The 70,192-nt window shown below is 52.2% G+C and overlaps 1 protein-coding gene across 3 annotated transcripts; it reads left to right on the top strand.

The window, feature by feature from the left end:
* The first annotated feature begins 4,212 nt into the window (after positions 1-4,212).
* Positions 4,213-29,826, top strand: PCDH1 (protocadherin 1). Of its 3 annotated transcripts, XM_033180838.1 has the most exons (6): positions 4,549-4,774; positions 13,573-14,435; positions 17,530-19,725; positions 25,467-25,686; positions 26,674-26,712; positions 28,480-28,607. In XM_033180838.1, exons 1-5 carry the CDS (start codon positions 4,735-4,737, stop codon positions 26,697-26,699), a joined length of 3,345 nt encoding a protein of 1,114 aa, XP_033036729.1. In that variant the 5' UTR covers positions 4,549-4,734; the 3' UTR covers positions 26,700-26,712; positions 28,480-28,607. The 3 variants fall into 3 exon arrangements, with proteins under 3 accessions (XP_033036728.1, XP_033036729.1, XP_033036727.1); XM_033180837.1 differs by lacking the exons at positions 4,549-4,774; positions 26,674-26,712 and adding an exon at positions 4,213-4,267 and having other exon boundaries at positions 28,480-29,826; XM_033180836.1 differs by lacking the exon at positions 26,674-26,712 and having other exon boundaries at positions 28,480-29,826.
* Positions 29,827-70,192: the final 40,366 nt, after the last annotated feature.

The following is a 70,192-nucleotide window of genomic DNA, read 5'->3' on the forward strand; positions in this document are numbered from 1 at the left end:
CCCTTCCTCAGAAGGCAGCAAAGCCAGCTACCAAGTTTTTGCTACCTCTTCTCCCCAATCCACCCTCCATCCCACCCGGTTCCCCAAATTGGGGTCCCACCCTCAGTTTGCATGGGGCACCTCCCTGCTTCTCTTGGTGCCCTTGTCCCTTCATCTGGGGCTGTCCCTAAGGCTTGGTCCCTCCTTCCTGCTCCTGTCTCCCCTCCCCTTCTTGCACTGCACAGCCTACCCAGTTTCTATGGAAACAGGCTGGGAAGGCACTGCCAGGAGGCCAAGGCCACTACTGCTCTTGGGGGGAGGGGAAGATAGAAATGGAAAGAAAGACACTGGAGGCAAGTTCTGGCCATTCCTGGAAGCGGGTGGAGATCTGTGGGGAGTGAGACTTCATTGCCGGAGGGGTGGAACAGAAGGAGAGGTGTGATGAAGTGCTGTGACTGAGACAGGGGGCTCTTCCTCATTCCGCCAATTCCCAGTGCTCCAGACATCTAGACAAGCCTCCTCAGAGGGGAATGTGATGGATGAAGAAGGAAAAGAGACAGGTAGTACCAAGAGCTCTCCCCATTCCTACCTTATGTGAGGCTCTATCCTTTTACCCTTCCTGGGGACATGCCCACTTGAGAGGAGGTCTCCAGGGAACTAGAAGGCTCCCAAGAAATGAGAGGGAAAATTGGAGTGAGTGGTCGGGGATGTTCAGGAATCTCCCCTAGGAAGGTGAGCTAGAGGTGGGCAGAGGCCTCGGAATGTCAGCTACTTTTATGGTACCCCTCTCCAGCACCCCCACTGAGGAGTTGGTAGGGGCTGGAGACTGTCAGCTGCCTCCTGACTCTGTCCTTCCCATCAGTATGTTGGGCTATGAGAAAACAAAAGTGGCCTAGTGGGGGTTGGGTGCAGAGAAAGGGAGATAAGCCTAAGGCAAGAAGGGCCAGAAGAGGGGTGGGTGAGAGTGAGTGCAGATGCTTGTGGCTAGGGCAGGGAGGGAGCTTCTTAGAAGCTTCATCTGCCAGCTCCTGGGAAGTGATCCCCAGCCCTCACCCTCTCCTGATGCTCCCACCTCAGGCAAAGCTGCCCCTTGGACAGGGACTACTGGAAATCTCAGAGTCCTGGGATATTGTGCTGTGGGGGATTCCTTGGAAAGGGGCCCTCTAAGTTATCAGAACCTTCAGCAAAGCTTCCCTGGGGGAGAAGGGTAGTGAAACAGGTACCCTGAAGCCTAGGGTTTCCTGAATCTGAGCCATCGACTCTCCCTCAACCATAGTTCCCAGAACAGTCGTCTTGGTGTTTGCTTATTTTGGTTATTTTTTGATCAGATATTTTGGCACTGAGCACACTGCCTCCTGTTGCCATGGCAGCCGTGACAGGGGCTGAGGCACCGTGAGAAAAATACCAAAATTAATGAGTGAGCGAAAGTGCAGTCGAGAGAAAAACAAGGTTAAAAAAAGAGTTAAAACAGTAATGAAAACAGGCTTTCCAGCTTCACAGCAGAGCAGCTGCTGAGGCCTCCCCAGAGCAGCAGCCCCCCCACCCAGCCTAGGGCTCCTGGCATCTCCCAGACCTCAAGGCAGGACTCACTTGGCTTCCCCCACCCACCTCTCACTGACCCAGCAACATCCACTTGGGAACCACCCTAGGCACAACAGTAGATCAGCTCCAACAGTACATCAGCTTCCATCTCAGGTATTATCTTGCCTCCCAGAACAGTTTGTCATCTCCTAGACAATAGAGTCTCAGCCACAGCCCCCACACAACAATGGTCCAGCAAAATTACCAGGAAATGGCCTCCTAGCTACACCCAAGCTTTAAAGTTATAGCTGCAGGCATCCCAGCTAGAGTCCTGCATACAGCAACAGCCCATCCACAATCCTGAGCAACAGCATCTTAGCTATAGCCAATCCCCAGTATGCTGTCATCACAGCTACAGCTCCAGGGCCAATAGCAGCTCAGCTACAGTCTTATACACAACAGTAGCTCTGCTCCTATCCCAGGTAACAGCCTGTCTCCCAGGTACAGGCTCCTAGCAACAGCCTCTCATCTCCTAGGACCTAGGCAATGGATCCAGCTACAGTCCCATCTACATCATATTAACAGGGAACAGCTTCTCAGCTATAGCTAGTCTCAGGTGTGCCAGCCTCACATCTACAGCTTCAGGCCCAACAGCATATCAGTTACAGCCCTCCCTCAACATGCACACACACGCCCATATACACACAGCTTGGTGATAGCTTCTCAGGTAATCTTATTGGCTATAGCCTAGGCACACCAGCATCAGAGCATTGCAAGTGTCCCAACTACAATCAGAGGCAGCAGGCTTGGTGTTACAGTTCCAGGCCCTACAGCATCCTAGTTCACTGAGCCACAGCCCATCCCAGGTACACAGATAGCACAGCAAGCACCCCAACCATTCCCATACCCGGCATCACCTGGTTCCAATCCCTGACCACAGTCTCAGCTGGAACTCAGGCACCATCAGTTTCAGGAGCTTCCCCCAATGCTTCACTTGCCAAGCAGGTCCTCCTCCCACTTTGGTACAGGGCCAAAAGTCTGACTTCTCTCCTCTTCAAATGCCACCTCCCTTGCTCCCCAACCATCCTCCCAGTCCCTGCTTGCTCACCTGCCCTCCTTCCTGGGGAAAAAAGGCCCCAGTTCTCATATCTACATTGCCCCTGACTCAGGGGCACAGAGCCCGGCCTGGCAGCTGGCGTAGGAGGGGCTGGGGAGCAGGGAGAAGAGTAGGCACACCCTGGTGCTGCTGCTCTGGCCCAGTTCTGCTCCTACCACTTGGTGCAGAATTTGAGTTTGATGGTGGTGGAGCAGGGAGGATGGAGGAGAACATCTGGGAGATTAGCATTTCCTGCCCAGCTCTGCGGCTGCTGAGCCTGCTCAGCCCTGAGCAAGGGAGGAGAACAGAGGAGCCTTTGAATGGCTCCCAGCAAGCAGACCGGGGAGGGTTTGCTGCATTGGGCAGCGGGCACACGCTGGGGGCAGGGAGACTGGGGCAGCTCTTCTGTGGAAGATTTCTTCTCTCTGGGCCACTGATTCCCTCCTCGGAGCTGTGCTCAATGATGTGGAGAGTATGAGCTTTCGTGAGACAGAAAGAAGCTACTTACAGGACAGACCCTCCCCCCTCTTTCAGCAGATTATCCCATCTCCCATCTAGAGCCCCGCCCCTGGGCTCCTGGGGCTTAGGGATAGAGCAGGGCCCAGGCCAGAAAAGGAGTCCAGTTAAGGGGGGCTGCTCTGGCAGAGATCTTGCACAGACTTTGCTTGCCCCCTTAGCTAGCCAGAGGTTCCACTCTTACCCTGAAGAGCATCCCACCGAGAGAGGCCAGAGCTGAGAAGAGAAGGAAGTAGAAGAAAGAGGAAAGGCACAGAAGAGTGATAGGAACAGGGAAATGGGGAAGGACAGAGATGGGGAGTCAGAGGCTATGGCAAAAAGGGGCCCAGCAACTGATCATCCCATAACGAGAGCCTTTCCTCACCCAGCACTAGGCCTGGCTAGGGATAGCTTTCCTCATTCTTTTGATCTCGAACACTCTGCCTGGGCATGCAGGCGAAGAAGGCAGGAGGTCCTGTTGAACTGGGACACTTCACAGCCTGGGTTACCAAACCACGAGCGCAGGAGAGGGAGTTCCCAAGCTGCTCGAAGACCTCTAGATGGCGCCAGAGAGCCAGAGCTGAATGGGAGAAACCTAGTATTGGAGTGTGTGAGACACTGCGTGTGACACCGTGTGTGATTTGGTGAGTGTGAGTGTGATAGGGAGCGTGTGGCACTGCGAGGGCGTGTGACACAGGCCGTGACACTGCGCGGCCTCGGGGGGCAGGGACCCGGTGACTGTATAATGTAAGTCACTGGCAAATACGTGTGGCCGCAGCACTACGCCGCCCAGAGGGCAGGTGATCAGGGGACCCTCGAATAGCCTGAGCTCAGGCGCAGCACTTCGTCCTCAGCTTGTGTATCTTCCCCATCCTCACTCTAGAGCCCCCGGGTCCCATTAGCCTCCTCCTCCCACGGTCCCCTCCATAGCCCCACCCCCACAGCTTGCTGCGGCCACCTAGGCTGACCGCTCTGCGGCTTCGGCCGGAGGGGGAGGGGTGGACTTTCCCCGAGCGCAGTGGGAAGGGAGGGCCATACGGGGTGATCGGGGATCTGGGCGGGAAGAGGGTGGATATGGAGGAGCAAGTGCCCAGGGAAGAAGGCGCTGTGGGAGACACTTCCCTTTCCTCGACTTCCCAGGGGGCAGACAGAGCTGGGGACAGGTGTTTGAGTAGGGTAAGGAGGGGAATTCAGGAGCGGTCCTAGATGGAGGCTTGGGTGGGATAAGTGTAAGGTGAAGCGCAGAGGAGGGGACGGCCTGTGTACTGGGCCTCGGGTAGTGAAGAGATAGCAAAGGGAGGGGTCCAGGCTTTAGGGAGCGGTGCTCGGGGTCCCCTCCCAGCCGGACCGGAGCGGTCCCGAGCTCCACCTCCCGGCCGAAAGGGGGGCGGGGAGGCGGGCGGGCCGGGAGGGAGGAGGGAGGGAGGGGGCGGGCCGGGCTGTGCGCTCCGCTCTCTGCTGGCTCCGCCGCCGCCGCCGCCGCCGCCGCCGCCGCCGCCTCACACACTCGGGGAGCGGGAGCGCGGCGCGGACGCAAAGCCGCCGGGCTGCTGCGCCCAGAGCCAGCCGGAGCCGGAGCCCGAACCGCAGCGCCAGCCCCAGCCGTGCGGAGCCGCAGCCCGGGCCGGGGCCGGCGGCGGCTCATGGACAGCGGGGCGGGCGACCGGCGCTGCCCGGAGGCGGGTAAGGATCCGGTGGCGGTGGAGGCTGCAGCGGCTTGGGGCCCGAAGCGGTCATGGCCGGCAGGAGCTGAGGGAGGGGCGCTCGGCGGAGCGAGGCCGCGGGGGCCTAGCCCAAGCTCCGCGCGAGGGGGCTGAGGTGGGGGCGGCTGGGAGCCCAGAGTGGGGGATGCGGCCGCGGGATTCCGGTCTCCCAGGTCCGCGGCGAGAAGCCGAGGGAGGGGAGGGGGTGCTGAGCAGAACCCCAGTCCCCGCGTCCCGAACCTGGGCGCTCTCAGAAAGACGGGGATAAGGAGATTTCAGGAGCGCGCGGCGTGGAGGATGGGTTTGGGGAAGCGCGCGGCCCCCAGTTTGATGGGGGGCTCCCGGAGGACGGAGCAGGCAGGGACCCTTGTCCACAACACATACATACACACTTGTTGGGCAACTAGCTCGGCTCACTCAGCCGCTTCCAGCTTCCCGCGGGCACCCAGAGGGCCAGACCGTGGACATATATACACACATACATACATCCGTACATATGTGCACACAGACATACCTCCCGCACACCAGCGCCCACTGGGGCACCGTCACCAGCTCAGAATCCGCTTCAGTGTCTGCACGATCAGCAGCACGGACACGCAACCCGTGGCTTTACAGAGCAACAACACAACCGGGTGTGACACCCCGCGACTTGGACACACAAACACAGCCTCGTGCCCTCATGTACGAGTGTCACAGCCACAGTTGACTACACGAACCCTCAAAACCTAGCCACCCCCCACATTCCTTTAAGGAACACACCCTAACATATATCATCTCACTCACTTCTTGGCCAGAATATAGGTACACAGCACAGGTCTCCTTGCACCCCTCTACTGCACCCACACAAACACACAACCCAGTATCTCAGCACAAGCTTGACGGCACACACCCTAACACAGGAAGTGGCACCAACAGCAGCGCCTCACAGCCACACAGAATCCACTGCTTCACCCATCTTAACACTGGGTGTCACACACACCTTAAACCAACAGTGTCACGTTACATTACACCCTGCAGCTCATACACACAAACACACACACTCCGTTCCTCTCCCTCGGAGTCCATATTAAGGCAGAAGCCACCGGGGTCGCTCGGCGAGCCCCAAGCGCCCTGCCACCTTAATCGCGACATTGTTATTGTAAATATCAGCACAGCGGGAAGCCTGGTTCCCAGTCGGTGCCTCCCCAACCCCCACTCCTGGGCCGAACCGGCCGGTGTTCGGGTAACAAACTGGACCTGGCTGGCCCAGCCATCCCGCCTCTCCGGGGCTCCGGGGCCCCAGGTTCATTTGCAGAGGGTGCTAGCCTGGGACGGTGATTGCGACCCTCTTCCGGACATTTAGCTGAGTTTTCTGAGCCATCTGGGTCTCCAGCACACCTGGGTGCCACACACCTTGGTGGGTCCCGCACACCTCGGTTCGTCTCACACCTGGGTGCCCCCTCCGCCTAGTCCCGCTGTAGGCCAGTGTGTGCGCGGGCAGGCCCTGGAGCCAGAAAGACGATCGCGGCAGGCACAGGAGCAGAATTTGTAGGCGAGGTGGTCTCGCACCCCTTACCCCCCAGCTACCCTCTGTAAGTCAGACTTATGGCCTCAGTTTCCCCAACAGTGATCGGCTACTATTTCTTCTGCCAGGAAAGACTGAGGGCGGCACTGAGGCCTTGGAGGATTGAGCGTAGGGTAAAATCCCCCCTCCGCTCGCCACGAGAGGGTCGGTTTTATGAGAATGTCCTCGCCTAGCCGGGTTCGCGGCTTTGTGATTCCAGCGCCGGCTCCCTCCCTGCCCCCTCCCGGCGCCCGCTGCGCTGCTCGCGCCGGCGCCGGCTTGCGGGGGACCCCAGGCCGAGGCCGGAGATGCAGGGGAGGAGGGATTCCCCGCGGTGGCCTGGGTGCGGGGGGCTCAAGGGCTCCCCCAACTAGCCAAGGCGCGTTCTCAACACGCCGCGCCCTAGTCTTGCCTTGGTTTCCTGAAGGCCAGTTGCTGCCAGGGTGGGGGTGGGGCCACCAGAGCCCAAGAAACTGCCGCCGTCCTCTGCCACCCCCCAATCCCCGCAACACACACACACACACACACACACACACACACACACACACACAGTCGGCGTCCTCTGGGAGGAGTCGCTCCGCGCGCTGGGTGTGTGCTGGGAGCGCCCGCTCACCAAGGCGGTGCGGACTGGGGCTGCTCGGGTCGGCAGAGTCCAGGACTTCGTGCAGGAGGACGCCGCGAGCCTTTTAGCACCTGTTCTGGGTCAACCCTCGGGAGCTGCCAGGAAAGGGGGCCACCCAGAAAGTTTTTATGACAACCCGGGGGTCTAGCTCTGTTTGGGGGGGGGACGTGGGGGTAGTCATGTTACTTTATTGACTTGAAGGTCTGGGAGGTATTGGAACCTGTAATTACAACTAGACTAGGGCATGGGGTGGAGTCGAGAGGAGAGGGAGACGGGCCCCCAGAGGTGACCAGAGGCAGTGTGATAGGGAGGCAAGTCTGGATTCAGTTCTGGCCGCATTTAGTTTTTACCCCTTCTCCTACCCACCTCCAATTCCCAATTCCAAAAGGGACTTCAGCTGGAAGGGGGTGTCTTGCTGGTCTGGCATCTTCTTAGCAGAGAGGCTGCTGCTGTGGCTACTTCTGCAGAGGAGCTGGGCAAGCGATAGTAACCTTACTGCTGGGAAAAAGGGGGTTGAAGGGCCAGGAGGGCGCCTACGAGGGTGGGGGAGGAGCTAAGTGGGAATCAAGGTTCAGGGAGCAGTGTGGAAAAACAAGGAGAAGGTGAGGGCTGCCCCTTAGGTGAGCAAGGATAGTTGGTGCAGAGATTCTGTTCAACAATGTATTGAGCACCTTTTATCTGCCAGGGACCATGGTGGGTGGTGAGGATGCAGTAGTAAGATGCGTACCATCATTGCCTTCATAGGACTTACCAAGCAGCGAGGGATTGGCTTGTTTATTCATCCAACAAAGGGGCACCCACTGTGTGCCTGACGCTGGAAATAAAATGGCAATTGGAAGACTTAGAAAAAAATGATTTGTCCTTTACATGTGATGTAAATAGACCTTAATGTAACAGACCTTATAGGCATGAGATCTCATTTAATTCTCCCAAATAATTTCAAGAGGGTAGGATTCATTATTTCCATTTCACAGTATGGAAACAGGTTCAGAAAAGTAAATTCACTTGGTTAACGTCACACAGCTAGGAAGTGGTGGAGCGAGGGTTCTAACCCCAACAATCTGACTCAAGCATGCAGGTGCCCAGAAGCCCTGCAGAGGCTAATAGAGGGTTGTGGGAGAGAGGGGAGAGGAGCTGAGGTCTGCACACTTGCTTTCAGTGGGAGGCTTCTGTTCAGCTCCACCCCACACAGCCCCATTTGCTTCCCCTCTTCCCCCAGACAGTCCCTTTGTCCCTTGGTGTTTTGTGCCCGCGGCAGTGACCGTTGTGTAACAGTGCTGGAGTGAGGGTGGGGAGTCAGAGCTGACCTGGCTACTGGGACAGTGGTGGCTGCCTCTGTGTGTTTTTTTCTCTCTAGCCACAGCACTCAGCAAAATGGACCTTAGTCCCCAGGGTGGGCTGGAAATGAAGTTTCCGGGTGAACCCTCACCTCTGTTCTCATCCCTTCCCAGATGTTGACATAGATGGTATTTCCTTCGGCTTTTCTGGGACTCTATCCCCTCCTTATCCCTTACGCCTACACCCCGATGACACTTCTGCTCCTCTATCTGAGGGACATGGGTCCCTGTGCCTATTCCCCCTGAGGCGCTGGCTTCTCAGAGTCCTGGGTGCCCATGTCACTGGGGGGAGGTGGGGCACCGTTGCCCAGGAAGGCAGTCAGGGCCTGGGGAAGGGCAGATAAGACGCTGCATGTATCAAAGGCTGCCGTGTGGGACTAATGACTCCCAATGCCCAACTGCTGGGGACAAAGTTCAGAGATGATGGGGGCAGGGGTGAGGGAAGGCCTCCTTATTGCTGTTCCTGCCCTTCCAGGCCATCCTGGCTCTCTCCCTGCATCTCTACAGGCCCCTATGTGAACAGCAGCAGCCTAGGAAGCCTGGGCTCATCCATTCCTTGACCCTTAGACCCACTGTTTCTTATTCCCTACTTACTGGGCAAGGTTGGCAGTCCAGGAATGGTGGGGAGGTGGGTGTGACATAACAAGCATCAGATTCTAGCCTCAGATATTTCTGTTCCTTTCCCCCAGACTCTGGGATGTGAAGAGGCATTCTTATTTCTCAAATCCTGGCTCTTCCACATACTACTTCTGTGACTTGAGACAGTTTATTCTTTCTCGGCCCCCATTTGATCATCTGTAGTATGGGAAGGAGTGTAATAATAAATAGTACCCATTTCAGAGGGTTGGGAGGAAAGAGATCATGTGTGTAAAATGCTTAGTACTGAGTAGAATCTTAGTGTTTGCTGAGATGATAATGAGTGATGATGATGGCAAAGGTGATGATAAGAGTTTGCAGAGACCAAGTGCTGCGGTGGCTCACGCCTGTAATCCCAGCACTTTGGGAGGCCCAGGCAGGCGGATCACAAGGTCAGGAGATTGAGACCATCCTGGCTAACATGGTGAAACCCCATCTCTACTAAAAATACAAAAAATTAGCCGGGTGTGATGGCGGGCGCCTGTGGTCCCAGCTACTCAAACTTGGAGGCTGAGGCAGGAGAATGGCATGAACCCGGGAGGCGGAGCTTGCAGTGAGCCGAGATTGAGCCACTGCGGTCCAGTGCAAGACTCCATCCCCCCCGCCAAATAAAAAAAAGAGTTTGCAGTACCCGGCCTGGCGTGGTGGCTCACGCCTATAATCCTAGCACTTTGGGAGGCCGAGGGGGGTGCAGATCATAAGGTCAAGAGATCGAGACCGTCCTGGCCAACATGGTGAAACACCGTCTCTACTAAAAAAAAAAAAAAAAAAATTAGCCAGGCGTGGTGGCACGCGCCTGTAGTACCAGCTACTTGGGAGGCTGAGGCAGGGGAATTGATTGAACCCGGGAGACAGAGGTTGCAATGAGGCCAGATCGCACCACTGCATTCCAGCCTGGCAACGGAAAGTTTGCAGGACCTCAGGCCCTTTCTTAACTCCCTGGAATTACCTTAAAGTTGTACCCAGATGATCCGACCATTGCATCACAATTGCTTGGGGGTTTCTCTAGGTCCCACCTCCCGAATAAAGATTCCTAAGGGTGGGGCCAGATAATCCTTATTTTGAAGGAACTCTCCAGATGCTTGAAGGGCCTGAGCCTCTTCAGCTCCTTTCCCCACTGTGAGCAGCTCTCCCCCAACCCTGTTTTCCCCACATTCCTCCTCCTTTCTGGGACCCTTCCCCAGCCCCGCCATCCTGTACCTTCCTTGAGTTGGCTATTATCCTGTGGTTCTCCTTCTCTTTCCAATTCAGAGGTTAGACACCACAGTCCTTAACTGGTTCTTTTGCTGGCTGGAGGTAAGGCAACTCCTAAGGGTGAGAAAGAGCATATGGGGAGCAGAGGTAGTCTCACAAGCATGTGTGCCTGTTCTGCCTAGGAGGTTTGAAAGGTTATAGGCTTCAGGTTGTGACTGTGAGATGGAGGAAGCCTGAGGTGGGGGCTTCATTCGCAGCTCTTGGAGTGGCCACACATCATTCGCTCTGACTGCCGGATCATGGCCCCCTGAATTAATTAGCAGCTAAAGTTTGTGAACAGTCATTTTTCCTGGAAAAATCTGCACCATGGTTTTAGAAAATTCTTGAAGGAGGATGTGACCACAAAAGATTACCTATCTTAAATATCCTTGATCTGGAGAGAACAGAGGCAAACAGTGACTGCCTTATTTATTCTCTTGGTCAGGTTTAGGGTAATTCCTGTGGGCTTCCCACATAACACCTCACCTGCCAAGACTTATGTAGAGAATTGGGGTGCACAATGATACCACCTTGTATATGCAGAGGAGGGTGGCAGCAGGACTCAGTCCCATAAGAAAATGAGGTTCTCTGGTGATGGGCCTTTGGGGATGTGTTTGGATTGGGGTTGAAGTAGTCAGATGAGCCTTGTGTCAGGTCCATGCAGGTGGAGGGGAGGTGACTGGAGGCAGGGTGGATCCAAATGGAGTATCAGATAAATTCCTGCTTCCTTTAAGGAGATTAAGATTGCAATGGGAACATTCACACCAATCTGATAATACGGCCACACACACTTTAGGGAGGGGCCTGTGCTTGGGGAAGGCCACACAGAGGAGGGAAAGTGTTTGATTTATCTAAGGACTCTGTGCATTCAGTGAACATTTGCTGAGAGTCTGCTATGTGCCCTAAACAGAGAAGACTTACATTTTACCCCAGGAAGTTCTTAGTGGAGTAGGGGAATCGGGTAAGTGAGCAAGTAAAAGAGCAGTGGTCACACACCAGGAAAGGCTAAGCCCAGAAAGCCAAAATAACAACAGTCATTCAAGAGCTGCCGAGTGCCCACTGTATGCCAGGTCCAGGGCTAAGCCCTGAGGAGGTAGGAGCAAACAAAATAGAAACCCTTTTGCTTTCTGCTCACCATCTTGTAGCAAAGACAGACAATTAACACATTTTCCAAACAGGTACACAACTATAGTTGTGCTAAATGCTTTGAAGGAGTCCTTTGTTGAGTACCACATTTAGCCCACAGTATCTCAAACACCCTAGGAAATAGGTAGTATCATCCCCATTTTACAGATAAGGAAACTGAGGCACTAAATCTTTGCTTCAGATCATGCAGCCAGGAAGTGAGCAGCTGGGTTTGCCTTAGACCGTCTGATGCCACAGCCCTCGCTTTTCCCCACCCTGCTGCCTTACATTCGCCAAATGGTATACAGAAGCAACCAAACAAAATGGACAAATAGTCATTGAGTTAGAACCACTGTCATGGCAGATTGGACCAGTCTTGTTCACTTCTGCATCCCAGTGCCCAGGACAGAGCCTGGCGTATTGTAAATGCCCGATAAACATTTGTTGAATGCATGACTGAGTCCCTACAGTGTACCCAGATGTGCAAAGGTGCATTGTTGGGGGGCAGGGGATGAGTGAGTGTACAGAGTACTTGTCCCTTCATGGTGCTTTGTGCCTGCCTGGAGAGGCAGATAACTCAGGAATAGGTGCACAGTACTGAAGCTGAACAACACAGGCGGGCGGTGTCCCAGTCAGCCCCATGATTCATTGCCTTGGGATTGGAGCAGACAATAAGCAGCTGTGAGTTGGAGGAAGGAGAAGTCACCGTGGGCAGGAGAGGACTGTGAAGGCTTCCTGGAGGGCCAGAGCCTGCCCTCAGTGGGATTGATGTGGGGTGGGTATTCCAGGTGTGGGGAGAGTATTCCAGGTGTGGAGAAGGTATTCCAGGTAAAAGTGAGGAAGTGAGGAAAGGAGACTGAACCAGAAGCCTCTAAAGAAACTGCAGATCCAAAGATTTTGGATTTGAATAGAGGAGGGACTGGCCATGGTTTTGTTGGAGAGGAGGGGGCATTCAAGACAGAGACAGTAGCTGGGTCTGACTGGGATCTGCAAATGCACGACCTCAAAGCCAGGGGAGATGGGCAGAAGAAGGAGGTTATTGTGGTGATGGGGGTGCAGCTTGTGGTTGGCTAGGGCAGAGATTGGGAAAGGCGTGTGTGGTAGGGGCTAGATATATGGGGATAGATGTCAAATAGGAGCCAGATGTTCATCCAGAGACCAGAGCGTGTGGGGTGGGGGAGTGGTCAGGGAAAGGCTGGTGGTGTCATAATCATTGGCAGCTCTGTCCCAGTTAGACCTGCTGGGCTCCCTGTTGCTAAGGACAGGCCAGGGCAGTTCCCAATGCCAATTCCAGAGCTAGTCAGCCCTGACCACAGTTCTGACCCCAATCTTGACCTGTGTTCCCTTGTACGCACCTGCCCATGGCAGCAGAAGGGGGAGGAGAGGAGCCCTAGCAACTGTTCATGTGCTTGTGTGCACGCTCTGGGGCATGTGTGCGCACTCTGTGGCCTGTGTGCGCACTCTGGGGCCTGTGTGCACACTCAGGGCATATGTGTTGGGGGAAAGTCAGGAAGGCTAACACCTACTCCTCAACCCTAACCGTTTTTACAAGCCTTGCCCAATTTAAGCTGGCCTTTTATGAGGATGGCGAACACTGGGCACTGTGGGAGATTGTCAGAAAAAGAGGATTTGAGATGTCATATCTCATACATATGCACTGACTTGGCATCTCATAATAAGGAGAAATGAGACATCATCTCCTCTCCCTCCAGCCAATCTTAATGGGGCCCAGTGTGAGAAGTCATGGTCCCAGGGTCTGGGGTGTGTAAGGAGGTACTTGTGTCTCTTTCCTACCATGCATGTGGGGAGGGGTGCTCCGATTGGGGATGCTCGAGGCCTCACCCTTCCACTGGCTCTCTCTCCCTATCTCAGTATCAGGGTAATTACCATCGGTGACTAAGGCAGGATGCTCGTGAGAAGGAGGTGTTGGGTGAAGCACAGAGCAGAGAGCAGGGAGGGAAAGAAGGAAAGAGGGAGGGCAGCCGGGCTCGGGCCCAGGGAGCGTCAGGTGGGCGAGGGTATTCCATGGGCGGGAGCTGCTCTAAGCGTGCCAGGCCTCTTACTGGCTCCTCCAGCTGGGGCAGACACTGCTGCTACACCCAGCTGTGGATGAGATTCAGGGATCTGAGTTTCTGGAATTGGGGTTCTGTGCTGGGACTAACTGCTCTTGTGGAGAATCGTGTGTCAATGGGAGAGGGTGAGTATGGGGCCAGCTCTGGGCAGCTCAGGGCCAGGCTTCTCTTCCCAGCTCATGGCCTCTGTTTTGCCTCTTCCCCTTGCAGCCCTCCTGATTCTGGGGCCTGCCAGGATGGGGCCGCTGAGGCACAGCCCAGGCCCTGGGGGGCAACGGCTACTGCTGCCCTCCATGCTGCTAGCACTGCTGCTCCTGCTGGCTCCATCCCCAGGCCACGCCACTCGGGTAGTGTACAAGGTGCCAGAGGAACAACCACCCAACACCCTCATTGGGAGCCTCGCAGCCGACTATGGTTTTCCAGATGTGGGGCACCTGTACAAGCTAGAGGTGGGTGCCCCGTACCTTCGCGTGGATGGCAAGACAGGTGACATTTTCACCACCGAGACCTCCATCGACCGTGAGGGGCTCCGTGAATGCCAGAACCAGCTCCCTGGTGATCCCTGCATCCTGGAGTTTGAGGTGTCTATCACAGACCTCGTGCAGAATGGCAGCCCCCGGCTGCTGGAGGGCCAGATAGAAGTACAAGACATCAATGACAACACACCCAACTTCGCCTCACCAGTCATCACTCTGGCCATCCCTGAGAACACCAACATCGGCTCACTCTTCCCCATCCCGCTGGCTTCAGACCGTGATGCTGGTCCCAACGGTGTGGCATCCTATGAGCTGCAGGCTGGGCCTGAGGCCCAGGAGCTATTTGGGCTGCAGGTGGCAGAGGACCAGGAGGAGAAGCAACCACAGCTCATTGTGATGGGCAACCTGGACCGTGAGCGCTGGGACTCCTACGACCTCACCATTAAGGTGCAGGATGGCGGCAGCCCCCCACGCGCCAGCAGTGCCCTGCTGCGTGTCACCGTGCTCGACACCAATGACAACGCCCCCAAATTTGAGCGGCCCTCCTATGAGGCCGAACTATCTGAGAATAGCCCCATAGGCCACTCGGTCATCCAGGTGAGAGGCCCCCTCCGTATAACTGTCAGGGTGATCCACCATTAGAAATGGGAGCCCACCCAACCAGGTGAGAGTTCCCTTCACTTAGGGGAAAAACTGCCAGAATACTGTAGTGAGACCCCTTCTCCCCAAACTCAGCCAGGGGAGTCTTTCCCACCCCACCCCAGCAGTGATATTACTTTCCTCTATTAGGCTACTTAAGTGACAGTGACGTAGCATATGAACAGTTTCCCCCCACCCCTAAGCAGACTCAAACTGGGGAAACCTCTGAGAAGTGAAACTCCCGCCCTAGTCAAGTAGACCTTCTCTGCCAGCCAGGTGAGCGGAGTTGGAACAAAAGAATCACCATTTATCCAGGTGGAATCTCTCCTGAGATGAGAGTATCTTCCCAACCAGGGACAGTTTCCCTTTAACCAAATGAGGTTTTCCTGAAGCTGAAGGAAATAGCCTCATTTTGCCTCTTCCTGACAAAGTCAAATGAGATCATTTTAGCCAGGTGTTCTAAAAACACATACTGGGGTGTCTATATACCTGCCTCCTCCCTTAGGCATGGGGTGCCCATAGGTGTGAGGTGCTTGGCACAGTGGGGTTAGTGGGGGTCAGTTTCCTCTGCTGAAGTTCTCAGCACCCCTCCATGGGAACTGCCCCAGGCGCTGGGCAGCTTGATGGAGCTGGGGCCTGGGAGGGAGCAAAGAAAGCGTCCCTGCAGACAGGTGGGTGTATCTCCCGCTGTCATCTCAGCTCTGGCCTCCTGCCAGCCCCAGCTCCTTTCTCCTTCCCCATGGGCTGAAGATGCCTCTCTCTCTGATGTGAGGGAGCTGAGGAGGCGCGGCCTGCCCTGGACACCGTTACCCATCCTGGAAAACCCTTAGTCCTAGGTCCTCAAGTCGAAGTGGGAGATGGGTGGGAGTTTCAGCCTTTTTTTTTTTTTAAGAGCCTGGTAGACTGGGACCTGGAAAAGAGACTGAAAAAGAAAAGGGAGACAGACAGTCGGGGATGGCAAATAATAATAGCCTAGGTGCCAGGCACCGTTCTAAACACATGATGTATATTGTATCATTTAATCCTTACAGTACAAGGTAAGCATTATCCCCATTTTGCAGATGAGAAACTGAGCCCATAGAGATTAGAATACTTGCCTGATATCCTACAGCTAATGAGTTCAGAGTCCATCTTTGCCGCAGCCAAGAGTCTGGCTTCAGAGCCTAGGTGTGTAACAGCTTTACCACTTCCCAGTGAGGTGAAGCGGGAGAGTAGGGCAGAGAGTAAGCAGGGAGGTCAGCAGGGCTGAAAAAAGAGGATGGAAGAAAACAGGCTGTGGGAATGGGGCAGAATCAGAACTGAGCAAGGATAGAAAGGAGACAGAAGCCAAGAGTCACAGACAGAGACAAAGGGAGGTGAGACAAGAGGCAGATAAGAAGCTGGAAGACCAATCTAGAGGCAAGGGAAACGGGATCCTCATCATAAAGTTAGTGACAGGTAAACTGGGGTGAGGGGAGGTGAAACTGTTAAGGTTTGGCACCCAGAGATGTGAGCAGAGACCAGGGTACCTGGGGAACCATTGCCCAGGAGTCTTCACTGTAGCAAAAGCCCAGACAGGGATAGCTGGAGTTCCCATTCCCAAGGAGGAGAGGACTGGCAGTGGCTGGAGGGCTCACTCGGTGCAGTGCCCACTACTGCATTAGCACTGATTTTTCAGAGGCAGGCGGGTAGGAGGGTAGAGGTTGGACAGACAAAAAGAAGTAAATGTTATTTAGGGAGCACTTTCCCTGTGTCAGGCATTTTTACCTGTATTATCCCATTTGATACTCGCCACAGTTCTGTGAAATAGGTTACATTATTATCCCCATTTCACATGTTCCTAGACTGAGGCTTAGGGAAGTTAAATAATTGGCCCAAGGTCATACAGTTACTTGGGAAGTGGTATAACTGGGATTTGAACGCAGGACTCTTCTGTTTTGTTACCCCAGAGACTCTACCAAGTTATGCTTATTCTCCCCTCACTCCCCACAGCCATCACATTCTGTCTGGCTGTGACCTAACTCCAGCCCTCATGTTTCTCCCTGCCCAGTAGTACCCCATGGCCATTCCCACCTGAGTCCTCTTGCCCCATTACCAACCATGTTTGTATAGAGTTGGGTTGAGTGCGCGTCGGAGTTGGCGTGGGAGGGCGTGCCCGCTGACTGCAAAGGGACAGACAGTTCATTGTTTGATGCTGGGAGCCCAGCCCACTGCCAGCAGGCTCTGTGGCCTGCATCAGCCCCTCCCTCCTGGCTGCAGGCTCAGGCCGGATTCCTCGCATTGGTGCCTCGCCAGCCAGTGCCAGCCAGGAGGAGAAGTTGCTGCTGAAACAGGTTTCCCCGGTTTGACAGAGCAGTGGCTGGGGCCCGGCCTGGAGGGCTTCTCTGACCCACAACCCTACCTGACTTCTTTCAAAAGAAATACCCCAACCTGGGGCCTTCAGGTGGGCCTGTGAGTCTTTACTCACGTGTGCAAACACATATACCTTCTCACACAAAAATCACACATAATCACACCTTCTGACACAGTCATACACATACAGACACATATCTTCTCATACAAAAATATCACACATAATCACACATTCTGACACAATCATACACATACATATGTGCAGGCGTGCATGTAGTGCACATTCACACGGGCACACACACCACCTCTACTACTCACACCTCTCCATCTCTTCAGGAGGGTTCAGGCAGGGTTCATTGGTGAAATGGCTTCCCTAGTTCCATTGGATCCTCATTCTCTCCTGGTATTTTTGTGGACCCACACAGCAGTGACAAGTGAAGTTTAATTCTGCCCTGTCCCATCTCCAATAGTTTCCTGTAGCACTGTTGAGGATTTGCAGGCTGCATCTGAGCTCTTCAGGAAAATAGGTTAGTAATGCCTGCCAGAGTGTCCGAACTGGGAAAAGGCAGTACATACATGGCTTCTGGAAAGGGAGCGATGTTGGATTGGCTGTGTCTGCCATGCTTGTTGGAAAGGACATTGGCAGCACATGTGCCCCTTTATTTGCTATCCCTGATCGAAACCGTCTCTGTTCTCCTTGTTTTTCTCTCCTGTCCCATAGGTGAAGGCCAATGACTCAGACCAAGGTGCCAATGCAGAGATTGAATATACATTCCACCAGGCACCCGAAGTTGTGAGGCGTCTTCTTCGACTGGACAGGAACACTGGACTTATCACTGTTCAGGGCCCGGTGGATCGTGAGGACTTAAGCACCTTGCGCTTCTCAGTGCTTGCTAAGGACCGAGGCACCAACCCCAAGAGTGCCCGTGCCCAGGTGGTTGTGACCGTGAAGGACATGAATGACAACGCCCCCACCATTGAGATCCGGGGCATAGGGCTAGTGACTCATCAAGATGGGATGGCTAACATCTCAGAGGATGTGGCAGAGGAGACAGCTGTGGCCCTGGTGCAGGTATCTGACCGAGATGAGGGAGAGAATGCAGCTGTCACCTGTGTGGTGGCAGGTGATGTGCCCTTCCAGCTGCGCCAGGCCAGTGAGACAGGCAGTGACAGCAAGAAGAAGTATTTCTTGCAGACTACCACCCCGCTGGACTACGAGAAGGTCAAAGACTACACCATTGAGATTGTGGCTGTGGACTCCGGCAACCCCCCACTCTCCAGCACCAACTCCCTCAAGGTGCAGGTGGTGGATGTCAATGACAACGCACCTGTCTTCACTCAGAGTGTCACTGAGGTCGCCTTCCCGGAAAACAACAAACCTGGTGAAGTGATTGCTGAGGTCACCGCCAGTGATGCTGACTCTGGCTCTAATGCTGAGCTAGTTTACTCTCTGGAGCCTGAGCCGGCTGCTAAGGGCCTCTTCACCATCTCTCCCGAGACTGGAGAGATCCAGGTGAAGACATCCCTGGATCGGGAACAGCGGGACAGCTATGAGTTGAAGGTGGTGGCAGCTGACCGGGGCAGCCCTAGCCTCCAGGGCACAGCCACTGTCCTTGTCAATGTGCTGGACTGCAATGACAATGACCCCAAATTTATGCTGAGTGGCTATAACTTCTCAGTGATGGAGAACATGCCAGCGCTGAGTCCAGTGGGCATGGTGACTGTCATTGATGGAGACAAGGGGGAGAATGCCCGGGTGCAGCTGTCAGTGGAGCAGGACAATGGTGACTTTGTTATCCAGAATGGCACAGGCACTATCCTCTCCAGCCTGAGCTTCGATCGAGAGCAACAAAGCACCTACACCTTCCAGCTGAAGGCGGTGGATGGTGGCGTCCCACCTCGCTCAGCTTATGTTGGTGTCACCATCAATGTGCTGGATGAGAACGACAACGCACCCTATATCACTGCCCCTTCTAACACCTCTCACCGGCTGCTGACCCCCCAGACACGTCTTGGTGAGACGGTCAGCCAGGTGGCAGCCGAGGACTTTGACTCTGGTGTCAATGCTGAGCTGATCTACAGCATCGCAGGTGGCAACCCTTATGGACTCTTCCAGATTGGTTCACATTCAGGTGCGATCACCCTGGAGAAGGAGATTGAGCGGCGCCACCATGGGCTACACCGCCTGGTGGTGAAGGTCAGTGACCGCGGCAAGCCCCCACGCTATGGCACAGCCTTGGTCCACCTTTATGTCAATGAGACTCTGGCCAACCGCACGCTGCTGGAGACCCTCCTGGGCCACAGCCTGGATACACCGCTGGATATTGACATTGCTGGGGATCCAGAATACGAGCGCTCCAAGCAGCGTGGCAACATTCTCTTTGGTGTGGTGGCCGGTGTGGTGGCCGTGGCCTTGCTCATCGCCCTGGCGGTTCTTGTGCGCTACTGCCGGCAGCGGGAGGCCAAAAGTGGTTACCAGGCTGGTAAGAAGGAGACCAAGGACCTGTACGCCCCCAAGCCCAGTGGCAAGGCCTCCAAGGGAAACAAAAGCAAGGGCAAGAAGAGCAAGTCCCCAAAGCCCGTGAAGCCAGTGGAGGACGAGGATGAGGCCGGGCTGCAGAAGTCCCTCAAATTCAACCTGATGAGCGATGCCCCTGGGGACAGTCCCCGCATCCACCTGCCCCTCAACTACCCACCAGGCAGCCCTGACCTGGGCCGCCACTACCGCTCTAACTCCCCACTGCCTTCCATCCAGCTGCAGCCCCAGTCACCCTCGGCCTCCAAGAAGCACCAGGTGGTACAGGACTTGCCACCTGCAAACACATTCGTGGGCACCGGGGACACCACGTCCACGGGCTCTGAGCAGTACTCCGACTACAGCTACCGCACCAACCCCCCCAAATACCCCAGCAAGCAGGTAGGCCAGCCCTTTCAGCTCAGCACACCCCAGCCCCTACCCCACCCCTACCACGGAGCCATTTGGACTGAGGTGTGGGAGTGATGGAGCAGGTTTACTGTGCCTGCCCGTATGGGGGCCAGCCTGAGCCAGCAGTGGGAGGTGGGGCCTTGGTAATAACACTGCTGCCTCACCCAGGCACAGGGATTAGGCTGAGTGAAGATTAAGGGAGGGTGTGCTCTGTGGTCTCCTCCCTGCCCTCTCCCCACTGGGGAGAGGCCTGTGATTTGCCCTGAACCAGCTGCTGGGCCTTGTGGGTTGGGGGTGGTGGGCAGGTGAGCAGAAGTGGGGAGGGAAATGGGGAAGAAGTCTACTCCAAACCTAGGTCTCTATGTGAGACCAGCCCTAGGTGCTTCTGTAGGAGGGAAACAGGGAGACCTGGGGTCCCGTGGATAACTGAGTGGGGAGTCTGCCAGAGGAGGGGACCTCCCCATTGTGCCTTCTGTGTGTATCGTGCATTAACCTCTTCCTCACCATTAGGCTTCTGGGGCTGGGTCCCACATGCCCTTGACCCTGACAATAAAGTTCTCTATTTTTGGAGTTTTGGCTTCTTATTTTCTGGAACTGAGAGAAGAAGCGAGAGAGACTGGAAGCAGCCCTTTGTCCTCAGGTCCTACCTCATTTTCCCCTTCCCTTCTCTTTGCCTCTTGCCACATCCTAGACCTGCCCACTGTACCCCACACTATCTTAGCCTACCATCTTGCCATCCACCCCCATGTCCCTATCCACCTCTGGGAAAGTGGCCTTCCGATCAGCCTTCAAATGGAGGTGTCTGGCAGTGTATCCCCTTGCCCCATGTCTGTAGGGCTTTCTTCCTAAGAATGACCCAGAAAGGGTGGGTGGAGCTGTACCCAAGTCCTGCCCCATCTGAGGCTTGATTCTTCCAACCTGCTCAAACAGTTGCCTCTGACAGACCTCAGACTGGAGCACCTGGTAGGGAATAACATTCAGCCTTCCTGCCTTGGGTGAAGGCAGAGAACCTCTTGATTACACCAGCCACCTTCCCCCAGGGCAAGTCCTTCCCTCAAGTCCCTTCCCCAGCCTCTTCATCCCAACAACACTCAACACCCAGCAATTAGCTGGCTCTCCCCTGTGTCTCCCCACCATGATCACCAGCCTGGGCTGCAGGGAGCGGGGCCCAGGGGGAGGCAAGGGAATTCCTAAATTCTTTTCATTGACCTGCCCTGCACCCCTGCTCTTAGGGGGTTCCCTGCTCATGAGCAGAGGCTTCCTAGTTCTGCCTTCTGCCTGTGTTGCTACCTCCAACCCCTCTTTCCTCTCCTTGCTTTGGCCACCCTGGGTTGCTTGCTCTCACTCTCTCTCTCTCCGTCTCTCACTTCTTGCTCTCCTGGGTCTGCCCTGTCTCTGGTTGTGCCTGAGTTGGAGGAAGGCTAAATCATGGCTGAGGGGCCTCAGGCCCTAGGGGAGTCTCTGAGGCCAGAGGCAACCTATCTCCATGGTGACTAAAGAGGCTTGAGACACTCCCAAGAGGACCAAGGCGCCAGCTCTCTCCTCTGATTCCATCCACAAACTCCCCCAATGTCCTGGGAGGGGCCCCAAAGTAAAAACTCCTGGGGTCCTTGGAGGAGTGGGGCCTGGGGAAGTGAGATCTAACCGTGTCGTGACCTCCAACAACTCCTGACCTCCCATTCTTTCTCTTCCTTTTCTGTCCTTGCTGGCATTCCTTCCGTCTTTCTCCTATTCCTTTAGCATCTTCATCTCTTTTTCTTTCCCATGGTCTGAGGGATTGTCTCTTACTCAGCTCTAATCCAACCTAACCCATCCATGGAGCCACATTGAATGTCTTCTCCCAACATTCAGATACAACCAAACCACACCACCTGTTGTCAGCATCAACACACATAGGCCAAGTTTCCACTGAGTACTCAGCATGGTACTAGACCCTGATGAAAAAAATGGCCATACTTGTACAAGACAGACAAGTGAACGATGAGGCAATTGAGAGCCTTAAGAGTCGAATGAGAAGTGCCCTACTAAAGCTTTTCCTAACTTATTCCATGAAACTACTTATACTACTACTCACTTCCTTTTTTTTTTTTTTTTTTTTGAGATGGAGTTTCACTCTTGTTGCCCAGGCTGGAGTGCAATGGCACAATCTCGGCTCACTGCAACCTCCGCCTCCTGGGTTCAAGTAATTCTCCTGCCTCAGCCTCCCAAGTAGCTGGGATTACAGGCCATGTGCCACCACACCCAGCTAATTTTGTATTTTTAATAGAGACAGGGCTTCTCCATGTTGGTCAGGCTGGTCTTGAACTCCTGACCTCAGGCGATCCACCCACCCTGGCCTCCCAAAATGCAGGGATTACAGGTGTGAGCCACTGCGCCCAGCCCTCACTTCCATTTTTTTGGGTCCTTACTAGGTGTGAGGTACCATGCTAAGCACTTTGTGCGAATTAGTTCAATCAGTGCTCATAACTCTTTATGATATGGGTCATTTTAATATTCATTTTCAGAAGTGAAAACTAGTGATGCAGCTAGATTCAAACACAAAGCAGGCGGGTCTCCTATTATCTATTACGCTATAAAAAAGGGGTTCTGTGGGGAAGTTAGTTTTGGTAGTAAGAAATTCACGATCACATTAGCCTATTAAAGGCTCTGCAGAGTCCTCCAAAAAGGGGGGAAACTGCTAGACTTTTTTTTTCTTTTTTTTTTTGAGGCAGGGTCTTGCTCTGTCACCCAGGCTGGAGTGCAGTGGTGCAATCTTGGCTCACTGCAACCTCTGCCTCCTGGACTCAAGCGATCCTCCTGTGTAGCTGGAACTACAGGCATGCACTACTGCATCTGGCTAAGTTTTGTATTTTCTGCAGAGACAGGGTTTTGCCATGTTGCCCAGGCTGGTTTCAACTCCTGGGCTCAAGCGATCTGCCCACCTCAGCCTCCCAAAGTGCTGGGATGACAGGTGTGAGCTGCTGTGCCCAGCCCCAATTTTGTTTACCTCTTGAGTTTTCTGAATTTATTTTACCATATTGCCCCTCCCTTCCTTTGACGAGCACAGTGTGGGAAAACTTACACAAGACATGGAGATGGGCTTCTGGAAGGAGAAAGTCAGCTTGTCAGTGATGAGCAGGATTAGGGCAGGGTCCTAATCACAGGGTCTCCTCACAGGGTCACCGTGTGAGCAAACTCCTGTGGCAAGAGTGAACCAAGTTGGAGGGAGGGAAAGGGCAGAAAAAGGAATATTCTGGCAAGAATGGAAGGCATAAGAGAAAGCTGAAAGAAGAGACTAGAAGAACTGTAGGTTGTAGAGGACATAGATGCCTTACCAAAAGTTCTTCAGAAGGAAATAGTCCCTGAAAGCTCATGAGTGTTTTAGATGAACTGAGTTTTAGAAAGTTCACTGGACTATATGGTGGGCTTAAAGGGCATAGAGATGAAGGTACAGGACTGAACCTCTAAGATTTGGACTATGATGGTGGCAATGGGGGTGATGGATGGATGGATTTGGCCAAGGTTAGGGATAAAGGACCCACAGGATTCAAGGGATAATTGGATATGGGGTAGGGATGGGGAATGAGGGGAGAGCTACCAGGATTCCCAGGTAGACGTCAGCCTTCTGAGTCTGGGTGATAGGATAGTGATGAGATCATTGACCATACAGAAGCTAATTGAAGAAGAATTTGGTTTCAGACATGTTGAATCTTAAGGGCCAGTAGCCAGAGCCAATTGGAAATAATCAGTAAGTGTCTAGAGCTTCAGGACTCAAAGAGTTTGAGAGAGATTTTTTGATCTGGGCTTTTATAATTTGATAGTCATGAAATTAGAGGGAACATTAAGTGTTGGGTATAACTCAACCCTCCATTTTACAGAAAAGAATCATGGGAAAAGAGACCAAGCAACTTGCTTAGTAGGCAGGACTGAAGCCTTCAATTATCAGATATGGGTTCTGCAGGGAGGTGGGACTGCTGGCCAGTATCTTGAAAGAAAACTGGAAAGAGAAGCACCAACAACCATATTACCCTGTGCCTCCCAGACCTCTCCTGGACCCTGTTCACCTCTACACCAGGTGGACTACACTCCTTTATGGCCTCCCGGCCCCAAATGTCCATATCAGTTTTGGGGACCTTATCAGTCATCACCCAGACCCTTCAGTGTTTTAGATCAATACAAGGATTCCAATGAGGTGGGAGCCATCTTCAGGAATGGGGATAGTGGGGAGGCAGTTCTGGGCTACCTTCCCCACAGCTCCAAAACTCCTGTCCTGACAGCCTCTTCCACCCTAGCTGCCTTGAATGGGGCTGTTAGGAGGGTAAGTCTACAAAGCCAGGGCCACCTCCCCTGGCCATCTTCATAACCTCCTATCCAGAGTTATAGAGTAAGACAAAGCACTGCCAAAGTCTTGGAGGATGGGAAGGAGCGTGGAGACTCATCAGCAGGGCCCTGGGCTTGGCTGTTTTCACCCCTGGCCTCCAGGGGCCCTGGGTCTGCGCCCTCCACAACTCCTAATTTCTGGTTGGCAGGAAAATCTGTGGCAGTCCCAAGTGGGTATTTGGGTGGCTGGCTGCTTATGCCAAGTGCCAAGTTGAGGTTGCCAGGTTCCAGGGCTAATCGTTAACCTGTGGCAGGCATACAGGGCTGCTGGCTGGGAGCAGCTTGTAACGGTTCCACTCCCCTGACCCCCAGTCCCCAGTCCCCAGACCCCAGTCCAAGCCTCCAAGTCTGGCTCCTCATGCCAGCAGCCCTCCCAGAAGCTACTTCCTATTTCTTGGAAGGAGTCACCCTTTGAGACCAGCTTTCCTAATCCCTAATGGGTGCCATGCCCTCCCTCTATGTCCAGGCTCCTGGCAGAGCCCTACCCTCTCCAGTGAATATTCTATTTCCTGATTGGGAGGATTGGGTAGTTTCCATTGTTCTGCTTTGTCTCCTTCCCCCAGGTGCCCTGGTTTGTTATCAGGCTCCTCCCTCTTTTTTCCACTCCCAGGCCTCTCTGGAGGGGAGTGAAGTGGGGATCGGGGGCTGAGTGGGAGGGGCCACAGCAGGGAGTCTTCAGACTGCTGCAACATCACAAACCAGGGATGAGGAACAGAGGATAAGAAATGAAAGGTTGTCCCCTCATTTGGAAGGAGGCAGTGGCAAGAGCAGTGAGACAGGTGAGGAGCTGGAGTTTGGAGGGTGCTGTTTGGAAATGAAGGAACTAACTGTTCTGGTATTGGTGAGCTGTTTGGGAGTTAGGAGTCTGCTGCTTTTAGGAAGCTATTCTAGAAATTGCAGGCTATGCTGGTGTTTAGAGGCTGACCTGGAATTAGGGGAGTCGGGTGGTATTATGCTACTCTGGTATTGGGCTCTACACTGTATTATAGGCCATTCTGGGATTAAAGGGAGGCTTTGCCAATATTGGGAAGCTGGGTTAGAACTAGAAGGGTTGTGCTATAACAAGTGGTTGCACTGGATGAGGGTTATTGGGGTGGCATAGGGGCTATAATAACACTGGGGCCTGCGCTGTATTGGGACTTCCAATACGTGGACTTGGCTGTACTAGGAGCGGTCCTAGAACTCAGGAGCAGTCTTTCACGGAGGCCTGTGCTTTCGGGAGGAATATGCTATGCTAGGGCCTGGGTCTCTGTCTCTGTTGGTTGCTGTTGAGATCTGAGTAGGATGGTGCTTGGCCTGTACTAGGGCCTGGTATGGTGGTGGGCCCTGTGGGCAAGCTGGCTGGGCAGTAGTGACAATCTCTCTCCCTGCAGTTACCTCACCGCCGCGTCACCTTCTCGGCCACCAGCCAGGCCCAGGAGCTGCAGGACCCATCCCAGCACAGTTACTATGACAGTGGCCTGGAGGAGTCTGAGACACCGTCCAGCAAGTCATCCTCAGGGCCTCGACTCGGTCCCCTGGCCCTGCCTGAGGATCACTATGAGCGCACCACCCCTGACGGCAGCATAGGAGAGATGGAGCACCCCGAGAATGGTGAGGCACAGCATCATGGTCAGGGCACCCCAGGAATGAGTGGAAGCCTGGGAATGGTGACAAGGCCTTAAACAAATCCTCTGTGTATTGAGTTCTTGTGTGCTCAGTCATCATCACCGTGCTGAGGGCTTTCAGGTATACACGCATTTAATCCCCAGAACCACTCTGTGATCTGAGAACTTTATGGCACCCACTTTACAATGGAGGAAACTGAGGCTTAGAGAGGTTAAGTCACTTTCCCAAAGTCATACATCTAGAAAGTGACAGACCTGGGAGGGATTCAAACCCAGGTTTCTCTGACTCCAAAGCTGTTGGATTCAGCACCATGTTTACATGGCCACTTGGGAACAGGGACCCTGAGTGTGTTGACCAGAAAGCTCATATAACGGTGAGGAAACCTTGAGAAGGTGGGTGGTGGTCCTCTTAACGGTGGGAAGGCCTTGAGAATAGAGATTGGGCCCTGGATGCTATGGGGGGTGGGGGGAGGGCGCGATCAGAGAACAGAGTGACAATCTGCTGGGGAGAGGAGTGGGAGAAGGTTTGGCACCTCTTTGAGGAAGAGCAGCAGGAGGTCTGGTGAGGAGAAAGGCCTGTCTGGGAGGGATTTGGAGACTGATGGCAAAATGGAGATGTGAGCTGGAGCAGAGATCAGCATGGGAATGGATGGTGAGGTGTGCCGTCAGAAAGTGTGTGTGCTTTGCGTGTGCATGTGTGAAGGCGTCCATGGCAGCCTGTGGAGGGGGCGAGTGAACGAGCTAACCCCTGAGATGGAAAGACTCTCTAACTTGGAGCTGTCCTCAGGTCTCACCCACTCCCTCAACTCAAAGCCTCCCCTCCCCACAGAAGATGGGAGGTTTCCCTCCCCTGCCTCAGGTACCGGGCCCTTGTCTAACCTCCCAGGCCCTAGGTCTCAGAGTGTCCTCCACCCCCACTCCGCCCCTCCATGCGCGATCTCATGCCCGTCTCGTCCTTTTTGTGCCCGCGCAGAGCCGGCTGGCCGGAGCAGGCCCTGAGGCAGAGTGCCAGGTATGTGGGAGCTGCTCTGGGGTCTGGGGTCTGTGGGACTCTGCCCAGCACCCAGCCTCGCCCACCCAGTGCCCTTGCTCTGCTCTGAGCCATGTTGTGTCCCTCAACTCTGCTCTGAGCTGTAGAGCCTTGGCACTTTGAGGGTTAACAACAGAGCTGTCCCCTCCTCACCTGGCACTGGCAGGAGGCCAAGCCAGAGTGGGTGGTGCCAGGGGAGCCCCTGTCCCAGGCAGTGTTGCTCAGCCATGTCCCTGGGGGGTGGGGGGGTCACTGCCTGGTGCTGTCCCTGAGCAAGGGCAGGACAGGGACAGCTGTGACAGGAAGTGCTCATGGCCCAGCCGTTCCCATGGAGATCCCCGCTGCCCAGCAACTACACCGGCTACTGCTAATGTCAGGCAGCCAACTCCTGTTCCCGTGGGTGTTCTGGGCAGGGAGCCGGGGCAAGGCCAGGGGTGGTGGCTGGTTTAGGGGCCAAAGTGAGGTGGGGAGGGGCTGCATGAGCGTGCTTGTGGATGTGAGTGTGTGCTTCTAGGTGAATACCCCACATAGAAGCTTGTCCCTTCCCCCTGGGTTTAAAGCAAGGCCTCGCTGGAGGAGGGTGGGTTCAGGACCACCAGGAGCATGTGAGGCTTGAGGGGGTTCTGAAGGAAGTGATGTGCCCAATTTCATCTGAGGATAGAGGTGCCCAGTATAGTAGATTTGTGCATCCATGCCTATCTGTGTGTGTGAGAGAGGGAAAGAGAGAGAGAGATTGATTGTGTCCGTCAATTCAATGAGGATGGGGGTTTCCTCAACCCCACCTGAGGATAGATTTGCACGTTTAAGCCTGTCTGGAGATCGATGAGGCAGTGTGTTTGTGTACCTGTCTGAGGGCAGATTTGGTGGGTGTGTAAGAAGAGCACTGTGGGATAGGTGACGCTGGAAGGAATCAGAGTCTGTTTAGTGGCTCACGCCTGTAATTCCAGCACTCTGGGAGGCTGAGGCAGGTGGACTGCTTGAATTCAGGAATTCAAGACCAGCCTGGGCAACATGACTAAACCCCATCTCTACAAAAAATACAAAAAATTATCCAGGCATGGTAGTGCATGCCTATAGTCCCAGCTCCTCGGGAGTGTGAGGTGGGAGGATCGCCTGAGCCTGGGAAATTGAGGCGGCAGTGAGCCAAAATCACACCACTGCACTCCAGCCTGGGTGACAGTAGTGAGACCCTGTCTTGAAGGAAAGAAAGGATAAGGCCGGGTGCGGTGGCTCATGCTTGTAATCCCAACACTTTGGGAGGTCAAGGCAGGTGGATCACCTGAGGTGAGGAGTTCAAGACCAGCCTGGTCAACCTGGTGAAATCCCATCTCTACTAAAAATCCAAAAATTAACCAGATATGGTGGTGGGCACCTGTAATCCCAGCTACTGGGGAGGCCAAGGCAGAAGAATTGCTTGAACCCAGGAGGTGGAGGTTGCAGTAAGCTGAGATCGCGCCATTGCACTCCAGCCTGGGTGATGAGAGCAAGACTCCATCTCAAAACAAAGAAAAAGAAAAAAGATAGATTAGTGTGTGTGCGTGTGCATGTGCGTGTGTACAGTAGGCCAGTAGGTCGATGGTGGGAGGGCATGTGTCCATTCGAGGGTGTGTGTGCCTGTGAGTTCAGTGGTCAGGAAGGGGCGCATACTCCTGTCTTGAGGCAGGGTGTAGATGCCAGTGGGAGGCCATGAAGCAGAGCTTTGCAGAGGCTGTATGTCTGACACTTGTTCTTCCCCGCTTGCTCCTACAGACCTTCGCCCTTTGCCTGATGTCGCCATGACAGGCACATGTACCCGGGAGTGCAGTGAGTTTGGCCACTCTGACACATGCTGGATGCCTGGCCAGTCATCTCCCAGCCGCCGGACCAAGAGCAGCGCCCTCAAACTCTCCACCTTCGTGCCTTACCAGGACCGAGGAGGGCAGGAGCCTGCGGGTGCCGGCAGCCCCAGCCCCCCGGAAGACCGGAACACCAAAACGGCCCCCGTGCGCCTCCTGCCCTCCTACAGTGCCTTCTCCCACAGTAGCCATGATTCCTGCAAGGACTCGGCCACCTTGGAGGAAATCCCCCTGACCCAGACTTCGGACTTCCCACCCGCAGCCACACCGGCATCTGCCCAGACGGCCAAGCGCGAGATCTACCTGTGAGCCCCCTTCTGGCCGGCCGGCCCCCCTCCCCCAGCCGCCGGCGAGCTCCCAAATGGGCCCATTCCAGGGCCTCACTCTTGACCCCTTCAGCGTGGACTTCCTGGCCAGGGCCCCAAGTGGGCGTATCACTGGCCTCATGACCACGCTGGCCCTTCTCCCATGCAGGGTCCAGGTCCTCTCCCCTCCTTTCCATCTCCCAGCCCCCAGGGGCCCCTTCCCCTTTATGGGGCTTCCCCAGCTGATGCCCAAGAGGGCTCCTCTACAATGACTGGGCTCCTTTCCTTGACTTCCAGGGAGCACCCCCTCGATTTGGGCAGATGGTGGAGTCAAGGGTGGGCAGCACACTTCTAACTCATTGTTACCTTCATGGCCGACCAGGGCGGGGATAGCACGCCCAATTTTAGCCCTGAAGCAGGGCTGAACTGGGGAGCCCCTTTCCCTGGGAGCTCCCAGAGGAAACTCTTGACCGCCAGGGGCTCCCTGAAGGGCTTTTGTTACCAAAGGTGGGGTAGGGACGGGGGTGGGAGTGGAGCGGAGGCCTCGTCTTCCCGTGCTGCTCCTGGGCTGGCCCACCTGCCTGCCACATGCCCACGCCTAGTCCCATCTGGGCCCCCCTTCCCTGCTGGTCATGCAGTGTCTGTATATAAGGACCTTGGAATGACGTCCCCATTTCTGCCTGATTTGCAACTTTTCTTGTTGATGTTGTGTTGTCTTGGGGGACCCCTCTGGGGGGGGAACCTGCCCTGTGCCCCCTCCTCCCTGCCGCAGTGCCCCCCAACCCAGGCCTCTATTGTTCCATGTTGTAAATACCCCTGGGGCCATGGTGGGATGGGGGTGCAGGCCAGGGAAACAACGGGTGGGTGGGGGTGGGGACGGGGGAACATTTGCCTATCAGCAGAGCTGGGCTTTTATTTAATTTTTTTTAAAAATACAAATCTCTATTTTTTTGGAACTGTTGCGCTGTGCCCTGGGGGGGCATCCCCGCTCAGGCTGGCCTCCCACATCCAGATGAGCATCACAGAGGGGCCCTGAGGCTGTGGGGGGCAGCTGGACAGGGGTGGGATGACTGTGCCTCTGGCCTGGTTGGGTGAGTTGGGAGCAGGAAGGTTTGCTCAGGGGGTGGCTGGGTGCTGCTCCTGATATAGGGGGCCTGCAGTCTGCCCCCTCCCTGCCCTCCCAACCCCCAGCCCCTGCCATGACTGACCCGTCAGCCTGTAAAACCACCATTGCCTTGATCTCAGGGGGTGGGAGGGCTGCCTCAGGGCACCCTGGGCTCCAGGCCCCCTTCTTCCAGTTGGGCTTCCCTTTGCCAGGGTCAGGGGTCCCATAGGGGAGGGGGTAGGGAGGTTGGGGGGCAGAGAAGCCCAGTCAGCCATGATGAGGTGGAGTTCTCTTCTTCACCTCAGGGGGCCAGGGTGTGAGGGGCGTCCTGCAGAGCCCCCATCTCCCGCTGTGGCCATCTCAAAGCCTCAGCCCCTCTTCCTTCCAGAAACCCCCACTGCCTTGGCCCATACCTCTCCAGCTCCCTAGGGGCCCAGGCTGGGAGGCTGGAGACTCAGGGTATGGCCCTTGCTTGACTTAGTCTAAGCTTGGGGAGGTGGTCCAAGATTGGGAGGGGTGGGTACAGGCTGCGGGGTCGTCTGGTGCCTTTGGGAGCTGTGCTGCTGGGGTCTTGACTCCTGTACCCCAGAGACCCCGCCCCCACCCAGGAAAAGCCAGGGGGCTGAAGAATCACCCTATTTATCTGCCCCTTACCCCTAACTTGGTTTGGGGTGACAGTGCTAGGAAGAAGAGCATTGTTAGGCTGGTAGTCCTGGCATACGCAGCCCTTCTATGGAGGGGAAGGGGTAGAATGGGATGGGGTGGCAGCAACCAGGTCTAGGGGTTGGCCAAAGGCTCCTTTCCCTTGGGGAAGCCCAGGAAATGGGCTGGGGGCTTGTTAAAGAGACAACCCCTTTCCCCTGCACAAATGGGGCAGGTGCAATAGTCTTGGAGTTGGTAGTATTGGGTGCCCAGCTGGTGGAACAGCGGCCTCAAGGATTGTCCTGAGTCCTGGAGGTCAGGATTCGGGCAAGAAGATTGCATGAGGCCCATTTGCTTGGTGGAGAAGGTGGTGCAGACAGGCGGCCTTCCTGGGGTCAGTGGACTCCCACTGGAAGCCCCTAGTGGCCTGGGTACCTTGCCCTGGTCTTAGAGACCCCTGAGCACTGAGCAGAAGAGCAGAGGAGCATTTTGCACAATGGAGAAGCCAGAAGAAAGAGGGTGGCCCAGACGGCTGGGAGGGCCGAGAAGCCCTTCCCACAGGCAAAGACAGAGTCCCCAGCCCCCTGGTTGAGGCCAGGGCACTGGGTCTGTCACCAACTGGGCACTGGAGAGATGAAACCAAAGGTGGGCAGGGGATGGCGACAGCACTGGGGACTATCCCTGTGGGTCCTAGGTCTCTGAAGCCCCTCCCCAATGCCTGTGTCGCGTACAGTTTTATGTACCAATAGGCGACATTTGGCCAGAGGAGAGCCCCCCTCAAACCTAGCCTGACCCAGTCTGTGTCTTCCTAGAGGGGACCTAGTCGGTCCCCATCCCCCTACTTCAGGGCATGTCTCTCGGTAGGGGTAGGGTATATGGGGACATATTTCTCTCCTAGGGTCCCTGAAGCATGTCTCACATCCCAGGGTGGGGAGAAGTTCTCTGGGCATCCCTCACCTCTGGGGGCTCTCTAGGCCCTATCTCTCCCCTTGGGAGCCTCCGGGGGACATGTGTTCCCGCTGAGGACCACAGGAGCATGTCTCCCCACATTACCCAGGCTCTGTGGGGAGCCTGTTTTCCTCCCAGGGTTCCTGGGGGTACTTAAGGCAAGTCAGTCTGGGGCCATCTCTCTTCCCAGGGAAGGGGGCTATCTCTGAAGCATGTCTGGGAAGGGATGTTTCTGGCCCTGCCCCCATCTCTTCTATGGGGGTTTCTCTGCCCTGCAGCACTTTAGGATGAGGCTGGGCATCTCTGAGTTGTCTTTTCTCCTTGGAGCCCTGGGATACCTCTCTATCCCGAGGGTAGGGCCTCTGGAGCCATTTCTTCCCTGGGTCGGGGCTGTCTCCGGGTGTTGGGAGGGCTTGTGTTGGCCATGAGAAAGTCTCTTAAGGGGCGTCTCCACTGGGGACTTCTCTGGGAGGGGGGACTGTGTCTCGCCCGTGGGGTTTCGGGCGGGTGTGTCTGCCCATGGGGAGGGGAGACTGTGTCTCCTCTCCTCGGGTTATCTAGTGGGGAGGGGGGCCGTGTCTCTCTCGTGTGTAGGGGGGTGGGGGTCGGGGTGGGGGGTTTTGGGCGCGTCGGGTGCCCACATTGGGGTCGTGTTTCTCTTGGTTCGTGCCACTTCCCACCGCCTCGCTCCTCCCGGGAAGGGCCCCCGCCCCGCTCCACCCCATCCCTGGCGCTGCGAGCACAATCCCGTTGATTTGTAATGATTTCTGTCTCTTTCTGTCTTTCTCTTTCTCTGACCCCCCCACCCCCCACCTCCCACCCCCGCTGCGAGCATGCGCAGGCACCGCCCCTACCCCCTCCGGTTCGGTTCGTTTCCGGTTTGTTTGCTGAGCTGTCAATGAAAGACCCGTGTAATTATTCCCGAGCTTTACAATAAAAGTGTGAAAACCGGAGCCCACTCCGCTTCTTCCGGGTCCTCGGGCTTGCGTCCCGTGGAGAGTGGGAGCTAAATCTGGAGACCTTGGAAAGGGCTGGGGGACGCGAGGGACAAGAGACTGAGACCCGCACTGATATTAATCGGGGATGGGGTCGAGCTGACGCGTTCTGAGGACAGACCCCTAGTCCATACACCTCAAAGTGACCCCTGCCGGATCCTCTGGGCCCGATCTGCTGTGGGCATCCCCTCCCCCAAGAACTCAGGTGCAGGACGGGGTGGGAGGTGACCGCCGGGGAGGTTTTGTGCTGCGCTGCCTTCTTCCCCGGGCGCCCCCAGGACGTGCAGTCGTTCCTGGGTGTATCCATTACCGCTCCCCACTCTTTGGCAAAGAGTGTGAATTGCGGAACTGGATGGGATAAGGGGCGGGAGACATCTCTCTGTCGCGTTCTCCCACGCTCAGGAACGAGGGTTGGAAGTCGATTTAGGGGAAAGGAACCGAAAAGGTCTCAGCCTCGGTCTCCGACTGCGCTCCCCTCCCCCCTTCCGGGCTCGACCGGCCCCGGCCTCCTCCGTCCGGCTCCCGGGTAAACACCGGCTCCGGAGAGGTCGGAAAACAGAGACCGGATCAGCCGGTTCCTGGCCCCGCCTCCCAAGGCGCTGCTCCCTCCTCCGTCCCTCCCCCCCCACCCGCCCCGCGTCGCGCGCTTTTGCTCGGCCAGCGTCCTCGCTCCCTAGGCCGGTACTGTGTGGGCCTCGCTCCGGACCCCGAGGTCGGTCCAGCCGCTGGGATTAGCCGACCGCAGGGACTAATCCCGGATGAGCCTCGTGTAAACCCGGATCGACCGCGGGGACGGCGGGGGTTGCTGGCACCCCTTCATCCGTTCCCAGACGCGGAGCATCGCGGGGCCTAGAGCCCACCCCGAGGCTCCTTGCTGCTTTAGGAGAGACGCGAGTTGTATCTGCAGTTGGGGGCGGAGCGGGGCAGGAGATGAAGAAGGCAGGGCCGGGATCTGACGCGCCGAGAGCCTGGCCGCGGGGTGACCGGGGTGTGGGGCGGAAAGGCAGAGATCTCTCAGGCAGTATTTGAATCTACGGGGTTAACTCAGCTCCCTAGCTCAGTCTGCAACCGAAGCTCCCTACCTATCCTTCAGTTACAGAATCACAGACCCTCCCCCTACCAGTGGCTGTGGCAACCCTTTCCTAAACCTGAGGCCTCACCTCATTAGAAGAGGTGCTGAATCAGCGGGGGAGGGCCCCGCATTGTCTCCACCCCTGACTTGACCCTACAGTGGAAGGTGAGGAGTTCCTTCTGTTAAGGCCTAGCCCAGGAAAAGATGTCTGAAGTTACGGAAGTTGGAGGAGATGTGGTGGCCGACTGGGTACCAGAATCCTGTCACTGGTTGATTTACTCATTCTACAAACATTTCCTGAGCCCCTCCCATGTGCCAGACCCGCACAGGGTACTGGACCCCAAGAATGACACACAGTCTCTCTGGGAAAGGCAGACAGGTAAACAATGACCACATCTTGTGTTTGCCCCTGCCTTGAGCCGGAAATTCTGGCAGGAGACCCAAAGGCGCTGTCCTCTCCAAAGTCTAGAGGCTTCCTGGAAGGGGTGGTGCCAGAGCTGAGTTTCAAAGGGCAAATGAGGGATAGGCTACTGAGGAAGGGGTCAGCCTTGCAGGCTGAGGAGGAGTGTGTGCCAGGGACTGGAGGTGGAGGAGGTGAGGTGGCTCAGGACAGGAGAAGCTGGAGAAGAAGGCAGGGGCCAGAACTAACGACCTGCTGGTCAACTTAAAGTGCTTGGATTGAGGGGTTGGGGAGGAGCCATTTACAGATTTTAAGCCTGTAAAACAAAAGGTCAGATTTACATTCTTCCAGATTCTGTGTTCCTCCCTTCGCTGCCCCAGGTTTCTCTGGGTTTGCCTGGGTTGGGAGTGGAGATACACAGGCAGACAGACAGGAAGAGGAACCATGTGCAGTTTAGACTGGTTAAGAATGGTCCCTGGCTGGTCACGGTGGCTCACACCTGTAATCCCACCACTTTGGGAGGCCGAGCTGGGCAGATCACGAGGTGAGGAGTTCAAAACCAGCCTGGCCAACATGGGGAAACCCCATCTCTACTAAAAATATCAAAATTAGCTGGGCATGGTGGTGCACACCTGTAATTCCAGCTACTTGGGAGGCTGAGGCAGGAGAATCGTTTGAACCCGGGAGGCAGAGGTTGCAGTGAGCCGAGATTGCGCTACTGCACTCCAGCCTGGGCAACAGAGCAAGACTTCATCTCGGAAAACAAAAGAATGGTCCCCACTTTCCGTCACACTTGGAGTCAGAGAGACCTATGTTAGAAATTTGACTTCTTTTTAGTGGCATGACCTTGGGTAGGTGGCTGAGCCTCAGTTTCTTCTTCTGTAAGGTGGGAATAATAGTGCTTACCATCACCAAAGGTTATTGTGGGGCTTCAATGAGATAATTTGTCCACTTTTTTATCACACATCTAACACCTACTAAGTGGCAGGCACTGTGTCAGGTGCTAGCATTATGGTGCTGAATAAGACAGGCATGATGCCTTCTCTCTCTCTTTCTGGGAACTTGCATTCTAGAGGAAAAGACAGACAATAAACAAATAAATGAGATAATTATAGATTGTGTTAAAGTGCTGTGAAGGAAACAAACAGTGGGACATGAAGGAGGATAACTGGAGGTGGGGGAGGGGAAGGGACTGCTTTACCCAGCCTAGCCAGGGAAGCTTCCATGAGGAAACCTGAAGGTTGGCCAGTGTACTCCAGCCTGGGCGACAAGGTGAGACCCTGTCTCAAAAAAAAGAAAAAAACCCTGAAGGTTTAGAGCTTGGCAAAACTGCAGGGAAATTGCCTTCAAAGGCCCTGAGGTGGGAGAAAAGAGCATTGCCACAGTACTCTAAGACGCTAAGCTTCCTGAGGGCAGTTACCTGGGTCTCTTTTCTTCTAACCTTCTGGGCAAAGTGAGTAGAAATGGAGGGGAGTTGGCCGGGTGTGGTGGCTCACACCTGTAATCTCAGCACTTTGGGAAGCTGAGGCCGGCAGATCACCTGAGGTCAGGAGTTTGAGACCAGCCTGATCAACATGGAAAAACCTCGTCTCTACTAAAAAAAAGAAAAGAAAAAATACAGCCAGACACAGTGGCTCACACCTGTAATCCCAGCAGTTTGGGAGGCCAAGGCAGGCCGATCACGAGGTCAGGAGATTGAGACCATCCTGGCCAACATGGTGAAACCCCGTCTGTACTAAAAATACAAAAAAATTAGCCGGGCGTGGTGGCAGGCACCTGTGGTCCCAGCTACTCAGGAGGCTGAGGCAGGAGAATGGTGTGAACCTGGAAGGCAGAGCTTGCAGTGAGCCGAGATCTTGCTACTGCACTCCAGCCTGGGTGACAGAGCGAGACTCGGTCTCAAAAACAAAAACAAAAAAATTAGCCGAGCATGGTGGTACATGCCTGTAATCCTAGCTACTAGGGAGGCTGAGGCAGGAGAATCGCTTGAACCCAGGAGGCGGAGGTTGCAGTGAGCCGAGATGGCACCATTGCACTCCCGCCTGGGCAACAAGAGTGAAACTATGTCTCTAAAAAAGAAAAAAGAAATGGAGGAGGGTTTCCATCCTGCTGGGCCAACCCACTTCCCCTCCAACCCCATCCCCTGGGGTAATATTGGGGAGATGCGGGCTTCATCAGTCAGCCCATCTGTCCGGCTTAATCTTCCAGCTGTTCTATAGCTGCCCCCAACCCCCCTCCCAGTTTCAGGACAGGTCTCAGCCTGCTTTTTCCCAGTGGGTTCTGGAGTTCCTAGTCCTCTTGGGCAGGAGGAGTAGGTTAGGGCCCCTCCAGAATCTGCCAGTCCAGATCCTGGATGAAACAGAATTTAGTATCCGACTTGCAGGGGCCAAGGGGAGGATGTTTCCCAGATGAAGATGAGCAAGGGGTTTAGGGGTTTAGGCCTTTTGGAATTTCCCCTCGGCTTGGGTCTCGCTTCAGGGAGGCGGCCTGGATCCCTGTCTGGTTCCCCCTCCAAGAATACTTCCTGGAACATGGATACATTTCACATACAGCCGCCCGTCCCTGCTGCAGAGCACACACAGCTCCTCTCACACACACTCACCATCCAGCTGCACCGTGCATCTCCATGGCAACCAGTAGGCCTGGTCCATGGATGTTAGAAATAAGTGCCAGAGGAAGAGGAGAGAGAGAGAGGGAGAGGGAGAAGGGGAGAAAGAGAAATAAAGAGACTTAGAAAGATAACCTAAGGAGAACCCTACCCTTTCCTTACACCCCTCGCCAGGAAGACGTGAGTGGATTCGGGCCCTGAGGATGGAGGAGCTCAGGGTGGGGACTAAGCAGCAGATTAGGGCTGTCTGGACACAGGTAATAGGGCACAGTGGGCAGTGAGGAGCGGGCAGAATCAAAGGAACTTTCTTGACGGTCTGGAGTCTTGGGATAAGAATACTTGGTCTAGGTGAAAAAGGCAGATGGGGGTGGGTGGGTAGGGGTGGGAGATTTGGGGAAGCTACTTTCTCTTCTTCCCGGCCTAATTGACTGTTCAGTCCAAAACCACCTCTTAGTCACTTAGTCTAATTAGAATTGTTCTGGAGAAGACAGTGGAGGAGGGGAAGGAGAAGCAGGGGTGTGAAGGGGGAGGGTGGGTGGAGACAAAGCTGGGTGAAGGTGGGGGTGGGAGTTCCTTCCACCACCTGCCATCCATTCTATCGCCACCCAATGGATGGGGTGGGCTGTGACAATACAGGCTGATGGGTCACTCAAACAGCTCCCCAGCTGCCACTAGCACCCCCTCACGCCCACTTGCTTTTTACTCTGCCCCTTCTCATCTGTCTCCATGTATCTCTGTCTCTAGCTCTAGCTCTCACTCTCACTCTCTCTCCTGCTCACCCTGGGTTTAGCTCCTCACCTTCCTGTCTCCCCTTCCTGGGAGTCTCCTGACCTCTGGCCACCGATATTTGTCTATGGAACAAATAAAGGATATAGGATTGCTGATCTGGGCCGATCCACTGGGGAGTGGAGGAGGAGAAGGGGGAGGGGATTATACTGAGAGGAGCCCTGCCTTTGGGGAGAAAGAGAGAGTAGGGTGGATGCTGGCCTGGCATGACTCCCCTGGCCACCCACCCACCCACACAGGTCAGGGGGTGTGTATGTGTGAGTTTGGTCTTGGGCTGGACGGGCTGACTCTCTCAGACAAGTTACTTAATTTCTCTGTGCATCACTTTTTCTGACTATGAGATGAGGGTAATACATTCCAAAAATGCAGTGTGGATTTAAGGTGAGAATGCACGCAAGTTGCTTAGCATGGTATATTGTAAGGGCTCAATAAATGGCAGCTTTTATCATCACTCCAGACTCCTGTCCTTTCTCCGGGGTCCTTCTGGAGCCAGGACATTTGCATCTTCCAATCCCCTCCTCCTGCTGCTGCTTCTCCATTCTTGGGGGGCCCAGATTGCCTCTCAGTTCCCGGACCCATCGCCCTTGCCCGGCTCCCAGGGCTACTCACTACAGTGTCCCCATGCAGGGGATGAGACTGGGATCCTGACCTCTGCCTACAAGGTCTGGAGGGACACACCTCTCCTCCAGCTTAGAGTTTGTTTTTCCCTTCTTTGCAGGCCTCAGAGGGGAAGAAAGGGGACAGCCATACATTATGTAGGGGAAGCGTACTTGCTGAGGGGGACAATAAGGGATGAGCAGCGTCCAGAAACCTAAATATTTCATGGGGCTGCAGCACTGGGAAGGGCAAAGTCCCTGAGCTGTGTTTGTGCATATGCGCGTGACTCCACATGGCTTGGAGCGGTTCCATATGCCCAATGCCCTCCTTACCCCCCAACCCTCAAAATGCTACCCTCAGGAAAGCTGCTCTCGTGAACCCTTTCCTGGCCAAGATCCCTCCGAAACCTTCCCAGCACATGTATATTTTATTTCCTAGCGCTGTAGTAGTTCCTATGGCTTTTAGGCTGTATGTTTACACAGTCATGTCTTTTTTTGCCCCTGTGTTCAGTGTTCCGCCCACCTCCAAGGGATAAAAAAAGACACAACTCCCAAAGACTGGTACCCTTAACCCTCCTTCCCTCACCCTTATCACGAGACCCCTGTAGCTGGAAAAAGCTGGTGGGTTGGGAGCAGAGGCAGAGGTTGGGGTGGTAGGGAGGAGGTCGAGGTCTCCTGAGTTTATATCTCTGTCATGGTTGACTAAGGAGGAAGGTGTCCAGCAGAACAGGTGGGAATGAGGGGGACAGCTTCCGAGTCTAGTGGCTGCCATGCCCCCTGCTTGCAGATGAGCTGGGGGACTGCCTCTGCCAAACCTCTGCCTCAGGATAGTCCCTGTAGGGCTGCTGTCTGTGACCCTTTCCTGACAACATATCTAAGGGAATAGAAGGTGTCTCTTTCAATCTTGGTCACAGACCCCCCTTGTCCCTTTCCTTGACCATATTCCAACCTACGATTATTTAATCTTTTTGTACATTCAATTTCTGCCTCTTCCCACTAGAATAAAAGTTTGCAGGAGGCAAGAACCTTGTTTAACTTATTTACCACCACCAAAAATTTGTCGCATGAATACATGAATGAGTGAATGGAAGGAATTCTGCTTGGAGATTCTGTAGCCAGAGCAAGAAAAGGGAGGGAGAAGGAGGGCAGGCCCCAGATGAGTAGGGCTGTAGGTGAGAACTGTGGTGAAAAGAGGGAAAGAGGGTTAGAAGGTGAAGAGAGTGGGTGGGATGGGTTAGGAGGGACAATGGGGAAGAGGAGGGACCTGGGATGGAAGTAGATGGAGCTAGAACCAGGAGGCATGGACTTTAGGGGAAGGGATTCAGGTCCCCAGAGGCCCCAGAGGCGGGGGCTTTGGGTAGCAGGAGGGCAAACCTGGGATAGGGAGTCAAGGACAGGGTGTGTCCTTGGCAAGGGCAAGGGGAAACCTGAAATTCAGGTTGGGGCCACAGTGAGTAGAGTGCAGGGACCCACCAAGAGCAGCTGAGTCATAAGGATTTCCCAGGGCCTGCTGGCACCACCAATGTCCCTACAACTCACTCATCCCCAGATCTCCTCCCCTTGCTCGTCTAAGCCCATAAACAGGAAATGCCCCAGGCTGGGCTGGCCAGGCTGCCCTTATAGAAAGAGCCAGGGATCCTCCTCTGGCTGGGAAGGGTGCACAAAGCCACAGGGGCTCCTGACCCTTTGATTACCCATGCTCTACCCAGGGAGGCCCCTTCGGAAGCCTCGTCTTCCCAAATCAAAGGTGATGACGATATTAACTCATTAGCACTAAGCCCCTAGAGGAAATTGGCTTTGAGGGGTAATCTTTTCACAGGGCCCCACATTTTTCCTTGGCCCTCTCCCCAGCCCAGGGGCTTCCTGAGAAGGCAGGCAAGGGACAGGGGAGATAGCCTGGAGGCTGCAGAGTGGGGAGATTCACCTGAGAAGCACTGTCTCCCCGGGAACTGGCCGGAGTGGCTATGTGTGCAGGGATGGGGGTGAGGGAGCAGAGGAGATTGGAGGTGTGCCCCTGCGGTGGTTGTCATGGTAATCTGGCCCAAGGGGGTGGCCTCTCCCCCAAAGCCCTATAAAGCTTGGAACACAAGAGTGGAGACACACACACACACACACACACACACACACGGTTTTGCAGAACTCTACTCCTGGGTTCTCTCTACTCCTCAGCTGCCCCTCTTCTCTCTACTTCTCTGGGTGAGGCTGACACGAGGGAGGGGGCCTTGGGAAGAGGATGTGTCAGGGTGCCAGCAAGGGGGAAGCCCTCCATAAGGTGGGTAGGGGTGTGCTTCACAAATGTGTGGGTTCGTGTGGGATTATGTGTGCAGCATAACTGGGTGATGTCCCCGTATCCGCAGAGGACATGTATATACCCAGGTGACCCAGTCCCAGTCCTGCAGTCAGACCACACAGGAGAGGGATTTGGGAAGGGTGATTATTAACAAAGACAACACTAATCACAGTTATCTTTAATTGAGAGTTTATTAAATTCCAGCTATGTGGTTGTGGTAAACATTTTACAGGCAGTGTTTCATTTGATTCCCACAACAATAGTACAAGGTAGAAACTATTAGCCCCATTTACAGATGAGAAAACTAAGATTCTAAGAGGTTAAGTAACTTGTTTCAGGTGAAGGAGCTGGAAAGAGGCCAAGACTCTGTAGGAGGGGAGGAGGCACAAGACAGGGGTGCCAGCTGCTGAGGCCACTAGTCCTGTCCCCAGGCCCCAGGGGTCACTCATGCCCATGTGTCCCCATGCTTCCTGGCAGGACTGATCTGGTGCCATGCCAAGAGGCAGGGCTTGGGAACTTCAGATCCTGGTGCCTGCCTGGACTGGGCCAGGCTGGTCTGGGGCAGCTGAGGGCACCCGTGAGAGTGCAGGGGTACACCAAGCAGCGGGCATTGTGATTGGCACGAGCCAGGGGAGCGACTGGCAGCCTTGTTCCTGGTAAACACGAGGAGAGGTTACTTCACAAGGAAACGGTAATTAACTTTAATTAGCACCTTGCATCTCAGAATATTATTAACATCTCAATTTCTCTAATCAAGACAGCAGGAGAGGGGCGGCATCTGCTTTGCTGACTCCTTCCTGGCCATGCTCCCTGGCTTGGCTTGGGTTTCTGCCTGGCCCCCACCCCCTGGAAGGCACCCAGGAGTACCTCCTCAGAGGCGAGTTGCCAAGGAGAGCCTGGGCTGAAGGGCAGAGAGCAGGTACGGGCCAGGGACACACCAGCCAGCCTCAGCAGATGCAGGGCAGCAGGGCAGGGGCAGGGCTCTTTACCTGCCATCTTATCTTTCCAAATAGACTCTAAGCACCGAGGACAGCGAGGCTTCTGTTCCCCATCCCAGGAATACACATGGCTGCCTTTCTATTTTCCCTTCCTCTCTTTCTTCCTGACCCCTTTCCTCCCCCTCTTCTTTCCTTTCTTTGTTTCTTCTCTTTGCTCCTTCCCCCTCCCCTCCTCTCTCTCTCCCTTCGTTTCTCTTCTTTTTCCCACTCTCTCCCTCATGCTCCCTGTCCTCTCCACTGGAATTCTCCATTTTAACAAGCAAATATTAAGCAGCCCTTATAGGACAGGGGCCCTGCTCCCACAACTGGGGGTACAGTAATGGGCACAGGATAAATCCTGCCCTTGGGGAGTTTAGAATCCCACAGGAGAGATAAGGCTTGGGTATAAAGAACTCTCATCTGGGCTTCATACTGACAGGCATCGTAATGGCGGGGCAGATAAGGGACTGAGGGGCTGTAGGAGGGAGGGGGACATGGGAGGGACCAGGGCCCTAGTTGTGGGGCACCAAGGCACATGGGGGGCAGCAGGATTCAGAGGCAGCGAGGACATTTGGTGCTGTTCAGCCCTCTTTAGAAGGCCATCACAAGGGAAGTCCCTGAGGGTGCAGAAAGTAACTCTCTTCATTATACCCACCCTCAATGGCTGTTAACCCTGCCACGTGTCTGATATTAATAACTGACTGTCCTCCTTTGTCTAATTACAGCGGCCTGCTGCTTGCACAATTTGTTATTTATTTGGCAGTGTCCTCAAGGCTATCTCCCTAGTCCATCCAATTTGTATTTATTGAGCACCTACTATGCCTGGAGGGCTGGGTCTGCCCTGGAGTAGGCTTCCAGTGCTGGAGCTCCTCTCTACAGAGACTGGAGGGATCAGGAGAGAGCTGCCTACAGGCCTGGGCATTTCAGGAAAAAAAAAAACAAAAAACCACAGTACATACATACACACACACACACACACACACGACACGCAGAGAGAGAAACCTGGCAGTGTCAGCAGGAGGTTCCCCATAGGGAAGAGTCTGGTTCCACACTGGTCTCATCAGCACCCCTGCCCTGCTGCTGTACTTGTGCCCACAGTATCGTCTTTGGGCACCCTCCCACAACTCCATGTCTGTTTTTATACCATTTAGAGGATAGCGTCAGAAGACTAAAGTCCAACTATAAATCTTGTCCAACATTAACCCAGAGGGCAGGTTAAATGTTCAGTGGAGACCCCAATCTCAAACCCACCTAGTTGGGACAGCACACACCATTTGATTTTGTTATTTACCTTGGTTCAGAAAACTGATCCCACATCAAGTTGCCAGGTGCAAAGTGGGATGGGTTATATCTGACAACCCAGCTAATGTGGGCCATAGAATAGGGATGGGCATTTGCTTTTCCTTTGCTGTCATTCTATTCCCCAGTTATGATCGACTTTCCTTGTAGGAGGCCTACAAGATTTTACTTATTTAATTCTCATAGTAACCTTAAAAAGTGGGAATTATTACACCCATCTTACAGCTGGGGAAACAAGACAAAGAGATGAAGTCACATAGCTGGTAAGAAAGTGAAAGCATGGTGGGACAAGAACTGCTGGATCACTTCCTCTGTTTTGATCTCCACACTTTATTGGGGGACCTCCGTCCTCCTGGAGCTTGAGTGCTGTGGAGGGGCGATGCTGGGCATGGCCCCTGCCCTTAAGGAAAATAACTTGCCAGTTAGAAACTCTAGCTCTTGGCCAGGCGTGGTGGCTCATGCCTGTAATCCCAGCACTTTGGAAGGCCAAGTCAGGTGGATCACCTGAGGTCAGGAGTTCGAGACCAGCCTGGCAAACATGGCAAAACCCTATCTCTACTAACAATACAAAAATTAGCTGGGCATGGTGGTGGGCACCTATAGTCCTAGCTACTCGGGAGGCTGAGGCAGGAGAATCACTTGAACCCAGGAGCAGAGGTTGCAGTGAACCAAGATCGCACCACTGCACTCCAGCCTGGGTGACAGAGCGAGACCCCGTCTCAGGAAAAAAAAAAAAAAAAAAAAAAAATTTTAGCTGTCCTTCTCCCTCTCTCTCTACAGCTCCTCCCCACCTCCAGCCCCAGCTCCAGCTCCTCAGGGCCGGGGGCTGGGCCTCTATAATTGTAGAGTAGTCCACACAGGCGGGGAAGAATCTGAAGTTTCCAAAGGCCTTTTTGATGTTGATGATTATGGTGATGATGAGGCTGCACATCTTCTACCAAGACTGGGGCCTTTCTTTGTTTCTCTCTCCATCGAGGTCTCTCTCTCTCTGCCCTGAGGACTGGTGTTGTCAGAGGACCAGCATTTGCTCCTCTTTTGGGGAGGAAGGCGAGGAGGGACTTGGCCAAAGTGAAAGCTGGGGAGTCAGCCCTGCGTCACCTTCCCGGCGCTGGGCTCGGGGTAGCGCTGATGTGGTCATTAGCATAACATTTGCATAAGGAACAATTGAGGAGATTGGAGTTGAGCCTCAGAGGAAACACCTGCAAAGTGAAAGAAAGCTTCTACCCCCATCCTGAGACGTTTCCTACAAACCCCCCAGGATTGGGGAGGAGGGCAGGAACCCAACGCGACTAAAGATGATGATGATTGGTTCGAATTCCCAGAGGGCCTACTAAGTGCCAGGCACTGAAGTGAATGTTCTATTTCTCTTGATAAAATGTACTACCCTGGGTGGTACATTTTGTCAGCCCCATTTTACAGAGGAGGAAGCTGAGGCTCAGCTTCCCACCCCAGTCATATAGACTATGTTAGTGATATGGTTGCGCTTTGGAATCAGGTCATGTGACTCAGTGCTTTCCACCTGTCACAGTGGGAAAGGGTACTCTGGGCTCACCTTCAGGACCAAGATCCAGTCTCTACGGGTTCTGGGGGATCCTGGGAGGCTCCGAACCAGAGCCCAAAGACAGGCTCCAGCACACAGACACACATGCTCGTGCACACATGCCCGGCCGCTCTGTCTCTCCCCGACCCTGCTTCTAGAGGCAGAAGAGCTGGCTGACTTGGCCCATAACCAGGTTAGCCAAGATCCAATTAACTAGTTAGCGCAGGCAGAGCTGGGGGCAGGCAGGGCACAGAAGAGCAGGACGGATGGGTTGGGTAATGTGCAGAGACAGCCAGAGACAGTGGCTCCGCTCTAACCTGATAAGCAGCTCCCAGCATCAAGGTGCCCCGCCTGGCAGGCTGAGCAGCCTCAATCTGGGGTGGCTGGTGGGGGTGCTGGGTCAGCCTCTGATCCTCGTACCCCATCACACACACAGTTCACAGCCCCTCAGCCTCTGGCCTCCCCTGAGCAACCCTCACTCCTGCTCTGTCTCCTTCCAGGCCTGGGAGGCAGGCAGCTTCTGGGAGATATATTTTCATCCAAATGAGGTCAAAGTAGAAAGCTGGGAATATCTGTCATCGTGCAAGAAAGGTATGGGTGCAACAACCACCTCAAGGTGGGAAGGTGGGGGCAAAGCTGCTGGAGGAGTTAATGGGGGAGGTGAGGATAACAATAGCCACTATTTATGGAGTTTGCTGAGTCAGGCAGGCTGCAAACCATTTATGTGTACTATCAGGTACTATTAGAATCCCCATTTTGTAGATAAGACAACTGAGGCTTAGAGCGGTTTAGAAACTTGTTCAAGATCATATATCTGTCACCCTGCTGCCTCAGGCTCAAAAGTGCCACACTTCAGACCACCCCTGAAATTAGGTCTAGGACTGCCAGTATTACCGATAACAGTCCTACTTGCTTTTGTGTATCACCTTAGAGTTTTCTTTTTTTTTTTTTTTTTAATTTTTTTTTTTTTTTAATTTTTTAATTTTTTATTTTTTATTATACTTTAAGTTCTAGGGTACATGTGCATAACGTTTATATCATGTATAACTCCCCAAAGCAATCCCTCCCTCCTCCCCCCTCCCCATGATAGGCCCCAGTGTGTGATGTTCCCCTTCCCGAGTCCAAGTGATCTCATTGTTCAGTTCCACCTATGAGTGAGAACATGCGGTGTTGGTTTTCTCTTCTTGTGATAGTTTGCTAAGAATGATGGTTTCCAGCTGCATCCATGTCCCTACAAAGGACACAAACTCATCCTTTTTGATGGCTGCATAGTATTCCATGGTGTATATGTGCCACATTTTCTTAATCCAGTCTGTCACAGATGGACATTTGGGTTGATTCAAGTCTTTGCTATTGTGAATAGTGCCGCAATAAACATACGTGTGCATGTGTCTTTGTAGTAGAGTAATTTATAATCCTTTGGGTATATACCCAGTAGTGGGATGGCTGGGTCATATGGTACATCTAGTTCTAGATCCTTGAGGAATCGCCATACTGTTTTCCATAATGGTTGAACTAGTTTACAATCCCACCAACAGTGTAAAAGTGTTCCTATTTCTCCACATCCTCTCCAACATCTATTGTTTCCTGACTTCTTAATGATTGCCATTCTAACTGGTGTGAGATGGTATCTCATTGTGGTTTTGATTTGCATTTCTCTGATGGCGAGTGATGACGAGCATTTTTTCATGTGTCTGTTGGCTGTATGGATGTCTTCTTTTGAGAAATGTCTGTTCATATCCTTTGCCCACTTTTTGATGGGGTTGTTTGTTTTTTTTTGTATATTTGTTTGAGTTCTTTGTAGATTCTGGATATTAGCCCTTTGTCAGATGAGTAGGTTGCAAAAATTTTCTCCCATTCTGTAGGTTGCCTGTTCACTCTGATGGTAGTTTCTTTTGCTGTGCAAAAGCTCTTTAGTTTAATGAGATCCCATTTGTCAATTTTGGCTTTTGCTGCCATTGCTTTTGGTGTTTTAGACATGAAGTCCTTGCCCATGCCTATGTCCTGAATGGTACTACCTAGATTTTCTTCTAGGGTTTTTATGGTATTAGGTCTAACATTTAAGTCTCTAATCCATCTTGAATTAATTTTCGTATAAGGGGTAAGGAAAGGATCCAGTTTCAGCTTTCTACTTGTGGCTAGCCAATTTTCCCAGCACCATTTATTAAATAGGGAATCCTTTCCCCATTTCTTGTTTTGTCAGGTTTGTCAAAGATCAGATGGCTGTAGATGTGTGGTATTATTTCTGAGGACTCTGTTCTGTTCCACTGGTCTATTTCTCTGTTGTGGTACCAGTACCATGCTGTTTTGGTTACTGTAGCCTTGTAGTATAGTTTGAAGTCAGGTAGCGTGACGCCTCCAGCTTTGTCCTTTTGACCTAGGATTGTCTTGGCAATGCGGGCTCTTTTTTGGTTCCATATGAACTTTAAAGCAGTTTTTTCCAATTCTGTGAAGAAACTCATTGGTAGCTTGATGGGGATGGCATTGAATCTATAAATAACCTTGGGCAGTATGGCCATTTTCACGATATTGATTCTTCCTATCCATGAGCATGGTATGTTCTTCCATTTGTTTGTGTCCTCCTTGATTTCACTGAGCAGTGGTTTGTAGTTCTCCTTGAAGAGGTCCTTTACATCCCTTGTAAGCTGGATTCCTAGGTATTTTATTCTCTTTGAAGCAATTGTGAATGGAAGTTGATTCCTGATTTGGCTCTCTGCTTGTCTGTTACTGGTGTATAAGAATGCTTGGGATTTTTGCACATTAATTTTGTATCCTGAGACTTGCTGAAGTTGCTTATCAGCTTAAGGAGATTTTGGGCTGAGACGATGGGGTTTTCTAAATATACAATCATGTCATCTGCAAACAGGGACAATTTGACTTCTTCTTTTCCTAACTGGATACCCTTGATTTCTTTCTCTTGCCTGATTGCCCTAGCCAGAACTTCCAACACTATGTTGAATAGGAGTGGTGAGAGAGGGCATCCCTGTCTTGTGCCAGTTTTCAAAGGGAATTTTTCCAGTTTTTGCCCATTCAGTATGATATTAGCTGTGGGTTTGTCGTAAATAGCTCTTATTATTTTGAGGTACGTTCCATCAATACCGAATTTATTGAGCGTTTTTAGCATAAAGGGCTGTTGAATTTTGTCAAAAGCCTTTTCTGCATCTATTGAGATAATCATGTGGTTAACAGGCTCTGAAATTGAGGTAACAATTAATAGCCTACCCACGAAAAAAAGTCCAGGACCAGATGGATTCACAGCTGAATTCTACCAGAGGTACAAGGAGGAGCTGGTACCATTCCTTCTGAAACTATTCCAATCAATAGAAAAAGAGGGAATCCTCCCTAACTCATTTTATGAGGCCAACATCATCCTGATACCAAAGCCTGGCAGAGACACAAAAAAAAGAGAATTTTAGACCAATATCCCTGATGAACATCGATGCAAAAATTCTCAATAAAATACTGGCAAACCGGATTCAGCAGCACATCAAAAAGCTTATCCACCATGATCAAGTGGGCTTCATCCCTGGGATGCAAGGCTGGTTCAACATTCGCAAATCAATAAACGTAATCCAGCATATAAACAGAACCAAAGACACCTTAGAGTTTTCAAAGGCTTTTTGGATTTATGCTGATGACAGGCCCATAAGGTAGATGCTTTCTTTCTAATGTCCATTTTACAGATAAATGAAATTGAGGCTTGGAGAGGCAATGTGACTTGTCCCAAGCCTCACAAGTGGTAAGTAACAGTCAGAGCATGAACCCAAGGCTGGGTCTGTCTTTCTTCCTTTCTTCCTTTCTTTCTTCCTTCCTTCCTTCTTCCTTTCTTTCTTTCTTTCTTTCTTTCTTTCTTTCTTTCTTTCTTTCTTTCTTTCTTTCTTTCTTTCTTTCTTCCTTTCTTCTTTCTTTCTTTCTTTCTTTTCTTTCTTTCTTTCTTCCTTCCTTCCTTCCTTTCTTTTCTTTCTTTCTTTCTTTCTTTCTTTCTTTCTTTCTTCCTTCCTTCCTTCCTTCCTTCCTTCCTTCCTTCCTTCCTTCCTTCTTCTTTCCTTCCTTCCTTTCTTTCTTTTTTCCTTCCTTCCTTCCTTCCTTCCTTCCTTCCTTCTTCCTTTCTTTCTTCCTTTCTTTTCTTCTTCTTTCTTTCTTTCTTCTTTCTTTCTTTCTTTCTTTCTTTCTTTCTTTCTTTCTTCTTCTTTCTTTCTTCCTTTCTTTCTTTTCTTTCTTTCTTCTTCCTTCCTTCCTTCCTTCCTTCCTTTCTTTTCTTTCTTCCTTCTTTCTTTCTTTCTTTCTTTCTTTCTTCCTTCCTTCCTTCCTTCCTTCCTTCCTTCCTTCCTTCCTTCCTTCTTCCTTCTTTCTTTCTTTCTTCTTTCTTTCTTCTTCCTTCCTTCCTTCCTTCTTTCCTTTCTTCTTTTTTTTTGTGAGATGGAGTCTCGTTCTGTTGCCAGGCCGGAGTGCAGTGCTGCAATCTCAACTCACTGCAACCTCTGCCTCCCGGGTTCAAGCGATTCTCCTGCCTCAGCCTCCCGAGTAGCTGGGACTACAGGCGTGCATCACCATACCCAGCTAATTTTTATATTTTTATAGAGATGGGGTTTCACCATGTTGGCCAGAATGGTCTCAATCTCTTGACCTCGTGATCTGCCCGCCTCGGCCTCCCCAAGTGCTGGGATTACAGGCGTGAGCCACCGTGCCCAGCCTTGGGCCGGGTCTTTCTAACTTCTAGTCTAGTACTCTTGAGAAGACAATGGAAAAAGAAAAAAAAAAAATTCCCATCCCAAAGTCAAGGTGGGTCATGTATCTGTTTAGCTGCTTATCACAAGCTTGTTGGAAGCCAACTGTGTGCAACACATCATGCTGGGCATGGCCATTCAGGGGTAGAGAAAGCAAATGGCTTCTTGCCTTTATGGAGCAGATGGAGAGGAAAGCCCTGAAATTCGGTGTTTGGGGACTTGGGGCTGCCTTATTCAGGGGATTCCAGGGAATGAAAGGCCAAAGAAAGATATCCTTTCTTTGCCTCTTACGGCACCAGACCATCTCTGGTTTGATTTCCTCGTGTTTTTCAGAAGCTGCACCTAAAGTCAAGAAAGTTAAGTAACTTCTCAAGGTCACACACAGAGACAGAAATGCAAACCAGTTCTCCTGACTTTAAGGCTCCTTTCCTGTCAGCCTGGAGCTCCCTATTAATGGCAGGATGGGGACTTCCTAACTCTACAAGCTCTACGTTCTGTCTGATGTCTTCTCACTACCCAATAGTGAAGGAACAGATGTGTGCCACCCATGCCCAGGTGAAGGCTCTCCATTTTCCTCACTCTGTGCTCTGGTAGGAGAATCAGCTGAATTCTTGCTGCTTTGCGTTATCTGGGGCTTTGGGGTCAGGAGCTGGGAGGTGCACATTGAACACAGTAGAACAAGAGGAAGGCCCACACCTGTGTGGGATGTAGCATTTGGGCCATTCTGCAAGAATGTATGTGCACATCTGTGTTGCTCTCTGTTTCTCTGATACCAGCACTAGAAGGGTTAAGACGTCCTAGCCCAGGGGATGGAGAAGTTGTCTGCACAGGAAGCTTCTCTCTGAGTCCCAAAGGCCTGGGGGAGGGGGAAGGGGAGCGATTTTCTCATCTCTTTCCCAGGCTCCTCAGCCTCTCTGGGGACCCAGCTACATGCCGGAGAGGTGGCCCTTGACCCGTCCCCCTCCAGAGGCCCTCCCCAGCCCGAGGAAAGTCTGATCCCGCACAGGGCGCTGGAGCACTGGGAGAGTGGGAACCCTCCCAACTTCCTCACCTCGTTTTTTCCCACCATCTCACTTATTCCTCATTAGTGCCTACCCCACTCCTGTCCCAAATGCACCATATTCAGACCCTGAACTTCTTCCCCCACCCCAGTTCCAGGCCCTCAGTTCTCTCTTCCAGCTCCTGCATTTGTAATCTTCTAAAAATAAAAGCCTGTGATTCAAGTAGGCAACTCCGGAAATACACAATCCAGCCCAGGCATCCGCTGGGTGGGGGACAAGGAAGGGCCCACATACAGAGAAATACCCAGACCCAGCTCACCCCCCCCAGGTAAACACAAGCACACAGTTCCTGAGGAGAAATGCGGCAGAGGGAGGAGAACACTGCCAGGTGGGGCTCTTGAACTAAGGTCCCTAGCAAAAGAGCCTGGGGTCTCCTTGTGGCCTCCTGTCTGTCATCATAAGCCATTGCTCCCTCCTACTTTCTCAGCAATGGCTCAGAGAAGTGGGGGCTGCTTCCCCCAGCCACCAGCCCTGACCATCTAGAGTCTGTACCAAAATCCTTAGAAATCTGGGCAGCTTTGGGCCCTATCCCCTTGGAGGGCGTCCTGTTCCCAAGGAGGTGGAAGCATACCCCTTCAGGCACAACTGTTCAGAGGCATATATTCCCCATCCCCATTGCCTCCTTCCACACCCTGGCCAGGCCTGAGGGCAAAGGGAGTCCAGGAGCTGTATCATCTAAGATTCCCCATATATTTCCACAGAAAGGGAGGCTCTCCAGTGGTCTGAAGGGACTCCAGCCCCGACCTGGGCCACGTCCTCAGAGTGACAGAAGGACTAGGATCAAATCACACTGAACTTTGGAGACAGTCATTCCCATACTGGGCCATATGGACTTCCTGGCTGGAATTTGTGTAACTGCTCATAGTACATTTGGGGACCTCACGAACTATAGTAATAATTAATTAGAAGAATTATGGCTAACATTTTTCAGGCACTTACTATGTGCCAGACCTGGGCTAAATACTACACATGCATCATTCTCACTTGGTCCTGTCAGGAACTTACTTTTATCATCCCTAACTTCTGGGTAAGGAAACTGAGGCCCGGATCACTCACAGAGCTGGCCCTAGGTCACACCAGTAAATGGCAAAGCTGAGACTTGAACTCAGGTCTGCTTGACTCCACAGCCTTTTCCCCTTAACCTCTGTGCCTGTGCCAGGGTGTGACAATGTGGAACCCTGCAGAGGGACATCTGAAAAGCAACTGTTGTCTCAGGCTCAGGTGGGCACCACTCATGTCCTGGGGATAGAAGCCTACTGGGAAGCTGAAGTTTCTTTCTGTGCCACATGGAAGAGTCAGCGGACATGACACATGGGGTCAGACGATCCCTGGCTCCTTCCATACCCCACTGCACAGCCTCAGGAAGGCAGCAGCGGCCAGCTGCAGGGTCTCTGGGAAGTTGCGCCATCAGCCTCATCCCTAGCTCCTCATCCCCAGCTGGCTGGCATCCTGACTGCGGCCTACAGGCCTGACTGGCCCTTGCCAACCCCAGCCATGCAGCCTTCCAGACAGCAGAAATCCCGTTTTCTTCCATTTCCTTCTTGGGGAGGAGGGAAGGGGTGCTGGGCAGGGCAGGCAGCCTGGACAGGGCCCCACCCACAGCATTGTCAGGGAGACAAAGAACTGACCAGAACCTGCCCCTCTTGTCCCATCTTTGGGTCTATTCCGAGCCTTTGTCAGCCCAGCACTTCTGCTGTTTCCCCACATCAGGCTTTTGCATCCTGGGGAAGAATCAGCTCCTCCTCTTAGGCCCACTGGAGCTGTCCAGCTCTTCCTATACATGAGCAATGCCCGCTCAAGAGCAGATATTTTGGATTACAGCCTTTCTTGGTTTAGACAAAATTTATCACATGCAATTAGGTGGTGTGCCTGGAGGATCCCACCATTAAAGTATATGTATGTATGTTGAGTGTAGTAGGGATCACTCAAAGGACCTCTTAGACATGTTGCCCATGATAATAATAATGCTAACATTACTGGCTACCATTTATTATCAACTACAAGCCTGACACTGTGCCAAGCCCTTTATATGCATTCTTTTTTTTTTTTTTTTTTTGAGACGGAGTCTCTGTCGCCAAGGCTGGAGTGCAATGGCGCGATCTTGGCTCACTGCAACCTCTGCCTCCCAGGTTCAATTGATTCTCCTGCCTCAACCTCCCAAGTAACTGGGATTACAGGCGTGCACCACCACGCCTGGCTAATTTTTGTATTTTTAGTAGAGATGAGGTTTCGCCATGTTGGCCAGGCCAGTCTTGAACTCCTGACCTCAGGTGATCCACCCACCTCAGCCTCCCAAAGTGCTGGGATTACAGGTGTGAGCCACTGTGCCCGACCTACATGCATTCTTATTTAATACTCAACAACCTGATGAGTTAGGTGCTGCTTGTCTTCACTTCACAGAGGAGAAAACTGAGACCAAAGTCTCGGTAAGTAGATGAGCCAGGATTTGAACCCAGACCTGTAGCACATAGGGCTTTCTGTTTTTCCTTCCTTCCTTCCTTCCTTCCTTCCTTCCTTCCTTCTTCCTTCCTTCCTCCCTCCCTCCTTCTCTCTCTCCTTCCCTCTTTCCCTCCTCCTTCTTCTTATTTTTTTCTTCTCTTTCCTTTCTTTCTTTCTTTCTTTCTTTCTTTCTTTCTTTCCTTTCTTTCTTCCTTCTCTTCCTTTTTTTTTTTTTTTTGAGACAGGGTCTTGTTCTGTTGCTCAGGCTGGAGTGCAGTGGCACCACCATGACTCACTGTAGCCTTGACCCCCTCCCAGGCTCAAGAGATCTTCCTGCCTCAGGCTCCCAAATAGCTGCGACCACAGGCATGCACCACCACACCCAGCTAATTTTTAAAATTTTTGTAGCAAGACAGAGTTTTGCTATGTTGCCCAGGCTGATCTTGAACTCCTGGCCTCAAGCAATCCTCCTGCCTCAGCCTCCAAAGGTGCTAGGATTACAGGCGTGAGCCACCATGCACGGCCACATGGGCTTTCTTGTGGTCATTCTGCTCTTGGCTGGTTGGCCCTTGTGCATACCCCACTAGTGCACATACCCCTCTGATAAAGTTGGTAGCATTTCCTGAAACTCTAAAACTGCTCCAGGCAGTTCTGACGAGATAAGACATGTCCTGCAACCTGGGTTGGGCTTTGCTTTAAATCTCTAATTGGCTGCTAGCCAGCACCCACCTGACTTTACCAGACTCTTCTGGTCAATAACTAGTGGATGCTTTTACACTCGTGAAGCATGGTTAAGTCCATCTCATTATGGCAACTCCTGATAGTTTCCCCCACCAAAGAATCCCTTCACCTCTTTCATGTTTGTCAGTTGAGCTACAAATTTATATGCTCCCTTTGTCCTTTGCTTTTAGGTCCTCCCTGATCCTCCCTCCCACTGTGACCTTGGGGGTCCAGGATAAATTCCATTAAAATTCCTGCTCCCTGTTCTTACCAGGATGGCCTTGATACATAAATTTAACTCTAGCCCCACTGTCTGTCTATCCTGTTATCTGTTTCTTAATATTTCTTTGGTCTTATTCCTCCTGCTCCTCCTCTGACTGTCTCTGGTGTTTTGATCACTGCCTCCCTCCTCTGAGCCAATGCCACGGAACCGCCCAACAAGTGTAAATGTGACTGCCTGGAAAATGTAACCTTCAAAGAGCCTGAAGTTGAGTGACAGTAAACAGAACCTTGGAGACCCAGACATCATCTAGGGTTTACATGGACTCAGAGGCAGAGACTTGGAAACAAGGCAAGATGAGAGAGAGGGAGAGATGGGGATGATCAAAAGAATGAGCTGGAGGGAAAAGTGGGAACTAGGGAGAAGTAATATTGATTCAATCAGGCCACAGAATCCTTTCTGTCAGTGAGATAAGGGCCTTCGGAGATCAGCTAGTCCAGGAGTGGCAAAGATGTTTCATGTCATGAGCTAATGTTGAATGATGAGTAGCAGCTGCCTGGAATGCATCCTGAAAAGAGAGTGCCGTAGTTGATTAGCAATGTCTGCCATGGGCATTGGATGAGAAATGGTGGCACGTGTGCTAGGATTTACCTCCTTGATCTAGTTTCAACCTCTTCATTGCAGCACAACCCAGGAGTCTGCAGGGAAGGGACTTGTCCAAGGTTTTCACAGCGAGTTGCAGGCAGATCTCAAAGCTTTTGTGATCTCCTGAAACCCAGGTGGAATTTGCAAAACTAGATATCGACAAGGGACTCAGGGAGAGTGGTGAGTTTCAGAAGCCCTGAGTGCGGGATAACTAGAAAAGGAGCTTCCACTCTGGAGCTGTGGAGAAGAATGTGGATGCATTGTAGACCAGACACGGGTGAGTGCTTGATTCTCACAGAGTCATCAGTTATCTGGATCTGCCCAGCACCCTGGATACCTTTTTCACCTTTTTCCTCCCAGGGAGAAAAAGGAAACCCCTTAGAGCAGAGGCTTTGGCTCCCTCTAGACAAAGGGTAGAGAACTCAGTGAGGAAGAGAAGAGGAGGGAAAAATGGGACTGGGCTGCGATGGCACCCTTAGGGGCAGAGCCACTGACTGTGTGGCAGTGGAAAGGGCCCTGAAAGAAGGTGGCAGTTAGGAGGAGCTGAAAGCCAGGCAGGAGGCACCTGTGTGTTGGCCCAGAGAAGAAGAAAGAATCTCCAGGTGACAAGAGCTGCAGAATGGGGATAATGATACCCTGACGAAGCAGCAGAGCTTGGAGCCCAGCCCAGCCAGGGGTCTGGAACAGCTAAGCCGCGATGCACCACTCACAGGTGGAGGATGTGGGCCAGTGGGTGGGATGGAGGTGGGGGCTGAGGTGGCCCAGGATCCGTGCAGCCTTGGGGGTTTGCTCCAGAGCTTTTGTGTCTGTTGTTCTTCCCTTCTCTTTCTTTCCCATCCCATCTCTTACTTCCTCTGTTCTCCCTCCCTCACCCCTCTGTATCACAGAGTCTCCACTGGGAGTTGACATAGGGGAATAGTGAGTAGTGAGAGTGGTGGTGACAGAAAGATCTGGAGGCTGCTTTAATTCAGATCATCTGCCTAAGGCTATGAAAAGAAACTAGGCTGAAAGTGTCCCAATAGCAGAGAATCAGATCTGGATACCACACCCAATTTTTCACAAGACCTAACTGAGATCTAGAAGGTGAAGACCTCCCCATTGTCAGTATCACGGTCAGTCAAGTCTCCCATCTTCCTTCCCTGTCTCTGTGACCTAACCTGATCTTACCCCAGGATCCCAGGGTGGGCATGTAACTGGACCTGGTCAATCTGTGCCTTCCATCTCCAGGACATGGTGATTCATTAAAAGTTAATCTGGCTGGGCGCTGTGGCCCACCCCTGTAATTCCAGCACTTTGGGAGGCCGAGGCGGATGGATCATGAGGTCAGGAGTTCAAGACCAGCCTAACCAACATAGTGAAACCCTGTCTCTACTAAAAATAGAAAAATTAGCTGGGCGTGGTGGCGGGCTCCTGTAATCCCGGATACTAGGGAGGCTGAGGCAGGAGAATTGCTTGAACCCAGGAGGTGGAGGTTGTGGTGAGCCGAGATTGCGCCACTGCACTCCAGCCTGGGCAACAGAGTGAGACTCCTTCTCAAAAAAAAAAAGAAAAAAAAAGAAAAGAAAGAAAACAAAAGTTGATCCAATAACATTAGCAGCGGATCTTTTGCTGAACTATTGAAAGATGAGTGGGTTCTTTCTGTTGGGTTTGCCATACTGGTCAGTGTAAGACTAGAGCTTCTTAAACTGCTTGGAAAGTGGCTATCAGAGAGTAAAGCTAACACAATGGAGAGAGACCCAAAAGCTGGAGTGAGGCAGATGCCAGGTGACAATGTCTGAGTGCCTGGATTCAGCTATGCCTGAAGTCTATTCCTGTGCTTTTCAGTTATGTGACCAAAAAAGCTTAAGCCAGTTTGAGTTGTATTTCTGTCATTTGCATCTAAGAGACTCTAAGTCCACTTAGAGAAACAGAGGGAGAGAGGCCGGGCGTGGTGGCTCACAGCTGTAATCCCAGCACTTTGGGAGGCCGAAGTGGGTGGATCACCTGAGGTCAGGAGTTCAAGACCAGACTGGCCAATATAGTGAAACCCCGTCTCTACTTTAAAAATACAAAAAAAATTAGCTGGGCGTGGTGGCGCATGCCTGTAGTACCAGCTACTCAGGAGGACAAGGCAGGAGAATTGCTTGAAACCAGGAGGCAGAGGTTGCAGTAAGCCGATAATCGTGCCACTGCACTCCAGCCTGGGCAACAGAGTGAGACTCTGTCTCAAAAAAAAAAAAAAAAAGAGAGAGAGAGAGAGAGAAACAGAGGGAGAGAAAGAAAACCCAGAGAGAGACACAACTACAGGGATGAGGACTGAGTCTGATGGGAAAGCAGGTGTGCGTGGGGGTGGGGTGGTTGTTTAGGATCACTGAACTGACATTCAACAGTGAAGCAGGGATAGCAGAACTTATCGGAAAGAACACACAGCCAAAGATGATTTTCCAGATGGGCCAATCTGAGGTTTCATGAAAGTTTTTTTGCTGCTACATAGGCTGTCTGTCTGTGTGATGACAGTAGTCCATCTGAGCTTCCAGTCTGCACAGTGTGCAGGTCTACTTGGGGTGGGGAGGAAGACAAGGTCATTGGAGTTTATCTGAACAGTCAGCAGTAGTTGCAACCAATGTCCCTACTAACAACTCATCATGTAATCCTTGCTCCAAGACCAATCTTTATCTGTCTATCTATCTGTCTATAGACAGGGTCTCGCACTGTCACCCAGGCTGGAGTGCAGTAGTGTGATCATGGTTCACTGAAGCCTCGAACTCCTGGATTCAAGCAATTCTTCCACTTCAGCCTCCAGAGTAGCTGGGATTACAGTTGCCTGCCACCATGGCTTGCTAATTTCTTTCTTTTTTCTTTTTTCTTATTTATTTATTTATTTGTTTTTTGAAATGGAGTCTGGCTTTCTCGCCCAGGCTGGATGCGGTGGCACCATCTCAGCTCACTGCAACCTCCGCCTCCCAGGTTCAAGCAATTATTCTGCCTCAACCTTCCAAGTAGCTGGGATTACAGGTGCACGCCACCACGCCCTACTAATTTTTGTATTTTTAGTAGAGATGGGGTTTCACCATGTTGGCCAGGCTGGTCTGGAACTCCTGACCTCAAGTGATCTGCCTGCCTTGGCCTCCCAAAGTGCTGGGATTACAGGCATGAGTCACCACGCCCAACCACCTCCGGCTAATTTTTGTACTTTTAGTTGAGACAGGGTTTTGCTGTGTTGGCCAGGCTGGTCTCGAACTACTGGCCTCAAGTGATCCACCCGCCTTGGCCTCCCAGAGTTCTGGGATTATAGGTATGAGGCACCACACCTGGCCAATTTCTTTGTTAATTGTAGAGACGAGGTCTCCCTATGTTGCCCAGGCTGTTCTTGAATTCCTGGGCTCCAGCAATGCTCCTGGCTCAGCCTCCCGAGTAGCTGGGATTACAGGCATGTGCCACCATGCCCTGCTAATTTTGTGTTTTTAGTAGAGATGGGGTTTCTCCATGTTGGCCAGGATGGTCTCAAACTGCTGACCTCAGGTGATCCACCTGCCTCAGCCTCCCAAACTGTTGGGATTACAGGCATGAGCCACTGCACCCAGCGCTCCTCCTTTCTTACAGCTACATAGCCATTCAATTTATCCAGTCCCTTACTGATAGACATTTGGTTTGTTTCTGATATTTTGCTTTCCAAACAAGAACATCTAATACACTTTGTGCACATGTATGAGTGTTTCTTGAGGATTTATTCCTAGAAGAGAGATTGCTGGCTCAAAATATGTATGAATTTTTCATTTTGAAAAATACTGCCAAGTTAGAGTGGAGAACTTTTTTCTGTGAAGGAGCCCTCCATCCCTAGGGCTGAACCAGTGATGAAAGTCACCCCTGGTAGAAAGAGCATAGCCTTTCCATTCAGATGTATTTGGGTTCAAATCCCAGTTCTGCCACCTCTTTCGTGTGTGACCTTGGTTAAGCCACTTAACCTCTCTGATTTTCTGTTTCCTTAACTGCCCAGTGGAGATTGTAACAGCTGCCTCATAAAGCTGTTGCAAGGATCATATGGCATCTTGTAGGTCAAGCCTCTAGCATGGGCCTGGCGCGCAGTAGGCTCTTGGCCCATGTTGGTTTCCTTTCCCTGACTGAACCATTTTCTGCATCCATCATGGAAGATAAGCTCTGGGGAGTGGCTGGGGAAGGTGATTTATTAATGAATGTCACACAGAAGTCAGGACTCCACGGTAGCTCCTTCTAAAGCCCACCTCTAAAGGCAACTCTTAGAGTTAAGGACCGTTTCAAGTAAAGTTGTAAGGATCTGCTTTTGAGGACACAGCCTAGGGTACCGATGGAGATCAGACCTCACTGGAGGACCTCTTCCTAAATGATCCCTTCACCCCAGACACTGCCCTCCATGCCTCAGTCTCTGCAGAGGAGGAGGAAGAGAATCCTCAAGAAGAGGAGGGTGGCTGGCTTTTACACAGGGAGTGGCTAGACTTGTCTCTTCACAGAGAATAGAACCAGAAAACAGACATCAGACAGACTGAGGTTGGGCAGCAGGGTGGGATTTCTGTCTTGGCACACAGCATGAGTGTGAGGGAAGCGGCAGGGTGCCCCACTGGAGGTCCCCACCCAGGATGGCCTATCCATCTCCCTGTCTTGGTTCAGGGGGAGAGGTCTGGAAATCCTCTGGAGGTAGTGGCCAGATTGTATCCAGCCAGACCTTCAGCAATGCCAAAAGCCTCTTAGCTGCAGGTCACTGTGCTCCACTGTCTCTAGGCCACTGCCCCACCTTCAGGGCCATAGTTTCTTTCTTTTGGAAACTATATGGGACATGAGAATCCCAGACTGGGCTGCCATTCCTGGAAGAGGATGTGTGTGTGAGGCTGGCAGCCGCTGTGATGGAGCCCGAGGTGGTGATATTGGCAAAAAAAGGTGGAGCTGAGCAGCATGGTGACAGCAGTGGTGACAAGGCCTCCAGTACACGTAGCCATGATGAGTGACACTCGGTAGGGTAGGCTGTGGCGCCTCTATCCAGAGTCTAAATGCTTGCTTTCAGTTCCATCTCCATATATTACATGCTGTGTGGCCTGGGGTCAGTAGCTTGCCCTTTCTGACCTCGGTTTCGTCATCAGTAAAATGAAGATGCTAATATCACCTGTCCTGTCTTCCTCAGTGTCTCCAACCAGCAGGTGCCTTGAACATGCCACGGGGCAAGAGTGAATTCAGGTGGAGGTACTTTGCTAAAAGCAGCCCAGGTAGGAGGAGATGACTGAGCAGAACTGGCCGTGTTATCCTCAGAATGATTTCTTGCTTCCCCAGGAGACTCCTGTTGCTGTGATGATTTTTCCTGGTTCTCAGTCCCTGGACTCCGGGGTAGCTGAGATCTTCTGGCTGTCGCCTCACATAGCATCTCACAGTGATGTCCTGGCTTCCTGCCCAGGCCCACTCACCAGTTCTAGTGCTGACCCTGCAGGTCCCAGGTCCCTCCCAGCCGGCCTAGAGACAGGGCCCAGGCTCGTTGGAAGAAACAACAGGAGACTTGCCTGAAAGCCAAATGTTCTACCAAACAGGACCTGATTATGGTGGACAAGGGGCTGGACCTGGGCAGTCTCACCCAAGGCACACTTCTCAGGGGTCAGGAGAGTTTCAGCTCTGTGTTTACACATGATTCTAGGCTGAGCGGGAGAGAAAAAGCAGGGTAGGGGGGTGGCAGATTAGGCAAGGGAATGTCTCCCATTAGCTCATAGTGGAAGTAGGCTCTAGAGTGCCTTGCCCATGCCCTCTTCATGCTCTGGAGAGGTGGGCAAAGGACAAAGTATGCGACTACCCAGGAGAACCAGCCTCCAGATTGAGACTGGAGATGAAGGCCACTCAGTCCCCTCCATTGCAAAAAGAATAAAAGAAGGAGTAGGATTGGCCAGTGCTTGCAAATAAACAGGAGGGGGCAGTATTGGGGCAATGACCTCCATCGGGAAGGTCAGGAAGGGACCTGTCCTTTACTGGGCACCCAGGAGATGCACCTGCACAATTTCATTCATTCTCACAACCACCTTGTGAGGTAGGCACTATCTCCATGGCTCCATTTGGCAAATGAAAAAGATGAAGGTCTCAGAGGTGAAGTTACACTGCTGAGAAGAGGTTGACCTGGAGTGGAAACCCAGAACTGCCTGACAGATGAATGGGTGCTTTGCGTTCCTTACCTGCCTTCCCAAGGCTCCAGACCATCCCTCCTGCACATCCGCCTCTCCCAGGCCATGCATCCATGTCCCCAGCCCCCTCCAACAGCTCCATCTCCCTAGAGCTCCTTGCATCTCCTCATTCACTCCTCACTCTTGCTTCCTCTTTGGAATCCAGCCACAGGCTTTTTTCTTCCATCTGAGGGAGAGAGAATGGTCGCGTTCCCCACCCCCAGGTCTTTCCATCCTCTCATCCATCCAAACCTAAGCGTCTCTCTCTCCTCCCCTCCCCCTCTCTCTTCTCCCCTCCCCCTCTCTCTTTTTTTTCTTTCTGTTTATCCATCACTAGAATCCACCCCCCTTCCCTCTTGCCTGTAGGTTCTGTGGCTATAATCAAATCATAACTTTTATTAAATTTAAGATTACTTTTTAATGGAATCAATTTCTTGTGTGGTGCTTCTCTGCCTGCCCGCGGGCTCTGCCAGCTCTGCGCTCAGCATCCCCGCCCGCACAATTGTCTCTGCCGCTGGCGTTTCTGGCTAAGCTGCCTCTGAAGGAGGGGCAGGTCTGCCATCCCTAAACACACACAGAGAAACACGCATACACGCACACTCCTGCACACACACCAAGATGCACCTTCCTGCAAGGCCCAGACACACAGCCGCCAAGCCCCAGGTGCCTATGCTGAGCGGCAGGGAGTGGGAGAGGGGCAGGGGCAGGGGCAGAAGGAGAGAGCTGCAGAGAGAAAGACTGAGGGTGCAAAACAAACACAGAGCCGAGCAGACATTTCTCAGCCTGTTAATTTCCTACAGTTCTGTTTTCCAGCCTCAGAAACAAGCTGGTTTCTGCTAGTCCACCCCCTTCCCTCTGACTGCATTGTGCAGCTGGTAAGCAGAGAGAAGTTGCAGGGAGGAGGGGGTTCCAGAGGAGAAGGGAAGAGATTCAGGTTTTCATATGATTTATCGAAGTACAGGCAAGATGCAGAGATGCTTCCAAAAGAAGCCCAACTGGGAGATTTGCAGGCTGGACCAGTCTAACCCTACAGGTCTGGGTTTCAGGACGAAGGGAACCTGGGGGTGCTGCAGGGAATGCTGTGCAGGTAGGAGAGAACACAGAAAGAGGGGTTGGAGGGCCACTTTGATGGAGGGAGCAGGGGCTGGGGAGAGGTATTGGGGGGTTCTCAAAATGAGCTCATGGGGGGCCTATAGATGAGGGTTTGCAGACTCAGCAAAGACTTGGCTGCCTCCTTAAGGCATCGGGATGGCTCTGGGCTCTGCTCCAGCTTTTCTGCGAGGCTTCCTGGACAGTCTTGACAGCAGATCATGGGTGGGCAGGTGGATCTGAGGCCTGAGGGTGGCCCCCCTTGGCCCACTACACTGTCCTCAGCACACATTGTTAGTAAACTGAGTGTCAGGCGGAAGACCTCATGTTCATCCAGGTACATGTTGCAAAGCTCGGTGAGTAAGAGCACAGCCTTTGGAATTAGAGAGGTCCACAAATCTAGACTCTGAAGCTTTCTAACTGTGTGACCTTGAATAAGTGACTTAACTTCTCTGAGCCTGTTTCCTACTCTGAAATAAGGATTCAGTGAAGTGATGCATATGGAACATCTAGCGTAAAGCCTGACAGAGTAAGAGTTCAAGTGGATTGCTAATATTTGTATTATATCTTCTAAGCACCAACCGAATGCACACACCTAGCCCATGATCTCCTGTACCTAGGTTGATTGGGACCAGACAGGCCTCCGCTCTTGGATGAAATTCAGGCTGGGACCAGAGACCATGATGTGAGTGACAGTTCCCAGGATTGGAATTCAGGACATGGCAGGGCTCTTCTCTCTCCTTCAGGTAGAAGAGTGGCTGAGGCTTGTCAGGAGAAGAGGTGAGGGACTGATGAAGGTCCCTGGGTACTGAAGGCCACACTCCCTTCCTCACCCCTGATTTTCAGGGAGCCATGAACCTGAAGCTGGGTTTCCTCTAGGGCAGAATAAAGGGAAAACATCCTGTGGCCAATTCCTGCCCTGCAGCCTCTGATAGCCTCCTGTTGGTTTGGGGGACTTTAGAGGGCTCTGACATCCTTAGACAAGGCCTAGAGAAGGGGGTCTATAAAGATTTAATTTGGCACAGGGCATGAGTGCCCTTTCTATCCCTCTTGTCCTTCAACCCTAGGGGGTAGGAAAAAACTCAAGAATGCAAACAAGGGGAGAACTGGAAAAGGCTGGTTCTGGTAGTGAAACCCCTCATGTACCCAAACTTGGGAGCAGACGCCAACATGGCTACAGTCACAGTACAACCAGGATCGGCGGCTCGGCCCCATCAGGCTGTACTTTGGAGCCTAGCAGCTTCCTTGGAGAGAGGGACAGCTGGAGCCTTCTCTCCCAGGCAAGAACTCACCTCTCATCTTTCTATTACCCCTAAAAGGAGGCTGTTTCAACGGGCTCAGCAACTCCCTCGGTTTGACCCCTGACACAAGCATGCCTGCTGAGTCTACACCTGGACCTATAGACTTGTAGAGTCTGGGTCTGGATGTTCCCACAGGACCATTATCAGTCATGCATACAGAGCTTTGCTGCCCAAAGGGGCTTTCTGAGGGCTGAATATTATTTACTTCAACTCTCCTTTGACAAGGCACCCGAGGCCCAGATGGGGAAAGTCACACAGGACTGTGATAGGACCTGATCGAGATCTCCTGAATCTTCCCAGTGCTGCTTGCTGTGCTTCGTGGCCCTTCCTCTGGCTGTAACTGTAATCCCACTTATACCTTAGGTTGCACATGCTCACACAGCACTTGCCATGGGCCAGGCACTTGCTCTGTGTTCCCAGCCACCCTCCGAGGCAGGTACTATTATGATTCCCATTTTGCAGCTGGGGAGGCTGAGGCTCAGAGAGATTAAATACTTCCCTAAGCTAGTATGTGGTCAAGCTAGAATTTGAAACCAGAATGTCCTGCCCCAGAATCCAGACTCCTAACCGCTGTGCTGTGCTACCTCTCTTCTCTGGAAGCTTCACCTGTACCTGGACACATTTACCTTCATTTTCCTCCTCTTCTGTCCTTAGCTTTCACCACCACCTTCACAGTTTCTCATTTCAGGCTAAGCCAGATAATCAGCCCAGACACAAGGGCAGGCTCAGCACTGCTATAAAAATCCCTTTTCCTTTTATCTTCTTCATCACCATCCTAGCCTTATCACGTTCACTATCATGATCAACTTCACCATTTATGAAGTCTCTAATTGCAAATGACTGTGTACCTATAGACCAATGCAGATCTAACCCCTGCCTTGGGATGGGAGGATGGGGCTTACAGTCAAGCCAAACAGCAGTTTAAGCCACATATACTCCCTCCCTTTGTAAATAAAGGTACAAAACCAGAATGTGGAAGGCAGTCTCCTTCTTAGAGACTTTTCTGCAATAAGATGGAGGTGGTGAAGCAGAAGTTTCAAACAGCCAAAGAGTGCCTGCTGAGGGAAATTAATCAATGACCAATATTGCTTGTCATCTTTCAATATCTATAGGAAATAGGCCGGGCACGGTGGCTCAAGCCTGTAATCCCAGCACTTTGGGAGGCCGAGACGGGCGGATCACGAGGTCAGGAGATCGAGACCATCCTGGCTAACACGGTGAAACCCCGTCTCTACTAAAAAATACAAAAAACTAGCCGGGCGAGGTGGCAGGCGCCTGTAGTCCCAGCTACTCGGGAGGCTGAGGCAGGAGAATGGCGTAAACCCGGGAGGCGGAGCTTGCAGTGAGCTGAGATCTGGCCACTGCACTCCAGCCTGGGCGACAGAATTAGACTCCGTCTCAAAAAAAAAAGAGAAATAACGAGCCTCCAGAGAGGGGGCTAGAGCTCCAAGGGAACAGAAGATCAGTGGGTACTCTGCCCAACTCATGCCTTTAAGGAGCTACAGGAGATAGATGGAGACATAGGCAGCTTCCACCCCTTTGGGTGATGGCTGACACCCATCTCCCTAGCCACAGTATCTCTCACAGCCCCTGGAAGCCAGCAGCAAGCAACACTGCCCAGGAGTTTTAAAACTGATTCTTCCCTTGAGCCCAAATCCCACCCACCTCCCAACCCAATGAGCTTGCTGGTTGGTTGTCCATGAATGTTGGCTGCCAGAGGTGCCATCATCCGGCACAGGATCTACGGGAAAGAGGGCAATGGCTTCCCGGACCAGAGTCTCCACCCAGAATTCCAGCCAAGGCCCCAGAGCTCCCAGGACCTGGAGAATTTTTTCCCCCTGGTTGTGTTTGGAATTGGCTGGTTTTCTGGGCACCAGGCCCAGCTCAGTTTAATTTTTGTTTATTTTTATGTACAGATTCTCTTCTGTTTGGGGATGAGCTTTGTGTAAATTATTATTATTTATATGATAAAGAATAAATCACACCAAATAAAAAAACCCACAATCTCTTTTTCTCAATAGAATTACTGAATTAGGGGCTGAAAGGAACAGCCGACGTGCTGGGGTTTGGTTCAGTCAGGCTTTGGACACGGATTCTCGCAAAACTTCTTAGTAAATGGGCTCCGTTATCCTGGATTTGATGCTACCCACAGTCAGCAGAGGCATAAGGGACCTCCCAGAAAGATGGCAGCGGTTCAGGCCTAAGGGTAGCTTCCTGGTCCTCCAGACATCTCATCCCTGGAGAGATGAGTCGGGCATTTTGAAGTGATTCACTAACTCAGAATGGGGGAAAAAAGGGAAAACAGAGGAGTTGGGGATTCTTGCCAGAACATGATCAAATGCCCTGAATTGGGGTGGGGGTAGGGTTCATAGGAGTTACTTGAATAGTGGCATTATTACATCAGGGAAAAATGAGCCAATCATTTCTTTGCCTGTTCATTAAATTTGCATGCCAAGACTCTATTGGTTGGAATGAAATGAGTCAGGAGGCAGGGATGCAGATGGGCAGAGGACCAGCTGAGCCTGGAAAGTGTCCCCAAGTGGCCCCCATCCCAGCCAGGGTAGGGAGAAGACAAATTCACCAAAAATAGTGCACCCTCACCCCCTACCATCCACCCTTGGATAAAGTTCTGTTTGGGAACTAGATAAAGACACACCCAGGGCAAGGAATCCATCCTGGGGCTAATATCCTAAAGACCAGATAGAGGAAGAAGTCAGCAATAGTGGTTTTTTGCTTGTTTGTTTTTGTTATTTTTGTTGTTGTTTTAAATCTCCTAGGACCTCAGGCTAACAGAGATCCACACCTGTCCTGCTACCAGAGAGTTTTAAAAAACATCTAGGCTGGGCGAGGTGGCTCACACCTGTAATCCCAGCACTTTGGGAGGCTGAGGCGGATGGATCACTTGAGGTCAAGAGTTGGAGACAAGCCTGGCCAACACGGTGAAACCCTGTCTCTATTAAAAATACAAAAAATGAGCTGGGTATGGTGGGATGTGCCTGTAATCCCAGCTACTCGGGAGGCTGAGGCAGGAGAATCATTTGAACCCGGGAGGTAGAGGTTGCAGTGAGCTGAGATCGTGCCACTGCACTTTAACCTGGGCCACAGAGCGAAACTCCATCTCAAAAAAAAAAAAAAAAAAAAAAATACACACACACAAAAACATCTGGCACCATTGCCTATCAGCTTTTTCTCAAACTGTGTCCTCTTCCTAGAATGGACTTCTCCTATCTTCCCACCTAAGTCCTACCTTTGCGTTGAGGCACAGCTATGACCAGCATCGTGGTGGGGTCCCAGAGCAGGGACTCTGGTGTCTCCTCTTGAGCTTCAAAAAGTCTACTCTGCCACTTAATATCTGTGGAAAATTTGGGCAACTTGCTTAATCCTCCCTGAGCCTTAGTCTCCCCATCTGTAAATGGGATAATAATAGCGATCACACATACGCAGAGGCTTAGAATGAGGATTAAATCAGAAAGGTCACATGTAAAATGTGCTTACACAGTAAGTGCTCTATTAAAGTGGTAGTTATTGAGAATGATGCTCCAGTAAGCTATCCCAGAGCTCCCCAACTGGGAATTAACTGTGTCCCACTCTGACATGTACCTTGGGAACACAGGGATTCCACCCTTAAAGTTTCCGACTAAATCATTTTTCACAATCTCCCCTGAATCAGCTATTATGTAATGAATCTGGCAGTCCCTAGCCATGCTTTGCACTTAGTAGGTGCTTGCTAAGACAATAAATGCTTGTTTAAAATGTTGCCCAATTAGTCAAATTCCCAAACCCTGTAAAATCTCACTAAATTCTAATCTCTTTGTCCTGTGTCCCATACAATGCCTGGTTCAGCCACTTCCAGTAGAGTGGAAAATGGGGAGCAGTGGAAGATGGGCTGGGGCCCCAGGAGGAGAGGGGAGATGAGAGGTCGGAAATAAATGGAGCCTGTAAGGGGTTTTACTGTGTCCAGGCCACATGGATCAATTGGTTTCCACCGCTCCTCCATAGGGCACTTTAAATTCCACCCTCGTCTTTGATTAACCAATGGCTGACCTGAGACATATCTGCTTATGCAGGTCCTCATACAGCCACAGGAGGTGGATATTGATTAGCTAGACTAGGGCAATGAACTGTACAGGCTCTGGATTGACTAAGTGGCCCCTTGAGAGGTGGTCCTTGTAGGTGAGGGAGGTCTCTGAGTCACCGTGGGTACTCATGCACTTGCCCATGAATAGCCATACATTTATATGTGTATGTTTGTGGGTAAATCCTGGCCGTTTTATCTTGGTGTGTATTCAGTAATTCATTCATTTGTTCATTTATTATTATTATTATTTTTAGATGACGTCCCGCTCTTGTCCCCCAGGCTAGAGTGCAGTGGCATGATCTCGGCTCACTGCAACCTCCACCTCCCAGGTTCAAGCGATTCTCCTGCCTCAGCTTCCTAAGTAGCTGGGATTACAGGTGCCTGTCACCATGCCTGGCTAATTTTTGTATTTTTAGTAGAGATGGGGGTTTCACCATGTTAGCCAGACTGGTCTCAAACTCCTGACCTCAGGTGATCCACCTGCCTCGGCCTCCCAAAGTGCTGGGATTACAGGTGTGAGCCACAGCGCCTGGCCTGTTCATTTATTTACTGAGGCCCTACTGTGGGCTAGCACAATGCTGATGCTAGAATGTGATAGTTGCTAAGACAAAATTCCTGCCCATACTGAGCTTTTTTTCTAGCGAGTGGAAAGAGTAACAGTAAACAAGCAAATAAATTAACAATTTAGTTTTAGATTGTGAAAGTGCTGTAAAAATAATGAAATAAGATAAAGGGATAGAGAGCAACAGTGCATGTAGAGGGAGCTCCTTTAGGATGGGTGGTTTGGGTCAACACCTAAATGATGAGAACAAATCAGCCTCCGAAAAAATCTGGAAACAGAGCTTTCCAGGCAGAGGGCACAGTAAGTGCAAAAGCTTGGAAGAATTGCTTTGGGCCAGTGACTCTAGAGATCTGTGTCATTCTGAGGCAAATGTCAATCAGCTTTTATTGCACGTACACATTTGCATCTTTCCATTGCTGTTAGAATCATGCCAAATTCCTCACTGAGACCTACAGTCTTACAACCCCACCCACTGGCCTCCAATCCCACTGGCCTCTTCAGGTCCTTGAATAAGACTGGCTCCCTCCTGCCACAGGATCTTTGCACAGTCTGATTCCATCACCCTGCATATTGTTTCCTCCCCTCTTTCGGGAGTTAAATCCCCTTTCTTTCTTTCTTTCTTTCTTTCTTTCTTTCTTTCTTCCTTCCTTCCTTCCTTCCTTCCTTTCTCTCTCTTTCTTTCTTTCTCTTTCCTTCCTTCCTTCCTTTCTTCTTTTCTCTTCTTTTTTCCTTCCTTCCCTCCTTTCTCTCTCTTTCTTTCCTTCCTTCCTTCTTCCTTTCTTTTTTTTTTTTTTTGAGGCAGAGTTTCACTCTTGTTGCCCAGGCTGGTGTGCAATGGCACGATCTTGGCTCACTGCAACCTCCGCCTCCCAGGTTCAAGCAATTCTCCTGCCTCAGCCTCCCTAGTAGCTGGGATTATAGGCATGTGCCACCAGGCCCAGCTAATTTTTGTATTTTTAGTAGAGACGGGGTTTCTCCCTGTTGGTCAGGCTGGTCTCGAACTCCTGACCTCAGGTGATCCATCCGCCTCGGCCTCCCAAAGTGCTGGGATTACAGGTGTGAGCCACCGTGCCCGGTCCTTCTTCCTTTCTTTTCTCTCTTTCCTTCCCTCTCCTCTCCCCTCCCCTCCACTCCCTTCTCCTCTCCTCTCTTTTCTTTCCTCTCTCTTCTCTTGTCGCCCAGGCTGGAGTGCAATGGCACAGTCTCAGCTGACTGCAATCTCTGCCTCCCAGGTTCAAGTAATTCTCCTGCCTCAGCCTCCTGAATAGCTAGGACTACAGGCATGTGCCACCACACTTGGCTAATTTTGCATTTTTAGTAGAGATGGGGTTTCTCCATGTTGGTCAGGCTGGTCTCAAACTCCCAACCTCAGGTGATCTGCCCATGTCGGCCTCCCAAAGTGCTGGGATTATAGGTGTGAGCCAGTGTGCTGGGCCCCCCCCTTTTTTTTTTTTTGAGATGGAGTCTCACTCTGTCACCCAGGCTGGAGTCCAGTGGCACGATCTCTATTTGCTACAACCTCCACCTCCCAGGTTCAAGTGATTCTTCTGCCTCAGCCTCTTGAGTGGCTGGGACTACAGGCATGTGCCACCACGCCTGGTTAATTTTTGTATTTTAGTAGAGATGGGTTTTCACCATGTTGGCCAGGGTGGTCTTGAACCCGTGATCTCAGTTGATCCACCCGCCTCAGCCTCCCAAAGTGTTGGCATGAGCCACTGTGCCCAGCCAAATCCTACTTTCTTTAGCTCTTAGGAAGCCTACGGTGGGCCACCCTTCTACCTTCTACACTAGATCAGTTTCCTTTGTTAGATGCTTTCATATTACCAAATTCCTGTAGTCAACTTCTTATCTTACTTACTGATTATGCATTATCTTATCTGATATTAGCATCTGACTTCCCACCACAATTACAACCCTCTGAGAAAGCTGGTTATCTGAGGTTTTTTTGTTTGTTTTTAGAGACAGTCTCACTCTGTTTCCCAGGCTGAAGTACAGTGGCCAGATCTTGGCTCACTGGAATCTCTGCCTCCCAGGTTCAAGCAATTCTCGTGTTTTAGCCTCCAGAGTAGCTGGGACTAGAGGCGCCCGCCACCACGCCCAGCTAATTTTTGTATTTTTAGTAGAGACGGAGTCTCGCCATGTTGGCCAGGCTGTCCTTGAACTCCTGGCCTCAAGTGATCCACCTGCCTTGGCCTTCCAAAGTGCTGAGATTACAGGCATGAGTCACATTCCTGGCCTGAGGGCTGGTTATCTTATCTGTATAACTTATCTGTATCCCCTGTATACAGGGGAATATATTGATAGCCTTCAAATATATTCTATGTTCAATATATTCAATATATTCAGTATATTCAAGATATTCAATATATTCCCTCCGGGGAATACATTGGCAGCCTCCAAATATATTCTATGTTCAATATATTCAATATATTCAAAATATTCAATATATTCCCTCAGGGGAATATATTGGCAGCCTTCAAATTCCATGAGGCTGTCACATAGCAGAGGAAGACCATGTTAACATAGGAGTGGGGAGGTGAAGAAGTGGGTTTTTTTTTTTTTTTTTTTTTTTTTTAAGACGGAGTCTCGCTCTGTTGCCTGGGCTGGATGGAGCGCAGTGGCCAGATCTCAGCTCACTGCAAGCTCCACCTTCCGGGTTCACGCCATTCTCCTGCCTCAGCCTCCCGAGTAGCTGGGACTACAGGCGCCCGCCACCTCGCCTGGCTAGCTTTTTGTATTTTTTAGTAGAAACCGGGTTTCACTGTGTTAGCCAGAGATGGTCTCTATCTCCTGACCTCATGATCCGCCCGTCTCGGCCTCCCAAAGTGCTGGGATTACAGGCTTGAGCCACCGTGCCCGGCCAGTGGGTTGTTAAGGAGAGGTAGGTGGGGTTCCTTCTAAGGAAGGTCTTACAAGAATGAGAAGTTTCAGGGGTAAAACAGGTGCCTTAGGAGGTAGTGAGTGCCCTGTCCTTGGGGGTCTGTAAGCAGACAGGAGAATACAGGGAGGGGCCTCAGGTAGTCTTCATGTCAGCATCAAGGTCCTGTGATTAGTAGTCCACCAGCTGATCAGGTCC

Source organism: Trachypithecus francoisi, unplaced genomic scaffold, assembly GCF_009764315.1.
Source record: "Trachypithecus francoisi isolate TF-2019V2 unplaced genomic scaffold, Tfra_2.0 Lachesis_group2, whole genome shotgun sequence".
NCBI lineage: Eukaryota > Metazoa > Chordata > Mammalia > Primates > Cercopithecidae > Trachypithecus > Trachypithecus francoisi.

Bases quoted from the DNA above. Each gene is read 5' to 3' on its own strand.
- PCDH1 (XM_033180836.1), top strand. From the start codon at position 4,735: ATGGACAGCGGGGCGGGCGACCGGCGCTGCCCGGAGGCGG. The intron at 14,436-17,529 runs GTGAGAGGCCCC...CCTGTCCCATAG, and splicing joins TAGGCCACTCGGTCATCCAG to GTGAAGGCCAATGACTCAGA. The intron at 19,726-25,466 runs GTAGGCCAGCCC...CTCTCCCTGCAG, and splicing joins CCAAATACCCCAGCAAGCAG to TTACCTCACCGCCGCGTCAC.